Source organism: Ciconia boyciana, chromosome 2, assembly GCF_034638445.1.
Source record: "Ciconia boyciana chromosome 2, ASM3463844v1, whole genome shotgun sequence".
Classification (NCBI taxonomy): Eukaryota; Metazoa; Chordata; class Aves; order Ciconiiformes; family Ciconiidae; genus Ciconia; species Ciconia boyciana.
Genome location: NC_132935.1, coordinates 159,935,445 through 159,996,392, shown reverse-complemented (window position 1 = coordinate 159,996,392; position 60,948 = coordinate 159,935,445). Strand labels below are relative to the sequence as shown.

The following is a 60,948-nucleotide window of genomic DNA, read 5'->3' as shown; positions in this document are numbered from 1 at the left end:
TGGATGGGGCTTTGAGCAACCTGATCTAGTGAAAGATGTCCCTGCCCATGGCAGGGGAGTTGGAACTAGATGGTCTTTAAAGGTCCTTCCAACCCAAAACATTCTATGATCCTAAGAATAACACAAACCCCTTAGTTATCCAATTCCCTATTTAAAAGCATGTTTCTAACCCTGTAACTAATGAGAAAAGCTTGAAAATATGCTTAAAGTTTAAACCCCCCCAAATTAGATGGAAATATATGTTTTAAATGTCCTAAATCTCAAATCAGCCTCTGGATCCTAAGCCCTCTGGAGTGGCGATACTGAGTGTTGGTGTTCACGTCACTCAAGTGAACACATAATTTCACATAATTTCAGATGGTCCTTGCACAGACAACCCCTTCTGCATGATGCTGCCAGACCAACAGAGTGGACAGGAGGGTCCAGATGAACTTTACAACGACTTTTTCCATCACTAAGGTCATGGCTTTGTGCTCAAGAGCTATATGGCAGGTGAATTCAAACATGAGATACAAGGATGTGTCTTTGGGAGACTCAGAGTACAAATGTCTCAGCAGCCCATTAGAGTTAAATATAGAGCATTAGATATTACTAAATATATTCTTACAGGAGGGACATTTGTGTCCAGCAAAGATCACACACTTAAAGTTGTTGTGATGATGGATATATAAACAATAAATCTCAGTTAATAAAACTGTCTGTGAATGGCTTGCTTCTCCCCAGCTTTCACCTTTAGAAGGTGAAGCAGGAGGCGAACATCAGGAACACAGTGTTCTGCCAGGCTGCAGAGCCCAAGAAAATCAACAAACAAAATAAACTGGCATTAACAGGCTCGTTACAGCCGTGCCAGAGCAAGACTCCACTACTCAGTCTGGTCCCTCCAAGCACTTTTTTCCATGCCATCCTGAAGAAAAACCCTCTTGCATTCAGTGCTGTCTTTAAAGCTGAGGGTTTGGCCATGCTTCTGCCCAAGCAGCACCAAGTCAAACATGAAGAGCACAGCTAGGCGGAGAGGTGGGACGTAGGTGACAGATTGCAGACAGACACGCTGCCATTCCCTTCCTCCTTCCAGAAGGGAGCATCCCTGCCCTTGCTGTGACCACAGAGCACAAATGATCCTCTTTTTCCTGTTACAAGTCACAGGACCCTGAAACTGCAGACAGTTTTGCTGAGAAAGCAGCACGCTGGTGTGCCTGTAACATCTACTCTGTGACACTGTCTTGCCTCTATTGTCACCTGTTTTTAAAAGGGCCTGGCAGCAACTATTTGTGTAGGAGGAACAGCACGTTGAGGAGCTGTAAGTAATAATTACAATGGAAACCTCTGCCACATGCGTTAACTGGTAATTTATCACTCAAAGAGGCTGAAGCTGCGGGTGATGGATGACAGCGCAGAACTTTTCAGACACCAGGAATGTGTCTTGACCTACGTCTGGAAGAGGACAGGTGACAAACACTCGGCCAGGACTGAACGAACAGCACACGGCAACAGATCGCACTGTAAAGGCTATCAGTATTTTCTTCTGTGCAGACACAATAACTAGCACTGTCACACAGATTCACTGTTGTATCAAAGCAAGTTGCATATTCTGTGTGGTTTACAGGCAGAAGAAGTGAAGGAGGGATTATTACTCTTTTTTTAATGCTGCTGAGTTATTATTATGGGTTTTCATCCATGCTGGAATTGGGATTCACTGCAAACTGGCAAAGCGCAGACCTGCAAGAGACAAGTCAGCAATGCAACCAGAGGTCTGGCTCTGCGTGTTTGCAGCCACAAAACACACATTTTGGAAGAAAATTGCCATGCTGGGTAACACTAATGGGAAGGATCAAGCAGTGTTATGCAGGAGGGTGGCACTAGATGTCCGTGGTTCTGTCTGTGTTGCTCATTGGTAGGCTGTCCATCTGGTACTTGGTTATCTTCGGCCTCGGTGCTTTCGATGTGGGTTTAAATTTGGTGATAATCGCAAGAGAGGTCAGTACAGCTACTTCCACACTTCATGTTAAACACATGTTTTCATTCCCCGGGGACTGAAGTTACCTGGACTTTCTTCACTGGATTCAGCAGCTAAAGGGCAAAGCCCAGGGAGAGCAATTCAGTCTTTGCTGACCTATTAAATTCTCTTTTAATGACACAAAGGGGTATATTGCATTGCTAAAAATCGAGGGAGACGTATTCACCACGGCAAAGCAAAACAGACCATCTGCAGAAAGAAGCAAAGCAAAGTAGCACTGAGTGCAACAGCTCCTTAAACCTCCTTTGTCATTTCTGAATTTGATAACCAGGAATCATGTTTTTTCCACTATAAAATATAACCCAGTGCAAGTTAGGTTTTTGTAAAGGTGTTTTTCAGAGGGGAAGAAATGGAATTAAATTCTTTATAGGTAGAAAAAGAGCTCGGTTTCTGCCTTTATATTTCCCACACTGTGCTTTTTAAGTTTATAGGATGGTGCTATCAAAGCTGTAATTTTCCTGACAGTCCTTCGAAGGACACACCTCTCCATATACTTCTGCCCCTCCTTTTTCTTAGCCCATTCACACAGAGGATGCTTAAGACGGAAACTTCACCTTCACTGGGTAGGGGCTAGCAAGGCTGTCTGCAGCTTGTATGTGGAGGGTGGGTGATGAATTTCTAAAGGTCTGTGTAAGTGAAGGTTAAACAATTGACAACATCAGTTAGGTCACCTAAATAAACGACTGAACTAACCTGAAGTGCTGCATGATGTCGTGCTAGCAATTTCGTTAGAGGTGCTACAAGAAGTAGCTGGTAGTTAGCAGTTACGCCTAGTGCGGTGCTTGAGGAAAAAATAAACTTGAAAAGTTTTTCTCCTTATATGCTCAGAATTTGGATAAACTGCAAGACTTCTGCACCATTTCGGCAGTTATCAAGCGATGCTGCTGCAAAACTGGAAATGTGAATTCCCATTTCAGTTTCCCTGCATTGAGCAGGTTTGATTACAGTGGTATAAAATGTTTTGTTTCTGCTTTGTTTTCTCAATTAGTTTCATTCCAATTACTTTATTAGTTGATACTTTAATAATTCATTTTGTTTTCCTAGTCAAGAAGTCCCAAACTAGTTTCATCAAAATTGGCGGCTTCTTGCAAAACACTTCAATTTAAATGGAATAATTTACTAATCTGTCAGCTCCCAGAGGCTCCTAGCCTCACCAAATCCCCTGCACACACCTTTTGGGGGGGCAGGGTACATTTTCCTTCATTGCTCGGAGGCACTAGCACGAAGTTTCCCCTCTTGCTTGGTATTATCCCTGCCTCTCTTTCAAAGCAAGCATGGTAGTACTATGCGTCCACAGGATGCTCAGCTGTTCCAGCTTCGGGCTGACGACCAGTGACTCAGTTCTTCGGAGCCATCCCAGCATGTATTGTCACATGTCTTGCAGTCCCTTCATCTCCTTGACCCAACTATTGAGCTCAATATTTCATTTAGCCCTTATACCTTTCTTGGTTCTTAGAAAGTCCCTGGGTCTCACATGCATGTGAAAATAGGTTTTATAATGGCTCTGTACATAGTTTATCATTTGAAATGATCTGCAGAGAGAAGCACCGCAGCTCCAGCCCATGGGCAGGTTCTGTTCTCTTGCTGTCGTATTGCTCACGAGTGACTGATGCTCCCAGGGGTTCACATAGCCCAGCTCACTGACATCGGTGAGCACGTGTGTTGGGAGGGATGATGTCTTTCACTTAATTAGATGATATCACCCGATAAAATAGAAGAGTTTTCAATCACAAAAGCCTTTCTCCAGGTGCACACATGATCCAGAGCTTGGCCACTTTGATCATCCATATCAGCTACCCTAGAAAGAGATACTTGCCCTCCTTGTAAAGCTTTTTCTAGTATTTCTGGGTCATCACAGCTGTAACAGTGCTTCCAAGGGTTTGTTAATATTGACATTTCACCACAAATGTAAATGAATGGATATTTGATAGAGCTTGCATGTGATCAATTTGCATTTCAGGTATTTCAGTACCTTATGGCAAAACAAATCAGAGTGGTTTACAAATGTTTTCTTCTACCTAACTTCTGTCTCCAAGATCAAGAGAGATAATTCTTTTAATAACTAGACTTTATTATATTGTCTGTTCCACGGAAGTAGATTTGCAGTTTGCAATAAAAAACTTCTTGGTATGGTAGGAGAGGAAATGAAGCCGTATCAGTCACTGCTGACCGAGAGGGAAAGGCTCTATAAACCAGACACATTGGGACGTTAATTGCAAAGAAACTCTGGGGAACTCACTAGTGAGCAAACTGCTTGATTTCCTCTCCGGAGCAATGCTATGACCCCGCACTCATGAGAGGAACAGACAAGTCAAAGAGCACAGGAGGAAATGAGAGCTGCTGCTCACATTGCAGACACCAACCTGGAGGGTTTAGAGACTGAGGACACAAAATATATTACTTCTAATGCTCTCAGTAGCATTTTTAATATCCTGAATGGTTTATATACTGCGCTGGGCTGTCAGAAAGATGGTGGGATTAGGGAGGCCAGGTAAAGCAGTCTTCAGCCCAGCAAGAGCTAGTGAGTCTGGAAGGTCGAACACATGGCCATTGCTGCCTTCTCTGGACAGAGAGGGAAAAGGAGGAGCCGGGGCGAAAGCAGCATGAAATGAGCGGGTAGAAGCATGGGCTGAAAAACACACTGCATGAGAAACAGATACCAGAAAGATGCTGGTATTGCGAGGGAGATGGAAGTCTCATTCTCATTCAGTCCAGGCAGTCAGAAATAGGAAAGATGGGTTTGCTGTGTTTGAAACTCTGCTGAAGAGGTGACTTAAATATGCCTCGACCGCAGCTCCTCTGAGTTCTCCCCTTAGGTGATGTGAGCTGTAACCGTCAAGCCTCTCAGCTAAAGGATGCTAGAAAAGGAAGAGTATGTCTGTGTTTTGATTCCTCTCTTTTCCTCCCAATGCATTTCAGTCATGTCTGCAGGGTCCCTCCCGCAGGCTCCCCTCCAGCTGGGCTTAGAGCACAAAAATGCACTCAACTGTACATTTCTGTAGCTACAGCAATATCCAGGTTTGAACACTGGAGTGAGTTACCACAGAAGGGGTCTATGGATGCACTTTACAAAGGTGAGACAGCAAAACTCCACTGCAGTCAAAATGAAGCTGGTTTACTTCACCTCTGTCAGGGCCTTGGAGCACGCATGCCAGCAGTAACCCCAGCCCAGCCAGTGCTCTCTAAGTTTTTAACCCCTCCTGACTCATCTGCAATTCAGACCTTCCTCCAAGCTGGCCTAGTGGCTCCACTCTGCCTCTCTCCATGCAGGGCTAGAAGCCACCATCATCAGGTGAAAGAAATCAAACTCTTCTCTCCCCTTTTTCTCCTTTGAAAATATTTTATTTATTGCTTTAACAGAACACAGACAAGTCTGAGCAGGTTTGAAACACTCATGTATTTTTCTTCAGATGGTTCTTCCTGCGAAGACTAACTGCCTTCGCCTGGTCTCTTGGCCGGTATAGCACTGAGCTCCTCTTCCTGTCTCTGCTCCAGCCTGGCCTCTGGAAGGCTGATGGGCTCCAGTTGTTTTGGGCCCCATGGATCAACCTTGACTTCCCAAATGTAGCTGAAATACAGATCTTTTCTGACAAAGCCATTTCTTTATCTTCTCTCACAAAGTCTCTTTGTACAGCAGGCAGGGATTGTAGGACATAGTTGTTGTCCATAAAAAGCTGCAAGTTTATCAAATTTAAATGTCAAATTCCAAAAGCCATGAAAACAGTGAGGAGGCATCATTACTTAGTAAGATATTTTCAGCACCTGGAAAGAAACAGAAAGGACTGTGCAATTTCCCACAACCCCAACACCCCGAGTTGAATGAAATCAAGCGAGGATCAGTCCTTTAAAGCCACAGAGAGCAGGGAGGGAAACCTTTGTTTCATCTCCGTTCTCTTTGATGTAGCTGCTTCATTTAAAAGTGTTTTAGTTGACATGTTAGTAAAATTTGACCTCTAAAGCTTAAAATAGGGTTGTTTTTTCTTTTTGGCATGGCTTGTTATGAGGAAACATCCCAGGCAGGCCCATTCAAAGCTGTGTCTGATCTGTTGTGCCCCCTGACTACCATGCTTTCTCCCTGGCAGACATAGCCTGGTGTCCTTCTGACGGAACACTGCTCGAGGATCAAAGAAATGTACCATATTGATAAGGGTGGGAATATTTTTCCAAGCGTCACTCACTCTTCACAATTGTCTGCATACGTACTCTGTAAGTTAAAATTCCCTTGGCAGAGCTCCAAGCATCTCCCAAGGGCTTAGACAGTAGCTCTCCACTTGGCTTCCTCCAGGGAAAGCTCCTATATCCCACTGAGGAAGCTTTTCAAGCATGCCTTTCCCTTGAGAGGGGCCTGTTGCATTTCAAAGAGACACTGGATTGCTTTTTTAAGAAAAGGAAGGCACTTTCCTAACCCACCTGCCTAGTGGTAGTGTAACGTGCTCCGCACTGAACAGCCAGTACACAGATCGTATTCCCTCTTCCGAAGAGCCTGGATGGGCAGCAAGCTCACGATGTTGACAGTGGAAGCATCATCATTAGCATCAGAATGAAACGGGTTGGGTAGGTACTGCTTGTGTCAGAAATGCTGGTCCATGGCCCAATACATGCCACAGCACTAGCCAGGCTCAGAGACATTTGAGAACCGTAACAACTAGAAAAGTATTTTTTCTTAAACATTAGCACAGATTCTGAAGATTAAAAAAGGAACAAGAAGGAAGTGCCTGTAACCTACAGTCCTTCCTGCAGAATGAATTCTAGCAAAAGATACCATTTTGGAGATAGTCACTCTCAATCTCACAGCCCTGCAGGTAAAACGAAACACATCTGCAACTTCCTTATTAACATTTTTTTGTATTCATTACTGCTGTTCCATAGAAATTCTAGGAAAACTTACCCCTATTAAACCTTGGAGTAATTTGCAAAAGTTTGTTCTTTGAGGGGTCAGCCTGTGAGTCTCTTTCCTTGTTTCATTTGTGTGCTCTCTTTCTTCTGTTGCCATTCCTTAGCTCCGCTGTTTTGGTATTTCTTTATTCTTCCTGCGAGCAGCATAGGACAGGCAGAAGAAAGGGGAGAGGGAACAGGCTTTGACTGGCTGTCAAGATGTGAACTATGGATATAGCTACCCTAGCTTTTATTCCCTGCTTCACCACTCCCAGTGCAAATTTCTCTCAATCTTAATTTCCAGGGTAATTCTTACCTAACATACATTAGTCTATGTAACCTCCTAGGACCCTGTAAGGCATCATGATATTTAAACATAAAATATATAAACATCAACAGAGCTGTCGTCTTGTCTACCCTTTTGCCTTGAGGTAGGGCAAACTAACTAAACTGCGCTTAGAAAACGTTTGATGAATTTTTAATAGTAGAGCTGTGTAAAGATTAAAGTTGCACAACCTTCCTAAACACATCCATTCTAGTGCTTATCTGCTCCACTCAGATGTTTTACACATCGTGAACTGCGCAGTTGATTTTTTATTCAGGAGTAGCTCAGCCCAAGTTGAAACTAGCAAGAGATGTGAAAGGCAGCATGAAAGGCTTCTGTAAATACATCAGCAGCAAAAAAGAAAGGAAAAGAAAGAAAAAGGAAAGTCTGCTGCTCAGTGTGATGAAAGACATGAAAAAGGCCAAGGTACCCAGTACCTTTTTTCTCTTTTCACAGTTTTGGGCCCCCCCATACAGTAAGACAACGACCTACTGGAGCAAGTCCAGCAGAAGACCATCAAGATGATTAGGGGGTGTAAGTATGCAATGCACAAGGAGAGGCTGAGAGCTGAGTGTGCTCAGCCTTAAGAACAGAAGGTCTTACTGCTGTCTACAACTACCTACCAGGAGGGTATAAAGAAGACAAGAGCCAGACTCGTCTTGGAGGTGCATGGGGATTGAAACTAGAGTCAACAGCCACTTGTGGAACAATGGACATTCTGATTAGATATGAGGATGGCTTATTTATTACCTTGAGGGCAGCAAAATACAGAAACAGGATGCCCACAGAAGTTGTGGTATCTCTGTCCTTCGAGATACCGAAAACTTGACTGGACCTCCAGAGGTCTCTTCCAGATGCACTTCTACAATTCTGTTCCACAATTTGCTTTATGACTCATGGCAAAGCAAGCTGCAAGGTAATGAGTGGAGACCATGTCTCCCTGACTTCCAGCAGATCCCTAACTGATGGAATGTCTCCGCTATTACAGACATATTGTATATTTATCTTTAAATAACTGCTGTATCGGGACAGATTTTCTACAAAGAACACAAGCTTATATTATGGACCTAATGCTTCTGCAAGCAACAAAACGACATGAAAGGGTTTGGTTTTTGGTTTTTTTTTTTTTTGAGTACAGGAGACAGGATCAAATAGACACTTAAGTATTATAACCTTCCACTAAAGAAAAAGCATGTTCATAACAGCAATCGAGTATCGGCATACTTCATCAAACCCTTTCTCTATCACTAATCACACACACAGTAACATCTGTGCAAGCCAGTTGGCTCTGGACAGCTCCTGTGGTTCTTGAAAGACTATTTCTTGGCAGGTTCTGTTTTTTACTCTAATTGAAAGGTTAATCAAATCAGTCATACTTGTATGTTGGCTAAATAAACACACTGTCTCCACTGATGATGAAACAGATGCATTACCACTCACGTTTCCCACAGGGTTCATTTGTTCCATGATTGCATTCAGTTTTCTTCAAGCTTCTCTATGCAATATCTGACAGCATTTTGGATAGTTTTCATAAGGAAATTTACCTTTCAGATGCTATTGCATTCACATGTCTCTTAACTCTAGTAGTCTTTGGCAAAGGTGTTACATATCCTCAGCACTGCTTGGTTGTGGAAAACATGGAAGAAGTTAATCCTAAAAAAGGTGAGAACTCTTATTGAGGCATAAATGCATTGTCAAGTCTAGCAGTTTATGTTGCTGAGGCAGAACCTGCTAACACATTCAAACCTGGTTTCTCTCTGCCTCTCCTCCCTTAGCATTAAGTTTTATTCTGCAGAAAGCTGTTTTAGCAGGTCTTGTTAGCTTCTAGAACCCAGTCCTGCAAATTCATATGCTTTGTGTTTGATTTCATGCACAGTTAACAGTGCCACTGACTCATTATATGCGTGTATCTCTTTTTGAAACCAGCGGTTACATTTGATACAGCAATTCACCGTTTGTAAGGCATACAGAAGATATGCTGAATGCATGACAGGTAAAAGCATTTATTCAAGTTAAGAAGTTTTGTGTATCACAACATTTTCAAAAGTCCAAAAGCTACAACAGCTGATATTTGTTTTAAAGGAAAAGGCATCCAAAAACTTTCTGCATCCTGGTAACTAGTATAATGAAGAAAGTCTCAAGCCATACGGAGATTAACACAGATTTAGATGATTTCAGTATTACACATTCTGAAGTGTATTTGAAGGGAAAAAAAAAGCATACTTTTTTCTCCATTAAAAAAATAGTATTTATGCAATGCATTACTGAAGTTCTTTAGGGTGGGATTCATCTCACCTATTTTCTGTTCTAAAGATGTAGATAACTAAATTAGTTTGCTAAACTGTTAAGAGAAGCGCTCTCTGCAGGGGTCTTTAACTAAGTCAGGTTTTAAAGATACTCTCTCCCTCCATTGACAGTAAAGGGAGACCAGACTTGCCAGGTCTACATGTCTGAACAATTTAAGTCATTTGCACAACTCATCAGCCAACAATTAACTCCCACTGCAGTCCCTCCTTCTTTTTTTGCTATTTTTAGAAGTTAAAGCACAAAATCATGTCATCAGCTTCCAACCTTAGGTCTCCACATTAAAGACTTTTTCTTAATCTATCTCATAATGAAGAGGAAACTGTATTATGGAGAGCTGAACATCACAGTAAGAAAAATCATGTAACTGCTGTTACAAGTAAATGGCATTTGGGGAAAAGTACCATTTTCTCCCACCCTGTACCATACCTTTTTAACCTCCAATGCACCTAAAACCATCTTGAGCCAAAGTATAACATACCCATTTACTACATTTTGACACCTTACCAAAAGTCACGCTGATAGAAATTTTACCATTCTTGTTATCATCATGTAGCCCCTTATTACTGACAATAGAAACACCAAATACAGGAGTAAATCAGGATAGCTGAGGAACCCAGAGCCAGCAGTAACAGGTAACGGGCACAATACTGACCTCCGTGGGACTTCACTCATCTTGAAATTTACTCCCACTATGCTCTTACAGCTTGAATTTGTCATTTGCTTAAGCACTTTGTTGAACTGAGGCATGAGAAGAAAGGCAACAGAAATAGTGGTCAAGTATCAGGTGGATTTACATTTTAAGCCATAGCACAAAAGAAATATTTGAAATTAGTAATTTCTCTGTAGAAAGCTTTGCATAAGCTAAAAATAGCAGCTTACCTCAGTTCAATGATACTGTATTTGTAAAAGCTTCTCTGTAAAATGGTTCTGCATAAAACTACAAAAGGTTTGGGGAAAAAAAAAAAGGCGTGATAAGCTATTGTTTAAAGTATTTTTTAATCCTGTATTTTGAATCTTTCTGTGAATGGTTCACAAGGTGCTAGAATACACTTGATGCTGTACAAAGAGGTAAATAACTGCAATCCCCAACCAGAGTTTAATGACTTGCTGATCAAAGAATAAATGCTTTTAGGATGACTTTTTCATCTACTAGAATCTAAACTGATAAAAATGGTAAGGTCAGATTATTAGAACTGTGTGTGTATTAGGAAACACAACTGAATATAGAATTGGGAGACTGGTTTTTAATATTTATTTAGTAAAACTCACTATACAAACAAAAGTTATCACAACAGCATAATATGTGGGTTTATAGTTTCTCCTTCCTTCAAGCTATTTCTTTGTTGCAGTAAAAACACATATATACATTTACAACGATCTCCCTTTAAAGCACTGGGATTTCATATATTAAAACATACCTGGTAAAATAAGCTTAAAATAATTTTACATTGCTTGGAAAAAGATTTGAGTAATTTACTCTTACCAGAGTGCCATTGCTGCACAGTATTCAAAAAAATGAACCACCACTAAAATATAGAGTAAAACATTTAAAAGTACATTTATTTAAAATATGGGCAAAATATCAATATAAAAGAAAATAGAGTATAAGAAATAAAAATAAAGTACAAAACATTTTCATCTTCAACATCCATAATTTAATAGATAGCAAGCCCTTTTATTTTTACATCCAAATTACACTTTTGGCTGAAGTACCATCATTTACGTTAAAATGTTTAAAAACGGGCTGATCATGATAGCTAAAGTGGGCTCTTTTAAAATGGTAGTATAATACAAAACATAGTAAATTATGTTTCAGCATAATAAAGTTACACATCCTAAAAAAGATGCAGTTTATTTTTGCTTTCCTGCTTTAAACTGCTCATCATCCCTAGGAAAACAGCTGGAAAACAGCATCCACAGGAAGTTTTAGTTGCTTTGTACAATGGCTGAACAGCTAGATTTAATGCTCCAAGGATTCCGAAGCAGTAAGGCATTTTACTATCCATCAAGTAAATTTATATGTATGTTTGTTAAGAAAGAACAACTTTCAGAAATGACTGCAAAATAGAACTTATATAAAACACATGCATAAAGACACAGAACCCTTACTGGTCCCTCCACTGCATTTATCAAACAGGGTTTATAATCTTGTTCAGTAAAAAGCTATCTTCCTCATCTGCAAGCAACTCGTGACAAATACTTTTCCTTAGTGACAAATTTTTTCCCCTGTTGCTTAATATTCTACTACTGTTACGTTCTGACAACCCTGCCTCCCACCGCCACGGAAGTATTTCCTATCAAAAAGTAATTCCACTTTGAATTTAAGCCAGGTTTCTGGGTGTTAAACTACCCTCCTATCAGGTAACATTACACATCCTAAAAAATTATTTATAATTAGTTCCTAATTAAAAAAAACTTCTGGTAAATCACAATTCCCAAAGCAGTGGACAGCCTTTATACAAAAAGGATATGATTCATAATCCAGTGTTTGAGTAAGAACCCCAGTCAGGACAAACTCAGCATTGTGGACATCTGAAAATATCAAAAACATGCATACAGTTTACACCCTACAAGGACATTCTTCCTTGTTCTGCATGTGCGTCAGAAGGGGCCATTCTGTACCTTTCTGCTCGACACACAAAGGCGTAAGGGAGTATTGCCCCACCACTACCAGGGCCCTATTGTTAACCATCACACACTTCACTCCGCAAATACTAGACTTCCCCGTGCATGTCTTTCTTAATAAATACAGCATGTCTTGGCGTTCTACACTGAAGTAAAAATACCTAAAGTGAAAAACCCCAAATCTTTAACTAACTTGATGAATACTGAGACAGTAATCTTGCCTCACGCAGGACTGAAGCCCCAGGTTCAAGCCTACCCTTCCAGATTTACGGTGACCTGGCTATAAATTACCTCTATTAGAAATACCTAGCAAACAGCTGGCTCAGATTTCTCCATGGTTTGCAGGACAGACCATGTATTCCTCTATTATTATCTGAAAGCTTCAAAAGATGTCTGTACTTGTAAAATAATAATAATAATTTTTTTTAAAAATCAAAATAACAGCTATACTGTTCAAATTACATTGATAGCTTATACATACCTATGCCTCTTGCAAAATACTCTCGACATAAATGAAGGTCATTTTCACAGGAAATCAAGATTATCTCCGGCAAACTCTAAATGAAAGAAACTAATCGTAAGCTCAGAATAACACAGTAAGATATTACCAGTAAATTTTAGAAAATAACACTCTACACACTTTATTCTGCTTATGCTCCATGAGTTTTCGAAAAGAAGGTTGTTTAGATAATACTTTTCCTCCTGCACATTCCACAATAGCTTTCATGGTGGAAAGACTGGGACAAATTCCAGGTGTAATGTAAAAATATTTTCCCTAAAAAGAGAAAAGAAAGAATAAGAAAAAAACATTATTTTGTTAACTGATTTCTGCAACACATTAAGTTTTATTATCATGTGACTCTTCTCTTACACAATCATGGGGCAGGCTTTGTAAGCTGGTGTTAGATTTCACAGCTTATGGTAACAAATTCGTCAGCTGATGCGTTGTCTTTAATTACCACTGATGTTTTCCCTGGAAGGGCAAACCCACAGTTTTGATAAATTTGAACAGCTTGGGTGTGCCTATTTCAACATCTGTAAAATAACAACCAGGAAACCTTTAAATGACCACTGGTTAAACTATGATTCAAAAGAAAAAAAAAAAAAAAAAAGAAAAGGTAACTGCAGCTTGGTAAGGCATATAAGAACAACAGTGCTCCTTGCTTCTTCAAGCACAGGGATGAACTTTCAACTTTTAATTTTTGCAACTGCAAAAGAACTTCTTAATTAATAGCCAATTTATTACTTCCTGACAAAAACTATCCTACTACTTGACTGAGACTGACACAGGTGATCAGATCACAAAGTAGATTATCTCTGTTCACCAGTTAGGAATAAAAAAACCACCTTGCTATTTAGACTGCAAAACTCAGTGAAATATAGTACTTAGACTTTATAATAAAAGACATAGATTCTTATTCATTACAGGGTGTAAAAATACCCTTTTTAGGTGGTTTGCCTCAATAAAGAATCTCAAATTCAGTTAGGCTGAAGAATCTCTAGCAACTTGGATCTTCGGATACCTCTCTGCACTGTAACATAATTTTAACTGGAGGCAGGAAAACCATCTTGCACCATCCTCGCAAACAGCCTGGTGCTAAGTGCACCCTTCAAGGAGAATCAGACCACAGCTCCCTGAGGCTGAAGTGCAAACTTGCTCTAAGACTCTCATTTTTATGGGCAAGTGCTTTGACTACCAGGCTGGTGTTAAAAAAAAAAAAAAAGTCCCTTCCGTAAGTGGCATTTTACAAATAACAAAGCAATGTTCTAAATTTTGTAAGGGAACAAATACCATTAAGTATACTGAGCACATACTGAGCATGTTTTGTTCACATCTACAGGATCCAGTCACTCAGCAGGCTTAGATCCATCCCAGCAATGCTTAGGCAGGAAGTAGGCATAAAGTAAAAAATCAAATTTATAACAAATGCTTCATGCTATATGCTAGTCTGTTTTTTTGGCCTTGGCTACAAAAGCTGTGGTCCCAATGCTGAAAAAATTAGGTTGAAAAGTTCCAAGTATTTAAATGCCTTTTTAAACTGCATACCTTGAACAGTGGAGCTACTTGTGCTCTCTTTAGAGACTCCTCTAAACTAAAGCAGAATAGCACCTCAGCTTCAGCATCTCTGAGCACAAAGTTCTGCTCATCTGAAAAAGAAAGACTGATGATGTAACGCATGAAAGACAAAACCATCCACATAACCCAGGATCTAATCTGATCAGAAAATGTTGGTGGCAGAGTGACTCTAAATGGTAAACAAACACTAATTTTAACATGATTATAATACTGACTTTTATTAGGCGCCTTACAAGGATGACCCACCATTACTCATAGAATAAAACTGTGTGTGTATTTCACACTTGTGTATCTAGCAACAACCACTGTCCTATAAAGTCCCTTTTTCTAACTTATTGGAGGAACTTGCAAACTTTTATTTGTTGATTCTCTACAAAAAGGAGCAGAATTATTAAGTTTAAGTTCAAATCACCGTGACAACCTATGGGAGCCCAGAAACTGTCTTCAACTCCTCACACAGCCTTAACAGAGCAAACTTTCCATCTGTTTCCCTTGTCTTGTTATTCAGCTGATCTTTCAGTTTTTATTAGGGATGGAATTTCAGTCTTAACTTCATCTTTCCATGAAAAGCTATGTCAAACATATTTCTACATCAGATTTAATTCAAAACACCTAAGTTTAAAGAACAAAAAAATGTTATATGGAGAACAAATCGATCTTTCCAAGGACAATTTTGACAACCTGCAAGAGATGGTGTTAGTATTCTTCCATAAAATAAAGAAAACCAGTAGGACAGTTTTTCTAAGCAACTGCCATATACTCCATCACTGTACTACATACAAAAGTGAAGGCAGCCCATTAGCTACAAATCTACTGAATTTCAGGCGACAAGTAAAACACTTCAAGTCCTAGGTCAAAACAGTCATCCTTCTAAATCCCCAGACCTTCTTTACCTTCTAATAGCTTTCAAACGGATTGATTTCTCAGTTCACTGATGCTGAACCAAGCAAGTTGCCTTCTCCAGATTTATAAAAATGTTTGCTGCTTTATTGGTTAATTATCCATAGATTTAAGTCTTTGTGATGGTTATGCAGCAATGATATATATTTACTCCTTACAAACAAATTATGTAAAAAGCATAAAACAATCATAAAACAAATAATCAGCCTTTAAGAAGATTTTCTTCAGATCCAACATCTTTGTCAAACAGACCAAAACCATCTATTTTGTTATTTTCAGCTGTCAACAGAAAAGCAGTATAAACACAAAGTTGGTATCTTCCAACACAGTTACAGTACTAGACTAATTAACTTTAATTATTCAAATGCATTTTTGTATGTATTTCCAACAGTGGTTTAGTGCTTTACAACTTGTATTTTAGAAAAATTATTGAAACCAAAAGCATTTGGGGTTTAAAAAGTAATGTATCCAGAGGTAAAAATCTGCAAATGTCTATACAAGAAAAATACAATGCTTAACATCCAACCATTTAATCACCTGAAAGCAAATTTTTAAAGTTTTTTTTTTAGTTAATTTAATGCAAAGAAACTGTACTCAATCAGATGAAAACTAAATGAAACAAAATGTTCTGCTGAAAGAGAACTTAATTAAAAAAATAATACATCATTTCTTCTTATGACAGCTTTATTTAACGATACCAACATAACCTTCTACCTCAAGTGAAATACAACCTAGCTGCTAGTACAATTGTCTAAACATAACATGAGTTATGAACTAGGCTAGTCAGGCTTGCTGTAGACTTAAAATCTCTGCTTTCAAAACTGAACTCTTTAGAAAACTGGCAAGAGACACTAACGTCAGAAGTCAAAACAACAAAGTATTTAAATATGCATGCCATCTTCACCTACTTAAATCAACAAACTTTATGTTTACTATAGAAGTTGATACTAGTTTAACTTACCAACAAACTTCTGGCATTTGAAACACTCTTCTAACCACTCTGGAGTTACTATGTGCTTGACTACAGAAATTGCTGTCAGGAACTTGACAGTTCGGGTCACTTTACTGGCAATTAGATGGGTGCATTTCTGGGCAGATTCTGCTACTTCACCTCCAAGGATATACAGCTTCTGAAAGTTGTACAAAACACAAATCAGAAGGGAATAGTCCTTTAAAAATTGGAGGAAAAAAAAATGAAGAATCATAACATCACCATCAAATAAAACTAAGCTCCTAATGAAACAGTAAATACAGATTTCTGTACTACAGTCATTCCTAAAGCTGATTAATTTTGACAGAATTTACAGCCATTGAAAATCCAGGTATTTCCAGACATAAATTTCATCTGGCAAGACTGAAAGTTACATTCCACTTCTGCAGTTTTTTGGGTTTGGGTTGTGTTTTTTTTAAGCAAGGAAATAACTGTAAGATACAAATTAAAATCTTTTTTTTAAGTTAAACATGCTATTAAATTTAAGTAAGCAGAAAATTTAATAATTTTGGTCTTTTCTATAGAAAGTACAGTATACACTGTAGCTACGGTAATCTTAGTTTTGCTAGTCTTTTCTTCAAAAAGAAAAGCATCTCATGAAAAACATGTATTCTTTAAAAGCACTAGTTCCACATGTATTTTTCATGATACTGCACAACTATCCTTTCTTCCTTGGTTTAAACTACCAAACCTGAACTAATTCATCACAGCTGCTATCTTGTCAGTTAAGATACAAATCATTATCTGAAGGGATTAGTAATACAACTAATCAACTGGTGAGGCATATCAAATTACCATAGATGTTAGTTTCAAATAAAGAGTGCTTCCTCACATAAAAATTTAAAGAATGAAAAAAATATTTGGACAACTTTAGTATCTATGCACCATGGATTTCTGATTTACTTTGACAAGCATTTTGTACAAATAAAAAACCTACCAATACATTTAAGTATAAATATTGAACATACTAGGGTGATTTTATTATATCAGTCATCAGGAGTCACAAATGCAGGAAGGCTACTGTGTGTATTAGAAACCCTAGAAGATCTCTGGCATCCCTCTGTACCCTACTACTCTGATAAGAAAGAACAAGGAGGATAGACAGGGACAATGTTTTAAACTTCTCTTTACTGTGCTGGCTTACTTTGATGGTTTGCATAGAGATGATACACAAAAGTATTATTCAATGACACTGAACCTCTCTACTATTTATTTCCTTCAGGGTATGTATAAACACATTGCAAATAGTACACTTGCACACCTATCAAAGGCAAAGGCTGTTATTTTCACAGTTAATACATGTTCACCTCAAACACTGTATACCTATGAGCGCAGATCTTGCAAGATTTCCATTCTGATGTTCAAGGAACCCTTTGGGCATATAGGAAAAAAGACTACCCCTCCATCTCGAGAAGTATCCAGCCTCAGCTAGGTATCCAAACTCTGAAAGGTCTTGATGGTATCATCACTGCCAAGTTTAGATAAAACTTCACAAGCCTTGAGGCTCAAGTTCATTTTTTATATTTGTGAGCCATAGCTGTTACCAAAATAGATTCTCCATATAATTAACCCGGTACCAACATGACAGAAAATGAGGAGCTGACATCGGAACTTTACAGGATATACTAAAAAATATTTTATGTTCCAAAATATTTAGTATCAAGCTTCAAATGCAAACACTGCAAGGGAAAAAAACTCCAAAGTCCAACTACTTTAAAAACAAGTTTAGGTATAATAAAGAAGATAGTAGATATTTTTGAGCACACCAAAGTGATGCATATTTCTAAGACGTAGCGGACTCAAAACTAGGCCTCACTTACTTTTGATTATCTGGAGCAGGCATCAGCAGCAGGATCTTTCAGGCACTACTGAGGTCAGCAGTTAAAAAGATCCCTGTGCCTCAAACCTCAGCCAACAAGTGAAAAACAACATAAATGAGAAGTTCTTTTGAAAAAAATATTTAGTAATTACTAAGGTTCAAGGAATTATTGGATTTTTATACCGCTAAAAGAACGTTATAAATTATTTAGAGTTAAGTTTTGGGACAGCATTATTAGGGAACAGAACAAAATCTCCATGGAAACTTATTATCTCTCACCTGCCATAAGCTTTGTCATCAGCTTTCTTTGAAGCATTTGGCATTACAGATAGCAACTACACTAGAAGAATCTTGGGTCTCATCCAGTACAACCATCACTACTTTTCTCACCTAAATTTGGTCATGAAGTTTGCTGATTTAAAAACAAATGTGGAAGGGGCTTTCTTGCTTTTTAAAACAATCATATGGAAAGAAAAAACAAGTAGCGCAGACGTATGAAGCAGTTAACTAAAGCAGAACAGTTACCAAGTAAAACTCATTTCACATAAATCTACACTCTAACCTCAGCCCCAGTAAGTACGGGTTTTTATCCACTAGATGTATGCCAATCAAGTCTTAGGTAGCAAAAATTTAATGTCAAGAAAAAAGTCATCAGATGTTTCAACGTAGTTCACAGGAGATAAGCATGAAAGTCACCTTAATGTACTGTTGAACTTGCATAGGTTCAAACCCTGTGAAGAGCACCATTGGCGTCAATTCCGGGGTGAGTTTTTTAGTAGGTGGTGGTAGGTCTTCAATCCTACAAAATACATGAAATAGAGAAGAACTTGAAGTTTGGGCCCAAAGTTGTGTTGTTATTGTTGTAAAACTAGACAAGCACATTCTTGCAACTTTTACCAATGGAAATACTCAGATGACAGAATTAGGCAGGATCAATCTTCTTCTGAAGAAAAAATTTCTAAGCTGAGAACAGGACATATTATCCTGTTCTCTCTCCCAACTCTCTTGCTACTTCACTCGCTAGTTATTATTTTATTCCTGCCAGTTGAGTAGCTGGCAATATGCAAAAAACATTGCTAGTTACTTAAATTCGCAGGGCACAGGATGGAACTTTTTCTGCAGAAAAGTAAATTAAGGACTACTGGCACTGATTGCTCGCTATTCTTACCTTGCTCTTTTGGAAGGTGGCTGAAGACTGGATTCATTTTGCTTTGGTTTCAAAGGCAACCTCACACCCTGAAATTAGATCATCTACATGTTTGTATCTGAATTGAGCAGGGAAACCAACTTCTATTCTGAAAGACGAAAACTATACACCGATATTCTGAGACTATATTAAAGAAATTTAAACACAAATGAAAAAGACATGCTACTGAATGCATACTGGGGTACCTATTGCTTACACAACTGAGTCAAAAGCAAACCTGAGCATTTAACCAAAGCTTCTCCATAAAGTTATGTAATCATTTAGGTGAACACCAAATAAAATATTGTGGGACTTCTTTTTCCTTTAAATAAAGCTGGTAATCATCAATGGAAATCCCAAATAATTAAATGAGAAAGAGACTGAAAAACCTGTCCATTTGTTAAATACACAAAGACTATAATATTCTTCCAAATGCTTAAATACCAACAGAAAATACTGGCACCTGTGTTTTAAACACTCAAGTTCCCTGGCTACATAAACAGAAACTCCAGCGGATGCTCAGGTACTCACTGGATAGACACTCCTGTTTCCCCAGTACCAGATCAGCCACTAGAGCATTTGCCCAGGAGTAGAGAAATGTAGCTTTTCGGCTCTCCCTGGCCTGAGTAACTTGAAACCACAGCTCTCACTTGCAGGAGCATGTGACATCTATTCCTTTTTAACCTTCAAATCTACACCTGAAATTTAATGACAAATGGTAGAGGCACATGACCAGAAAGATAGGCGGCATTATTCCAGCCTCGCTGTGAGGATGGTCCTTTGGGAGGAACTGGCCACAGGGGTTTGTTCCCTGCTCTCAGGGACATGCATTTTTATGCTAGACAATCACTAGTAAGAGCAGCTGGAAAGAAAAGCGCACATGCTCACTTTTTGATAGATGTTTCAACTATGAAAATGCAAAAGGTAGATGGCATCAACATTGTCTGACACACATCTGTCCTCAAAAGAGGGTCCCATACTTTAAATCCCAAGACAAATAGAAATACCTGCTATGAAGGCAGTGAAGTACCTTGCCTGACACTTCTGCATGCCCTGCATTTTCTATTACCAAATCATACGTGGGCATCCTGAGGGGAGCTGGACAAGATTACCTCCAGAAGTCCCTTTCGATCTAAGTTACAAGATTCTCACTTCGCATGAGCAAGAAGGGTCCCCATATAGTAAACACAGAAAGGGAGGTACTAAATTAGGCTTTCTGACCCCTAAGTTCTCTCCATTTGCCACATAAGACAAAACATGGACCACCACCTGGTCTGACTGAGTCACACAAAGTCACATGCCCGATTTTAAGATGAGCTCATCTGCAGTGTGGACACAAAGAGTGGTGGTAACAAACCCAAAAGTGAGTTAGTTAAAAGCTATTTTAAATACTAATAGCGCCTACTGAACCTCTTCAAGGATTTTATTTTGCCACTAGTATTTTGCCACTTCTTCAGGAAAATACAAAGTACACAAATTTTTAAAGGCAGTTAATTTCCTAAAAATTAGTTTCCTACAGGCCCACAAAACAATTCCACAGGGGTCTATAAGTAGAAGAAAATTTCAAACTTATGCCCAGGGATATAGTAGTGGCTATTTCTAAAGCTGAAAGGTATTAAAACAACAAATAGTGCCCAGACCCCATTTAAAGTATTAGTACAAATTAAGTTATGACAGTTACTAAGCTCCTCTTTTCTGAAGAGTATACAAAACAACTGAGATAAGAAGTGATCCAGAACACAAGACATACGGCAAAATGTTTTTGTGCAATATAAAATGTTATCTGACAGTCATCTGTTGTACAAATGAACTGAAAGCTCACTAGCTCAAATTGGGATTTACCTACATCAAGACAGACACTGTGAAAACAGTTATCAAGTATAAATCTGAAATGGGAAGAGAATTTACAATACAAAAACTGAAATAGTTTTCTACATATTCAGAACAAGGAAACAGTTCAGAAGATAAGTTGCAGTTTCCACCTCAGCTCTTACACCTGTCTCATGTTTTGCATGTTTCACAGAAAACATTACACCACAAAAACTAAATGTTTTCTATCTATTTTAAGGCACACGTATCCTTACTGTTGTTCATTTACACTGCTGTTATTTCCAGGATTATCAACTACACTTTTAAAAGCAAGATATATTTTAAATTAGAAAAGATATGGTATATATGCCCATGGTTTTAGTTCTTAGAATATTTCAAAGAGATTATATAAAGTAGTTCTACCCTTAATTTACATTATCTATCCCATTTAAAATTTAGTCAATATTCTAACAAAATTCTTACTGATTTTTAGTGCTCTGCCTTAAAAAACATTATGTGGCCTGATTTTCAAATAGTGTTAGGTACTGACTCAAAAAATATGAAGCCCTTTCTAAAGGTCTGATGTAAAAATTGAAGAGTGAAGCACTAGCCAAGATGTCTCAGAAGTAACTTGATTTTGTATATCTCAGTGCAGGTTCTTAGTTCTGCAAAACATTATTTCTGATTTCTCAAAATAAAATAGAAGAACACTAGCAAGAAGTACAGCCAGGAGATTCAGTCAGGTCTGTGTAAGTCCCTCTGGTATGTCGCTCACATCATATACACACGTGCTCACACATGAAAAACACTGAAGTATAATCTTATAAAAATAGCTGTATATATGCAATAATTCAACATACCATTAGAAGTTCTGGTGATACCTTTAATGGGACTCTCCAAGCATCTAGGAAATGAAGAACAAAACAAAAATGAAACCACTGCAAAGTTATTTATAACAGAAGACATGTGCTTCTACTGATTAAACAGGTACATATATAAATGCTACAGAAAACAGGATTTTGGGACTGAAACTCTTACCCAAAAGGTTTAGAACTAGATGTTGACTAGGAGAAAGTGGATCTTGAAGACTGAATACTGTATACCGACTGTGCTGTATCTGCCGTAAAGCTTCAAAATTTCCTAGCAGTATGTCACAGAGCCATTGCGCATTTACACACGGTATTCTCCACTCTTTAGCTTTCTCATACTTCAAGCCACTGGGCCTTATTGTTCAGAGATGAAGAAAAAAATATCATATTTCAATAAAACAGGTCAAATAGCAGTTTCTAATAATAAACCTAAAATACCAGTATTTCTGTGTTGGCCTATTATCTATTTTAACTGTGACAAAGTAGATACTCTGAAAAAATACTTTTGCTTTACGTGCTAAAACGAGTCAATTAGGGGAGTATTCCTGCCCCAATGGAATCAAGTTAGACCTGGATTTAACTTAGTTTTCCCTCTCTCAACGTTTTAAAACAATTATTTAAAAAAATATATATTTTACTGAGACATGATATAACAGTCAGCATCACTTACAAAATATTGTAAAACAGTGAAATTAGAAATGTCTCTTCTTTTGCCTGTCTTCAGAAGGCCAAATTTATCATGTAACAGTGTGCAGTAACTTAGTTCAAGAAACAACATCACTAAGTTTATTGCTATCAAATCGCAAAATTTATTAAAATTAACATTCTTCTAATGAGATGTAATTAGCACCTCACGTTACGAAAAGCACTAACTGGCAACAGGCAACGTGGAGATAAACCACTTACTCTTTACAGATGAGAACTGTATTGCTGCGACACAGATAGCCTGTGTATTTGGCACCTGCTAGGTAGGCCATTAGTTTGAGGTCATCTCTGTCACTATCAACAAATCCTGTCACAGAGATTATCTGCAGATAGAAAGAGACAGTTACAAATAACTGAACATAGATGGTACTTACAAAACACTCCTGTTGAAAACAGTTTTCTGTTCCTAACTTTTTTACATTACAATGAAATAGTATCATAACTGGCATATAGGCACTTAACGTGGCATAGGCGCATAACATGGAGTATAGGCACTTAATTAAAACATGGCTTGTAGAACACAAAGTACAATTTAAAAGTGATTTGTCTATACATGAACATTTCAGGTTTCCAGCACTAGTTCTGACTCAGGAAGAATCATTTTCATTCTGCTGATCAGCTTTTTCTCATTTAGAAAACTACAGTTTTACTATGAAAGAGCCCACAGCTAGTTTTCTTCTCACACATCAGCTCTTTCTTCTGCTGCTGTTTATATTCAGGGAGACAGAGAAACGCTTACACTTCCTTGCCCTACTCTACTTTTAAAAATCTCCTGAACGCTCTGCTCTACCCTGCCATGAAGCCAAATAAACTGTGCCAGCTGATTACAGGTGGTGAAGTGTAATTCCACCTCTCCCGTTCTTATCCTTAGTCTTGTCCTAGTCTTGCCAAGTTTTCATTTTTGCCATTCTCTCCTTTTGGAGAGAATGGAGGAAAAGGCAACAGCAGTTTTGTTGTTGATAATAAACTACATTTATTACATTACATATTACATTTACTACTAACCACTGTGTTCACATGCATATTATTATACTCTTATTTTCCCAAACCTGTATTTCTTTTTATGCCTTTTAGAACAGGCTAGTAGCAAGGCTGTCATCCCGTATGGCTGCATCCAGCACAAAGAAATCCAGTGCCAAGACATACTTTGGCATCTTGTTTTATGTTGCACAGAGTATTTCAAGATGCATCCGATTCAACTGCAAGTTTATGTTTCAACCCCATAAAATTCAGCTTCCCCATTGCTCCTCATTGCACAGGCTACTGGAACTGTGACCTCCTATTCTCCGACTAACAGCACAGGCTTCCTTTTCTGATATTTGCTAGGTATTGACCCAGAAAAAGAAAAACCCTCAAAAAATCCCCTCAAAATATTGGGGTATGGTAAAGGAAGTGTATACCATTAGACATGCTGTTAGTAAAAAACTACGCAGCTTGGATTCCTGTCATCTTGCTACGTATAACTCACATAATCTTTGCACCTCAGTTTCTAAGAGAATAATTCACAAACACAGGTGTTACTCCTCACCACTTGGAACACCGTAAGACTTTCAAAGCACTCTGAATCACCCAGTACTACGCACCTCATCAACACAGGACCTTAAGATTAACAGAAGCTTTTCCTCCGAGACAAAAGAAATGTGTATTTTGCTTTGAGTAAGCACTTTCTAGCTATGTTTTAATACTGCTCATGTAATGAACCATGCATTTGTTAGAAGTAAGCTGCTTCTTACATGTTGAGAGCATGGCTTTCCTCCTGGTGGAAATGCCACTGGAAAATGAAGGGCTCGATGAGGCGGTACCATTTTCTTCTTCTTCAAGATTGAGTTCAGCCAATGTGCTGTAATACATCTCTTCCTTTCTCTTAAAGCCTATGAATACATGCATAAACAGCTTTTAAAAAAATCAAAATACACCTTTATTTTAAACTTTTTCTACAATACAAAGCATCAATTTTAATAGTTTGTTTTTCTCTACTTTTTCAGGATCCTTCTTCTCATAGCATCTTCCTCAGTGTTCTCTGGAATAAATCTACTACATGCATTATGGAAATTTGTTATACCGTAAACCACAAATCATAAAAAAGCACGTCATGAAAAACTTTCATGTTATACCTACAATCTAAAGCATGAAGTACCTACTGAAAAGCCTTACCTTTCCAGTAATAAAATGAAAGCATGCATGAATACACGTTACTAGTTTGCTTACCTGAGCATACATGTTACTGACTTGGCTTTCACAAAGAAGATGTGTACATCTGCTTGTAAGGGTAGGGTCCACTGTCCCACCATGTGCTTGAATGATCTGGTAACAGAACAAACCCAAAACTTCTAATATATATAACAATTTTAAAATTACCCTAAGAAACAGTCTGAAATTAAAGTCTACCCTTTAGGACACTGCCACCATTAGCGTGATTTCACTGAAGAGTTACCCCCCCAAAAAAGGTTTGTTATCTAGCTTAAAAACATTTTGGGGAAAAAAAAAAATAATGGAGAAAACAAAATTAAATATGCACCTTTTCACTGAGCTACAAAAAGTCTATTCTTTTTAGAATCAATTAAAAAACCAAATAAAGATATATAAACAAAAGTAACCCTTCTCATGTTTTTTATTTTTGCAGTATAACTACTAAACAATTTTTCATGAACTATTCAATTCTATCTCAGCAATAAACACAAGTGCTGTTAAAAATGTCAACAGCTTACTTGATTATGCAAAATTGTAGGGAAAATTCAACTATAAAATCCATCAGAAGTTTCTGAAGAACATCAAAGTCCTCTCATTTAGGAAAGGATACAATCAGATTTTTCTGAAAAATAGAAGTTGGCAAAAAATAGAAACACTCTATTCCTCCATCTTATTCACTCAGGTGGATGCCTCAACAGGCTACTAAATGCCAAAATTATATGCAAAAAAATAGTCTTTTTATACAATCAAGTTAAAGATAGAGAGCAATGCAATATTACGTTTGCTGCACTACAGCTGCCTGATTAATAGCATAAATAGTTGGGAAATAGTTAAGGCTATAACTTATTTAGCCAGTGTTCTGACTAAGAACCTAATTCAACCAGGTTGCACATCTAAATCATTTTGATTACTTTTTCTGGTCAGCTGCAGTTGAGTAATGCTTTTTAGGTTGTAACACAAACATTACACAAAAGGATGCCTAAAGAAAAGTGAACCGTGCTGAAATACTTCAAATCATTCCTTTTAGGATTTAGTTACTATGACATTATCTTACCATAATTTTTTAAAAATACAGCAGAATCTTACCCGTTTCCAGGTCGCTAACAGCTGTTTGTCAGACATCTGTTCTGGGTAATCGGCAATTGCAAAGACACAGCCCAGTAGGAAATACTCTTCTGGAACTGGAATAGTTTGGCACATAAAAGAATAAGAAATTAAATACTTACAAGTCTGAAGAGTTCATCTCAGAACATATTTTCTACACTAATCTTTCCTAACCAGGTTATAAACTTCATTCAATTTTGAAGTAAATCTTTCTTGGAAAAAGTAGGATCCAAAATGTCAAAGCTGACAGCCACATCTAAAGGCACACTTCAGCCCAGGGTTTGTTTTTGTTCTGGGTGGTTTTTTTCCTGGAGGAAGGGGGGCTAAAGGGGTAGAAGGAAGGAGCACCAAAAGGAAAGCATAAGACAACAACTCACTCTCTTACATAGATCAGCTATGAAGAATCAAAGCAATCAAAAAGCTTTCTAGTTCTACTAGCATGGACAGAATTCAAAGCAAGGTATGACAACTTTCTATCTGATACTGAATCCTCATTAATGTGCTAGTATTTCCAAAATTTAAGCTGTCTTTCCAGTTGTTATCCTCTTTGAAAGCTTCCCCTTTCCCTTCTTACAAAGGAAAAAAGAAATTAAAAAAATTATGGTATGCATAGACCAACACTGTTCTCATAGCGTAATTTATACGCTAGTGGCATAAAGTATATATTTGAAAAGAGAAAGTTCTCAGTGCTCTCAGGCTTTTCAGATTTCCGCATCATCCTTAGTTATAATTTAAATCTGTTGCCTAAAAATTAGTAAAACGGGTGCCAAGCCATGAATGGCGTTTCTAAGTCTTACAATCCCATACTGTAAACACAGCATTATTTTTTTATATTCTAACCCACATTATGTCATGTCATTAGCGACTCTTTTCCAGGATCAGAATGCAATAATTACTAACTCTCCGCTGCTGGATCATGTCCAAAAAGCGGCTGCTGTTGCAGTTGTTGCTGCTGGTGGTGTTGTGGCTGCTGGGCTGCAACTTGATGCTGTAGTGCTTGAGATGTCTGAGTTAAGTGTTGTGTTGCCTGATTCTGCATTTGCTGTTGCTGATGCTGTTGGTGCAATCGCTGTAAGTGCTGCTGCTGCAATTGCTGCTGCTGTATTTGCTGCTGCTGATGTTGCAGCTGTTGTTGTTGCAGATTCTGTTGCTGTAGCTGCTGCAATTGCTGCTGCTGTAGCTGCTGCTGCTGCAACTGATGAAGTTGCTGTTGCAAAGCATGCTGCTGTTGGAATTGGAGCTGTTGCTGAGGTCGGTGTAGCTGCTGTTGCGCATGTAACGGCTGCTGTGGAAACTGAAGCTGCTGTTGTGCGAACTGGTGCTGCTGATGAACTTGCTGTTGCTGTTGTGAAAACTGATGAGGCTGTTGCTGCTGGAAAGACTGCTGGGAAATCTGGGGTTGTTGCTGCTGTTGCTGTTGTAGCTGCATAAGTTGTTGAGGTTGAAGGTGTAAAAGAGGATGGTGCTGTTGTTGCTGTGCTTGATGTGACTGCTGTAATAAATGTGTCTCTGGTGTTAGTTTCACTTGACTAAACAGCACCGCATTTGGATGTCCCTGTTGGCTATGATTTACTTGTTGTTCTAAACTTTTTGTAGGTGCTGAAAGTGATTGTAATATCTAGAAAACAAAGATTAGTTTTGTGACCTTTTTGTTGTCATTCAGTTTTAAAAATATTTAAAGAACTACTGGGAAAATACAATTCTCAAAAGAAAAGAACCCTATGCTTAAATACATTGTGAGCTAAACAAAAATCTTTAATTGTTAATAGCAAAATGAAAAGACAGGACTTACACATAGAAAAGCATGGAGCTACATGTGGCTCCTAATATAAAGCAATGAACATTTTTAGCAAAATTTAAGATTAAAACCCATCCCTGTATTATTGATGATAGCTCCAATAGCATTATGACTATTAACACTATATTAATAATTACATAGATCAGCTCAATCAACTGTAATATTCATTTTACAATCCTGCTGGCCTGTTAAGTTCAAAGTTTAGTTCCATAGTCTTATTGTTTTTAACTTAGAAATTGCTAATAATGCTCTACTAATTAGTGCTGTTTGAAACTTAATACCACCTTGCTTCCTTTTGAACCAATTCAGGAATATTTAGCTCTATTTTTTAAACTGAGTCCCAAAATACAAAGAAAAACATTGATCTGCTGAGCACTGATAGTTTCTTGGAGGCGAAAAAAAAAACCTAACCAACCCATACCAATAATAGATTTTAGATTTGTAAAGAGTGCTGAAGTAATCTGGAGTTTGATTTCATTTTTAGATGTATAACTCACTGTTATCAGAAAAGGGAAAATTAGGCAAATTCCTAATAGATTAGGATTAGTTCTACATATTTATTAAAATATTTTAATATAAACTACTCATTAAAAATTAGAAGGAGCAATACGAAACTCTAGACTCGCCATTCATAAAGTCTTTTAAACATGAAATTAGCTTTGGTGAATCCTGCAAAGCTTGTTTACTTCACCCACACTATTTCATCACATACAGTGTAAACTTCAGTGATGTGTGTGTGCGAGAGAGGAATCAAAGCACATCACTAAAACACAAAGCCAATTAACTGTATCCTCTCAATGAGACATCCATCAACTCTTCATCAGAGGTGGCTCAAGTGTTTTTTGCAATGCACTTCGAAACATCTCAGGTTTCATCTAAGTAATTTTGATGCTGTTGGTACAGAATACATTTACAACCACAATTATCAATGCATCACCCATCACTAATGTCTAGACAGCACCACAGTATAAACATTCAACAACTAAAAATAACATACACAAAAAGAATGTTTCCGTGGCTCAGTATGAGGAGAGATCTTCATGCTGCTCTCCACAAGAAGTCCCAAAACTCAAAATTACAGAAGCTTCAGGACACATATTTCAAAATAAAGGGATAAAACTTTCAAAAGTATCCTAGGGCTATATTCAGAAAGTAACTTTGTATCTGCAAAATGCCTTATTATTACAGGTCTTGCCATTCAGCAGACATCTGAGGTTCAAATTAAACGTTAACTTTCCAAGATTGTGCACCAAGACATGGAATCCACCCAAGACAGGTACCCAAGCAGGATACAAAGTACAATTTACCCTAGCCAGAGGGAAGTTATAAGGAAAAAGGTAGAATTGGTATTCCTCCCTCGAGGAAGCAGATTCACAATTCTAAGATGCAAAGCTTTTCTCCACGTGCTGGAGCTAGCACAGCAACCTACACAGCAGCCTGATATGGTACTTGAGAACAGCCCTTGCACACCACAGCCAAGTCCCTAGTCTAACAGACTTCTGGAGAACAAAGCCTAGCCGAAGCACGATACCATCAACTGCCTTGTAGCTCTACAAATATTACTTACAGAAAAATACTTCCACAGGGACACCGCTATAGAGTATTTGATAGTATGATGACTGGGTTGTAGATGTTGTGGTGTTCAGACGTGAAAGCATCAGCCAACTTACCAGCACTGGCCAACCAACCAGGGCTTTGGCGGTTCTGCTCAGTCCTTACCCTGAAGTCTCAGTCCTTAAACAATTCAAGGCACTGAGAAGAGGAATCTAAGACCCAGTTTTAAAAGGAAGCCTGCATTTCCATTTCATATTCAGAAGTCATATAGACAACAAAGAACCAACATTTCTCAGTGACTCCACTTCTTGTGTTTAAGTACTAGCTGTAAGCTTCTATATTATTCAGGCACCTTTGAAAGTTTTACCTTCAGATGAACATCCAAATAAATGCACCAGTACAATTATTTAAGTAAAAGATACGTCTAACATTTACCAGCATCTACTTTTCTCACATTCCCTTCCCATGAATATCTTGGAATTTCAATGCTGCAAGTTATTTCAGTGCATGCTCACTTGCTTTTTATTTTCTTCTAAAAATAAATCCAATACAAAAGCTGCAATTATTTCAACTATACGAGTGGCATAAGAACTTGTAAGTTAGGACTTCTGCATCATAATCCTGACTATACTATATAACAACTTAATGATGCCCAGCAGAACAACACAGTATAGAACTGAACCTACTGTGAGAACAATCAATTTCACAGTTTTATGTGTTTATCGCACAAATAATTCCTTGCACTGAATAAAAAGCTTGAAGGGTATGAAATCCGGTTTCCTGAACTAGCCAAATAATTCTAAATTAATGCATTTTTTTTTTTTATCTTAGCAAGAAATCAATACTGAAACTCTAAACCACACTACAGTTAAACACAGCTTCACTCTTCCAAACATTTTTCCAAATGCATTCTTACTTCTGTGAACCTGCTAGAAATGAAGTTACTTATTATGGAGAGGTTACTAATTTGGCCACACCTCCTAAGTAACATGGAGAACTTTTAATCCTTTGTACATTTAAAGAACAATAAAAGGAAACTGAAGTTCTTGGATACAATAGTTCCTAAGAAAAAGTCCAATATCTTATAAATTAAAAATCCAACACTTACATGCGCTACATTTGATGGTCTATTAATCTGCTGAATATCAGCACTATTAGTAATATTCCTTAACGTCCGCACGGCTGGACTCCACGTAGCCATCATTTCCTGTCGATCAGAACTTTGGGCACCTTGTACTGAAGCCATTAGATTGCCTCTCATATCTGAAGGCAAAATATTACCTGGCACTGGTGGGACATTGGCACATAAATTAATTAACCCAGAGTCTTTCCCTTGAGGCAACCTACGCTTTGCTGCAGATGCCTGTGGGACTTCAGCTGGTGTCCAATTCAAATTCCTTTCTTGCTTTTCTGGAGAGGAATCTGAAGAATCATCAAACATCAGTTCCCCTTTTGCCTTATCAGCACTAGTAGATTTTGGTGAAAAAACTTGATCACCCAAAGGTGATCCTTCTCGAGAAGATGCTGGGCTTGATAATTTTTCATCAGTACTAGCTTCATTTTGAGAATCTTGTTCTTCATTTTCTGCTTCCTCCTCCTCTTCCTCCTCCTCCTCTTCTTCCTCATATATAATTAAGCGAGGATGATAAGGAGTCTCTTCTTTTTTAGTCTTATCAGCTATAGAATCCAGTACCCAGTCTGGTGTCACAATTTTAATGCTGTCCCGTTTACAAGCACATTCGTATTTTTCCTGGGAAAAACAAAAAAAAAGAAAAGATTTTATTTAAAGACAAAAAATCCCAATTAACTTTTTTGAGGGCACAGCTAGAGCATGGAGAGGCAGATCACAAGAGGCTGTCCAATAACAGAAAGTGATCTCTCCCAGAACCAACAGGACAAACTACACTGCTGTGCATAACCACAAGTTCCAAGAGATTAAAACAAAAACCTCCACATTGACAATATAAAGGACTCAGGAGGCACAACTGCAGAAGATTAAGTCTTCACTTGCAAAAATACCACTACCCAAATTCTTCTCAAACCCAATCATCCAAGGATTTTAAAATCATGAAATTTGGTTCTGAAAAAGCCTTCAGAACTCCAGCAGCTAAGAACATCACAGGCAATACTAAGATGCAGCTGATTTTTAGGTGGACGTTAAGGCGAGTCTAAATATAGTTTACACTTACATTTTCTCCACTAAAAAAAGTAAAAAAACAAATTAACAAAAAAAACCACCATGAAAAAGCTTTTAGGGAAAAATCAGAATTTCACAATAAAGTATAGACAAATATTTACAAGGTGATCACTGAAAAAAAATGCATTTCAGCAGGAATACAAATCAGAAACCAGCCAGATATTTCCCATACACCTTCTCAGAAGCTGCAAACTGTAATGTTGCCCTCAACTTGAAAGTTACACTTCTGTCCAAATATTAACTAAATCCATTTCAATTAGAGGTTACAATGCTGACAAAGTAGAAAACTTTATCCCTCCCTCCTTCCTTATCATTTCATCATTTGAAGATATATACAAATAGTAAAACTTCACTGTTTCCTTTCCTAAGAAACTAGCACAGGATCAGTGCTCTATGTATTCAAGCATCCTCTTTGATGGAAACCCCTCACAAATATCAAGACAGTGGGGAAAAAAAAAAAAAGAAAACTTTCTTTAGAAGATTTGAAACTAATTTCAGGATCTAATATTTAAAAGTGATTGAACTGGGATTTTCTTTGTATGTCAAACAATACAAATTAACAACCAGCACATTTAGAGGAAATTAATTTAATTTAATGATTCTCTAGAGTTATTCCCTACAATGAAACTGTCATTCATACACAATAAAGAGATTACGGATGAAACCAAGTTTATTTGCAGATATGAGTTTTCATTCTTTCTTTGTGGTGAGAATTATTAAGAATCTTGTTGTATCATCTTGTGTATAGTCAAAGCAATCATTTAAGTTTTCACAATTGTCAAAACTGTTCTCATTACAAACTGCTGCGGATTCCCTTGTAGTAGTATGTCAGAGCAGCAGGACTAGAAGCATTTTAAGTAATCATCCTATAAAATGGTTCCCATTCAATGATTATGTAAATTAAACAAGATATTTATTTTATCCTACAGATATGAAATGCTAATGTGTTTTTTTCATTTGACTGGCAAGCTCCAGACAACATCCTTTGCTCTAAAAAGCTTATAATTTAAGGCAACACTTCTTAAATGTGTATCATTGCCTCTTAAAAACACTATTTTAGGTAGCAAAGCTCTTCATCCAGGCATTACATCTTGTTGTGATGGAGGAAACAACTAGGGTGGTGTTTGGTACACCCTTCCACAACTCTTCCACAGAAGATCATGCACTTAAAAAAACACCAACCCCGCCCCCCCCCCCCAAACCCTACAAAGGTTCTTATAGTTTTAAATGAAACAGGGAAGAAAAAGCATTTCCCATGTCCACACTTTCTCTTCTCCCAATGCCAGCCCATGTTTTATTCTAAAGCACTTTCCTATGTATTGCACGCATAAGTTTATTGTCATCCTACTAGCCACGTTTTTCTATATCTTAGTATTAGATAGTTTACATTAACTCCAAAATATTAAAAGGGTCACTGGTGGGACAATAATATACTCAATTTGTATAAAACAACATTTCAAACTTGACAAAGTTTTACAGATTTAGGTAAGGAGGTAGTGTATAGAACCTGATCTTAGAGTTACTCACATTCAAATAACTAACCTCTGTGACCCCTCCCACTGACTGGAAATTAAAAAAAATAGTGATGGAAATGTGCTCATGTTATTAAAGGACAAAAAATAAAACACACAAAAACAAAACCAAAAATTTGCTCCATCCAGCGCATTAACTAAAAGCATCCAAGCAATCATTTTTAAGTGAGCTTCAATTTGTTTGAAGTATTTTCAGTCTCTGAACAAACACACTAAATCAAATACAAATGTATTTCTTCTTCAGGAAGAGGAGCACCTGAACACTTCATGAAGTTTCAGTGAACTATTATAACCAAAGCCTTACTAGCATTATAGTAGAAAGGCTATTCTGATGTGCTCAATGCTGCTTTTAGCCATTTATCTGATCTTTCTGATTCAGTTTCTCCCTGATGATGATACCAGATTAGGAGGAGCTGTGGACTCCCTTGAGGGTACAGAAGCCTTACAGAGAGATTTGGATGGACTAGGGAGCTGGGCAATCACCAACTGTATGAAATTTAACAAGAGCAAGTGCCCGATTCTGCACCTGGGACGGGGTAACCCTGGTTATACATAAAAACTGGGGGACGAGAGGCTGGAGAGCAGCCCCGTGGAAAGAGATCTGGGGGTCTGGGTTGATGGCAAGTTGAACATAAGTCAACAGTGCACCCTGGCAGCCAAAAGGGACAACCATGTCCTGGGATGCATCAAGCACAGCATAGCTAGCCGGTCAAGGAAAGTGATTGACCCACTCTACACTGCACTGGTATGGCCCCACCTTGAGCACTGTGTGCAGTTTTGGGCGCCTCAATGTGAAAAGGACGTCAAACTACCAGTGTATCCAGAGGACGGCGACCAAGACGGTGAAAGGTCTTGAGGGCAAGCCTTATGAGGAGCAGCTGAGGTCACTTGGTTGTTCAGCTTGGAGAAGAGAAGGCTGAGGGGTGACCCTATTGCAGTCTACAACTTCCTCAAGGGGGGCAGAGGAGGGGGAGGTGCTGATCTCCTCTCTCTGATGACCAGCAATAGGACACGAGGAAATAGAATGAAGCTGTGTCAGAGGAAGTTCAGATTGAACATTAGGAAAAGGTTCTTCACTGAGAGGCTGGAGGCTGGGAAGCTGGAGAGGTCAGTGGAACAGGCTCCCCAGGGAAGCGGTCACTGCACCAAGCCTGTCAGAGTTCAAGGAGCATCTGGACAACGCTCTTAGTCATATAGTTGAGTTTAGGTAGTCCTGAGAGGAGCACGGAGGTGGACTCAATGATCCTTATGGCTCCTTTCCAACGTGAGATATTCTATGATTCTATGATGGGAGTGATCTGAAGTATGACTAGTTTATCAGCAGTTGGACAGGAATGCTGTGTGCTGTTTATCCTACCATCTCTCTTTAAGAGGAAAGACTTGAGGGATTTTGAGAGTTCTCTTTTCTTTAAGAAAAAAGAACAACAACAAAGAGGAAAATAACCTGTTCCTCCTTCTGCTCTCTTTATTCCTTTTTCCCTCATAACATTGAAGGGCATTTTATGCAATTTTTCAGTTTTGTCCTTCATTTTTCTTCCCTGATTCTGTACCTACAGATTTACAAATCACAATCACTAATGATTATGCCATGTTAAAATTAGGTTAAGACAAACAGAATAAAGAATAAAATGCTTTATTCGACCAGAAATACAAATACCAATATGAAATTGGACATCTATTGAATTAATCAGGCTTAAAGCCATGCAGAAAATAAATACTAACTGAATAGCTGCAATGCATAATTGTGTTGAATTTAGCTGTTCAAGACTAACAAACAGTCTTAAAAATCCTAACTTCAGGGAGATGGAAAATTTTTGATTATTCAAAAGCAAATGAGAGCTACAAGAAGAAGAATTGTACATGTAATAAACTCTTACCCCCTTTGGCTCAGGCACAATCAAATGAGTACACTTCTTATTGAGGCTCAGCTGGCAATTCCCGCCATAAAATGTAATCAAAGCCCACAGCGTACTTCGGTCTTCAGATGAAACCTAAAAGGAAGGTAAATAAGCCCTTTAGTTCTATGCAACCAGCTGCCTTCTGCTTGAAGAATTTTAGTACAATCCATGACATACCATTTACAAGTCTGGCTAATGTAGTACCTATCACTTTTAAACACTAAATTAGCATGAAAGTTACAGAGCAAAAAGGGTGACAAAGAGATGCAACAACAAAGACATTAAATGATCATTTTTAACCTACACAGAGAAAAAGAAAACAGTCTTCACTCCTGTAAAACCCAACACTAATATATCACCTTCCAAAAGATAAAAAAGTTAGTGATCAAGCAAACAAGAATTATTTATCTTAGACAACCTGTTTAAATTCATTAAACAGATTTTTAACAAGTAGACCAAATTAATAGCCTGTGTAAACACATGAAGTGTTTATTTCTAACAATTTATGTCACAGCAATGTCCCCCTCCCCTGCCAAGAAAGCCACATGTATTTAAGCCATTACCATTCAGAGTTATTGACAGTATTACAGGAATAATTTGTTAAAAAGTCTAAAGCACATATATGCATATACTCCATTAGCACCTAGGGCCTTATCCTGTCCATCTGTACACACACACTGGTCACCAACAGGCTACTCACAGATCTATAGAGGTAGCTATGAACACCAGCAACTGAAGCATCACCTTTCCACTTACTTTAGTCACTGGCACCCTTAAGGTTTCAGTGCATATGTAGGTAAAACACGTTGACTGAATATTGTGTTAATGCAGAAATAGAAGAATAGGAGCAAAGACTTTATAGTCTAGTGTACTCTGCATTTTAGAATCACCATACAGCTGAATAAAAGATAAATCACTGATTGAATGTTCACAGTTTGAAATGTTCATGCCCTCATTTTCAGTGAAAAACTGGTTTAGGTGATAATTCACCTAACACACAGAAAAAAAGTCATAGTACAACAGAAAGACTGGTATCCCTCCTCAAAAAAACAAAGCATCGCACACATATTGTACATTGGAGCAGACTGAAATATGGTTCACTTCTTACCTGAGAGAGACAGGCAGTGACTCCAAAAAAGATCTGACACGATTCTGGAGAAAAGCCATTTACGCTGGAAAGCAGGTGTCAAGGATGCAAAATAATTTAAATGAGAGTTTCCTGAGGGACATTAGGAGGAAATTAAATAGTTTGCATAGTACAGTGTATCTCCTAAGATATTATCAAGTATTTGACCATTCAAAAACTTTTATCTTTAAAAGCATGTTGTCTGTTTCCAATTCAAGTTGTATGTGTCAGGAAAAAACTGAGGTGCAAACTGGATCAGGACACCTCCAAATATTATGACTGATTTTGGTAACATTACAAACTTGCCTGTTCCCAGAACATCTCCCTCAGCCCATCTCAGGATGCTAAACACAGCAAGTTTAGCTTATAGGAATCAAGTCATTACCAAGAGCTTCCTTTCATTATCAAGTGCTTATGTTCCATGTTTAAAAATACAGGAGAATCTGAAGAAAAAACTTTTGCTACAGTCAGCAACAGACAACATAGAAGGAATATGATGCACAAGAAATTTGCTAAAACAAGTCAGACCAAGAAAAGTGCGTTTTTCTAAAATAAAAGGTAATAGCAGACACCTGTAGAAAGTCACAGTGCCTTTTTTGCACACTTATTTAAAAAGATGGCAATCTGGTGGATGACTTCATTTAAAACCAGTAAGAAATAAAAGCACAGTGTCAAAAAAAAAAAAAAAAAAGGTTAGAAAGTAATACAGAAGCCAGAGGTTTCAAAAATGGCAAAGTCTGGTAACCAAACAGTAGAATTTTTGGTTGAAGACATCTTTTGGAACCTAACCTGCCCTCTGCCATTTCACAAAGACTGGAAAAGTAGAAACAGCTTCCTAGCTTACAGCATGGTTATTAAGTTCACAAAAGGCACTGAACAACAAACATATCAAGGGACAAGTTCATATATCAAGAAAAACGGCAAACCAAACAAAGTATTAGACAGATTATCTGCAAACAGTAGTAGGCAAGTCACTATAAACAAGTATCAAATCTTCTGCAGCTGATTTTTTCCTACTGAGGTGTAACACTGCATTGGAAGCTGGCTAGGCAACAGATGGGGGGGGGTGTAGGAGCTACTGTGAAACACAAACAGAAAACATCACACTGGGATGTAAAAACAGAAACACAGCCTGAAACTAACACAAAGTTTTCCACCATGCTTTCAAAATTCAACAAGATCTCTGGTAGCAATGCGTATTTGTTTTCAGATGCATGAAAGAGACAGATAAATGAATCAGTATGCACAGTATGCGAAAAAGAGCAGTGAGAATTTCTACAGACCTAGTAAATACAACTTACAAGAGGAAACTGAAAGACCAGAATTGATGTGTTTAAGAAGCTAAGACAACACATCTTCAAACCCTTTAAAGGCTGCCAAATGAAAAGAGAAGTAATTTGTTCTCCCTGTTCAGAGTGTCTCAGATAAATCAAAACAGGGTTAGACTGCAGCACGGTAATGGGGTTAAACTCTAGCAACACAATAGTGAGGCACTGTAAGGTGACTGGGGAGACTATGAAATCTCCACTACAGGAGGGGCTTTGTGAAACAGAAAAGAACAGTTTGACAGAAGTGACCTGGGAAAGACAGACGGACCAGCTGACTTCTGTAACTCCCCTCCCTTTTGTACACTTTCATATGATTTGGTGTTTAAGATACAGGCACACCTTGTTGGAAAAAAGGGCTACAGAAACGGATGTGCATTGTTTTACAAATACACACAGAGATTTTCGGAATGAAACAAAATTACTTTGACCATGCTGTTGACAGATGCATCAGCAATACTTAAATTTTGAGAGCCAGAAGAGACAACACACAGCAAGCTGACAACAAAGCCCAGAGCACTTTAAAACTTAAGAATAGATTACTGCCATTATCCAGAATACTCCAAGAAGTTCAAGTCTGACGAATGTCCTAAATTTCACTGTGTTGCTCAGTATCTCTTTTAGGCAGAGATTCAGTACTGGATCTTTCAAAAGCATACAGTTGTCTACTCCCTGCCTTAACATCCGCTCCTAGCACATAAAGCAGCAACAGCTCAGTATTTAACTTTTAAGAGGTCCATCAGCTTGACTGCAGCTTGCACTCTCTAAAGAATAGGAGTGAAATAGGCCCTCTTAGAACAGTTACAAGCAGCACAACAATAAGGTTACAAGTGGATCTGGAAAACAAAAAAGAGGGAATGCAACAAAACTCACTTTTTTTTCCCCCCTCCCAACAACAAAAATTCAGAAGTGCTCTGACCCTCTTTCATCTGTACAAGACCATGGAAAAATAATCCTTCCTCATTCTTGCTTTTGCTGCTATCAAGAGAATTAAGAAAGAAATTACCAACCCTCTTTATGGCATTATACCTGAGGTTTTCACACACGAAACCCTATCTCCTTCTTCAGGAAGGCTGCTTCCAGATTCATTTTTCAGTTACTTCCCTTCAACTGCAGGTTAGTCAGATTTTGCTAACATCAGTTAGCAGTGAACAGGAGAACACTCTGCCTTCTGAAGTTCCCCCTGATGAAAACAACTTTCACAGTGGAATGTTAAAATGTATTTATAAGAAACAGGCAAAATTATTACGCTTCTATATTGCATTAAATCGTTCCACATTAAACTTCACCTTTAACAACTGACAGGCAAATGCCCATCAAATGTACCGGAATTAGTAAAGCAAACATAAAATCTTTAAAGCTCTTATTAGATCCATGTATCTAACTGACAAAAGATGTTTCTAGGACTTGCTTATTCACTAAATTCAGTGACAACTTTGAGTATTGCATCTCCAAATTAAAACATAAACAAGAGACAAAAATGCAAAATCTCAAACTTCTGCCTAAATAGGGTCCAAAACCAATCAACTGGAAAAAGTAAGCTATTCCTTTTAACTAAATCTTTTTCATTATGGTACTACCTAAAAGCCTGACGAAAGGCCGGATGCCACTGCACTAGAAGTCGTAAAGGCTGAAACAGAACACAGTTAAGACTTAACAACCCATTTTAGTGAGCACTACAAGGCTCAAAATAAAATCTAAAAACACCAGGTTCTAAGGACATGACGTGCTAGAAAGAATGAAGTCAAAGGTCCAAGGACACATTTATTGCTGACAGGTGTACAAAACGTCCTTCTTCCACGCAACCCAAGAATATGATACTACTGAGACCTGGTCTTTTCATTTGGCCATTCCTATATACCCACAATAAAGACTTCTGAGCAATAGCCATTTAGGACTACATTCACACATTTATTGCCACAATTTAGTTATGGACTGCATCTCTCAATGGTTTTATCTGTTGATTTCTCTTCTGGGTATGTAGTAACATCAGCTCTTAGAGCATCCCTTTAAAAACCCGTGGTTTCAGACGGAAGACCAATTTTCTAATAGCACAACTTCTCCTTGGGAAAGAACACTGATAATGCAATGCTAGATTACTTAGCCTGAAAATGTAGCTAATTCCAAGCTATTTTATTATTTTTTCAACCAGTCCTCAGGAACAAGGAGAAGGTTTACAGACGTGTGACATAAGCAACCGTACACTCCCATCCTGATGATGAAAGGATGATAAACACATTTATTATTTCCAGATGCAACACACAAAAATCACCAGCCTAGATCACAGTAGCTCTGCTAATTTGGGTTTTGCCATGTAATGGTTGGTGCATTTCTTCTGTTTGGAAGCCAAGTCATTCATGGAAAACTTTCTTCTGCTTAGGTCAGACAACTATCCATGACTGTGGCAAGTGTTTCACACTAACTGCTGAATCCTATCCAATGTGCTGATTATCGTGATCAAAACAGCTGCAGAGACCTCACTATATCATTTTATCTGATGAATTCAGTGCTTTCTCTTCCTACAGTTCACTCCGAACTGAATTCTCTTGGGGAAGTAGAGAATATACAGGCTATTTCCAAAATAGTCGAGACACAGCAAGATGCAAAGGTACATACCATGAAATACTGGATATAAAACACGAATTATGAATCACTGAAGCACATTAAGACCTGAATTCCTAATACAAACTCCTGGATTCTTGCATCTACCACCTCTTGTTTTCCATTATAGACACGACCACCTGCTAACCTCATTCCAAAATGAGCTCTCATACCTGACAGCATACCTCCCTAGTCCTGGCATTGTTTGTTGTAATCATCTGCTCGTATCTGTACTGAAATGTATTGCTCTGCTTCAGCTTTTCCATATACAGAATCTTTATCATGAATGGTCTGAGAAAAACATGCATTAATTTTTTTCTATAATAATTGTCACCATTGTCACTATTGTCACCATTTCTATGATTCAAAGAAAAAATTGAGGGGAACATAAATGAAGATGAAACAGTAATAACTGACAAGAGGAGGAAGGAATATGCCATCCCTATGCAAGAATATATACTCCAAACAAGTTAAGAAACATAAATCTAGCCAAACATGAACAACAAGGGTCTACCAAAGGCAAGGACAGACTATCCCAAAAATGGGAATACTAACACTATCTGTTAATAAAGTGTTATTTATAATACAGTGTTGATATGAGTTATTGCGTATTTATCCCTTACTTAATTCCGCTTCTAGAAAAGGCAGAATAGGCCATTCTACTCTGAACCAACATTTGCCCACTTAATGCACTCCAGTGTTTCTCCTGGATCCTCACAGTTAATTATCAACTTCCAGTTAAAATGTTTTGAGTGCATTTGATGGCAGTTTTCTTGCAAGTGCCTATTAAGCATCCAAAATAGCCAGAGGGGCAGGAAAACTGAAGTAAGACAAAGAAACTCCAAGCATGCTGCAATCTTGGCAAGCAAAACACATCCTATCATTTTAAAAATTTAAGCTGTACATACTTGAAGCAGTCTTTAATCCCTTGATGGTATCTATTTTAACATGTTTCCTACAGAATTGATTCAAATTTGAACTTAAAGGATACGGCAGAAGAGCTCCACAGCGAACAGACAAGATCACCCAGGAAGGCTGAAAAATAAAACCCACAAGAAATTAAAAACCTTGGTCTGCATGTGTGAAATATGAATTACCTTCCAAGTTCATTCTATAGTCAGTTTCAATATACATCTCCAAGCTTTGAAAGTCTCCAAGCTTTGAAAGTCTACATGTTTCACAGACATTGTACTTAGGCCTTTACAAAAAAGACTGTTCTGATTTATTTGTAAGAGTTAATATAAAGACTGCTCAAAGGTTATGCAGCAATATGGGAGCAAGACCCCTTTCTCTTGTCCTTCTGTTGTGCCAGGAAAACTATTTATTTACAGTATTTATTTATCCTCTCCCTTTTTTGAGTTTTCCATGCTCTAAAAAAAAAATCCCCTACCTTACACTTATCACCAAGGGGTCAGGAACCATAACGTTATACAGAAAGAAGTTTCTAAACACACAGCGATGAGGGCTGCTGAGCACACAGGTGGTGAATCCTAACTGACAGTATTCTAGGACGGTATTCCCCCCTCTGGGAGAGAGGGAGGTGGTGGACAAGGGAAGAGACGTAGGACAGTGGTCCCGATACAGCATATACGGAAGAAAGGGGAAAGAGTGGCATTACATTCAGTATGAAATTACTTTTCCTCAAAAAAACAAACAAATATATTGTGGTAACTACGTATATGGTGTCCCAAATCTTGCTATTCTCTCTCCCTTAGAAAAAGGCATAAAAAATAATGAACTAAAACAGTCTAATTCATAATTCCTCAATCCTCTACAAAAAGATTGGGAGATTTTCCTCCCTCAAGTTTTCCTCTTCCTTATTCTCTATGCTTTTTCTCTCGATAACAAGCTACCTTTGCCTCTGACTTCCATTCCCTTAATACTTAGTCTAATCTTCTTGATTACAGATCATGCTGTGAGGTTTTCAGGTCAAACTAGGTGACATTACTGAAAGACTTGTTCTCGTTTGGCAAACGAAAGAGTTTATCTAGTAGCAGTTATAAAGAAAATTAAATTATTTAAGTAAATGGCATTAGAAAGCAGAAAGCACTGTTACGACACTGATGTCCTTCCTTCACATGAGAATGGCAGCAGTCTTCTTGTTTATAAGATTAAAATTATGCCACAGAACACTTCAGAAAAAGGAACTAAAAATTAATCAGCACACCCACTATAACCATAAGGTCTCTAGGCTCAGCACCTTTTATTTTTTTGAATTAATTCATGCTTCTACACCATCAGGTGAACTCTCATGATATAAGCTATCAAAATTCTCTACTGCCACCTGCAACCATATGGAAAAAATAGCCCAAAATCACATACCCAAAGGTATTGGCAGTGAAATACTAGTGGTTTTTCTTCTAATCACTCTCATGACTTGCAGAGTGACAAGTTCACATTTTCAAACATGAAGCCCAGAATCTTTCACGGGAAAAATAACCCAGTATTGCAAAATGGTAATTCCAGTAGGAGTAAGGAAAAAAAAAAATGTAAAACTAAAATCAAGAGAAAAACATCTATTTTTATACATGTTCCTATTGTTTAAAATTAGCGTAGCACACATATGCAGAATCAACAATATCATTTTGCACCTTGCCAATTATATGCGCTTTAAAAAACCCCTCAGCAGTCTATTTATTCTAAACTGAGGTTTTCCATTGCCAGAAGCTTGTAAGAACCTTCCCATCAGAAACATTTCTAAAGTACAGCTAATACAACGCCATCTCACAGATGACCAAAGGAAGAATCTGGAAACAACCAAAACAAAACAGAAAACAAAAAAAAGCCCAAACCACTGACAGATACAGAGCAACAAGAGAATGAAGAGAACAGAATTATAAAACAAGTCTATCGGTCACAATAAAAGTTTGTGTAACAAGAATAAAAAATTTTTAAAGATATGTTTCATTTGGTCATCATCTAAACATGAACATTTTCTGTTATAATAATGAAGTATCCACATCAGTACTTTGACAATATCATGGATGAGTCATTCACCTTTACCACAGGGAGATCAAAAACTTCACGAGATTCTCCAACTTCTGGATTGTCCCCATCTTCTGAAATAATATGTGAAGCCAGTGCATTGTAAGAAACTTCCTTTGCTTTCCCAGCTTTCAGAAGTTGAATAACCTAAAGCCAAAAGAGAACAGGGAGAATTCAACAATTTTTAGCACCTTTTATTTGAGAAAAACGTTAATGCAAGAACACACTAACACATGAGAGGAATGAATACGACCTCCTCTCTTGTTTGTTCTCCTGTTAAGTGGCTAGCACTCTTTCCGCAGTGGCCAAATACATCCCATTTAAAAGCTGATTACCGATGGTTTACAGCTCTGCCATATTTTAATCATACAAGTTGAAGATTTACTTTCCAAAATAATTCAGGCTGGGGCAGAAATGTGGAAAGTGTCAACATTTTTCCAAAACATATATTCCTCAAAAAACATCTCAAAGTAATTTTCTCTCAGGCTGGGGAAGAAAACCCTTCTCCTCAGTGTTTGTTTTTGTATATGGTAGCTTTGGAAGCATTTGCATATACTTTAAAAGAAGACCTTGAATTTTAAAAAAAGGTAACCCAATGGTTACCTTAGAAAAGGTAATATCATGACTGTACACTGCAGTCTTCATAGGAATTCTTCCAGATTTGGCCAGTTATTTACTTGAATAGAGAACAAAAAAAAAAGATGTTCATGCGTTTTCTGTAAATGTTCATTTAACAGCTAAGAAAAGAATTCCACCTTCACCAAACGCATTTGGTTCCAGTATTTCTAGATCCAATCAATATACCTCATCCAAGAGCGTATGAGTAAGTCTGAAGAAGCCGTCCAGCTGCTCCAAAACAATGCAGCCAGACAGAAGAACCGAGGAGAGAACGTGTCTAATACCCCCTTGGTACTAGAAGGATCTGCAAGCAAAAAAAAGTTGTAACCACACCCTTAAGAAGGGAAAACATTCTAACAAAGAGTTGATGTATTGGGAAAAGAAGTGATGGAGGACAAAGACTGGTTTAGAGAAATAAGAAAGAAAAAAAGTAGGACACATGCCCCCTAAGTTACTACCTTGAAGAGCTGGAATTGAAATGTCTCACTCCATCACTCTGTCCTCAGAAAATGCAAAACATCTCACAAAGCATACCTTGTACCTATTTTTGCAAGGCCCATATAGTGGATGTTGGTTTAAGAGTTCAGCATTCTCTCAGCTCAATTGTAGAGGTCTGTGTGATGAATCCAGCCCTGCCCCCCAAAAGCAGAACTCACTTTTATTTGAATAAAAGTAACAGAGAAGGTAGTGGGGTGTAGAAGGGAGGAAGAGAAACATGTTTTAAAACAATAAGGTCTAGAGTTCAAATATTAAAAATGCCAATTAAGATTATTCTTTCCTTTTCCCTTTTATTATTTGGAAATAGAGTTTCACTTCATAATGATTTTGCAGAACGAAACTGGTATGATGTTCATCCTCCAAAACCTGCTAGGGACAGATGGTCTGTCCCTCCCTCAAAACCTGCTAGGGACACTCCCTTCGTAACAGGACGCTCTCCTCACAACAGTGAACAGCAGAGAGCAAGGCCCTGCATTCATCAAAAAAAATATTAAGTAATTGGTCCTTAAGCAATTACTACCTACCCTGTACCCTGAACAGGACAGAGAAGGCACTGAAAAAGAGCTGATTTCAAAATGTGGCATCGGGCTCTTATAAAGCATCTATGCTAAGCAGAAAAATAAGGATGGAAAAGTCGCCACTCAGTGAGGAGACAATTTTGGCATTTCCTGACCGAAGTACTTGACTTTAAAACTTCATTTAAAAAAAAAAAAAATCAACTTTTTTCTGCAGTGGATGAATATGTGATATTATCAAATTACACAAGAATTACTCTAAAATAACCAAGAAAATTGATCACAAGCTTGCTGTTCTTGCCACCACACAGTCAGGAACAGGAGAGAATATTTCCACTTTACACACCAGTCTCCTAAATCACGGGATACCTTCCTGCATGAAATCCAGAAAACTGCAAGGTAATACAAGATGCTATAATTCCAATGGGAAAAGCTAAATGAAAATAAAGCACTTTTGAAAACAGTAGGTATTTAAGAACAGCTCCACCACACAAGCCCCTTGTCTCACACAGCTCTCCCTGAGTTACAAGCCCCATTCAACTGTTTGTTTAAGGGAAGGCTAAAAACAGGAATGAATGTAATGAAAACTGAGCACCCAAATCTGACAGATAGCATGAGAAAGAAGTTACAACTAATGAGCTAGAACTGTGAATTTTTTTATAGCAAAGCAATGCTGCATTAAAGAGTTCGTGCAAAGAAAGAGTCTACTTATGCAAAAATTTACACTAGTTTCAGGTAGCAAGTTTAAACGCTATAAATACAATAGAGTAACTTCATATGATTATTTAAAGTAGTACGAAAAAGGCTTTTCCTAATTTAGCTCATGCCAACTTCAAAATTCCTCTCAGAACACACGACTTCTTCAGTTTAAGTAGTGCCTAGACTGAAAAGTTGTATTGGCACAATTAAAGAACTCCACCTATACTAGTATCAACCATATACCTGTCACGGGAAAACAAAATGCTGAAAAGCCCTAATATGATCATTGTAAAAATCCTGCACTTTAGGTGTCACCTTAAATCCATTAAATGAAATGTAATTTTTTTGAGCATATAAATTTTATCTTTGTTCTCTCCCACTAAAATCTGTGTTGGAAGAAACAAGAGGAAAAGCTCAAAACTAAGAAGTAAGACAATGGGCATTAAAAAATTGAAATAATAATAAAACAATAAGAAAAAAACAGAAACCAGATATCCTGCTCAAAGTCCTTATGCTGTATTGCATTACTTTTTATCTCTTTCTGTATGAAATACTGGTTTTAACTGGTGTTACCAAAGCATGATGGTTTGGGTTTACATCTTTTAGAAAAGCACGAAAAGCATTTATTAAAAAAAAATAATAGCTGACATCTACTCCTCACCCCCTGTAAGGTGTGAGCAGCCAAGTGCACATCCCAATGGAATGGATTTGAGAGCCAGCAGCCCAATTCTCCCTCATTTGCCAAAGAGCATCTAGGCACAATTCCAGACTTTTGTTTCCCTTCTAGTTCATGCTGCACATGTTTTAATAGGTAGTGGGTATGCAGTTATTCACCTGAATATATTACTTTTTTTTTTTTCTTACTCTTGGATTTGTTTTGATTAGAGTGCTCACTTGTGCTAGGTAGGCCTGTTTTAATATTTATTGAGATAACTGGTTTTCCATGAAACCATTTGGAAACTTACGCTGATCAAAGCGTGCTCCTCCTCAAAAGATGAAGGAGGAAACTTCTTTTCAAAAATCAAGCGAGCATCCATTTGTATATGAAGAAGTAAACAGCGCCAAACACATCTGTATTTTTTGTATTAGTAATGGAACAACATTTCACTATAAGAACTGTTTTTAAAAGCTATTTGTGGAGTTCAATTTAGAATTTCTCCATTCTGTCTCAGTTCAAAACACAACCGGTAAATACCCCTCTTGTTCGGGTTGTTCCCAGGGTACCACAGGGGGCACCTGCAGAAGGGAGGGCAAGGGCACCCACGAAGAACGGGCCCCAAGCTCAGCACAATACACTTCCTCATTCTGACTCGGCTCTGCAGCCCAACCCAGGCAGGACTCTGCCCTCCCCGGTGCCTCGTGCTCCCAAGGGCTCACCAGCGCAGGCACCAGAGCGGACAGGAGCAAGCCCTGGCCTCCGTGTAACGCTGTGCCACACCAGCAAGCCATTCCAGAAACCAGAGCACCGGAGGGAACCATGTTTAAACAGGCCAGCCAAAACAACTCAGATGCACGAGACTTCTCAATTCAGGCATGGCTCATGATGACAAAGTGGCTCAGCAGCTTCCAGCACGACCTGATCTTGGAAGCAGTGTAACTACTTCTGTGCAGTGCTGTGCCTGACCTTATCAACTCCGCCACAGCCACCTTCGGTGTCTGCCTACAACCCAGAGAAGCCACCCAGAAACAGAGGAGCATTTAGTGTACCTAATTTAGAGCAACTCGAAGCCTTAAGACAATGACACTAACTGCTAAGAAGAATAAAACTTAACATAAGAAAGAAAACTAGCTTAAGACCATGCTCATTTACTCACTCTATGGGAATACCGCTGATTGTCTTGCTATACCAACACATAACTAACTACATGCCTTTTGGGACAGTATTTATATGATAAATTATATACACAAGTTCTATTGGTTTTTTGCACTCATCTTCATACACATAATAATATTGCTGCTACAAGTTTTTTTTAAATACAGGAATTGTATTTAAAATATTATTTTAAATACAATTTAAATTGGAGGAATATTTGGAGGAATATTTGGAGGAATTCCTGCAATTGGAGGAAGTGCAGGAATATTCAACCTCTAACACAGTCAAAAATTTTATGCCTAAGGACCTTGGGGTTTTTTTCCCCGCTCTTTAACTATATTCCTAGACTGTATTTCTTTTAGCATATAATCCTATTCCTACGAATAAAAACCACCTCAACAGGTCAGTGCCTACATCCCAACTTCACTTAAAGGCCTACAAGACTCCGTGAATGCCAGGACACACGATTCAAGGAGCCCAATGCTGAACAAAGATGCAACTGCAGCAACTACCAAAGCAGCCCAGACTTCAATTTCAGTGTGAAACATGTAGGAATCTGTTCGCACGAAGGTGCTGTCCTAAAGCTAGATATGGTACACTTTGAACACCTGTCTAATTGGACATGCCACAGAAGCTTTTTTTTTAACCACGTTCACCCAGCATGACTGGGTGTTATTAACTGTAGGGCCAACTTCGTCATCTAGGGTATGGCCCTAGGCCACAGTAGGCCAACCTTGTCATCCAGGGTATCGCCCTAGGCCAGAGGGCTGGATGGTCATTTGTCAGCACCTTCTGCTCCTCGCCTCCTCTGGATCAGGGCAGAGAACACGCAGAGATGACACCTCCAACCACATCAGCACCTCTGTGCACCCAGCGGGTCTGGAAGGTCCTGGGGCAGGCACCAGAGCCCCGGGGCTCCTGGGACGTGCCCTCCTGTGGGGCTCACACCCAGGCGGGAGGGGCGGGGAGCGGCCTGGCGGGCACGTCCGTGTGGGGAGGGAAGAGCCAGCCGAGCCTTCCTTCGCGAAGCCTCCCCGCGCCGAGAGCGGCCTGTCACTGTCCCCGTCCTGAATCCGGACGCAGCGACGGGGCGGGGACGGGCGGGGCTGGGGCTGGCACGGTACGGCGGGACGCCGAGGACGGGAGGGCCGGCGGGGGCTGCGCGCGGCCCTGCGGAGCGCCCCGCGGCCGGGGCGGGGGAGCGGCAGGCGGAGCCCCTGCCCCGCGCGGCGGCCGGCCCGGCCCGGCCCGGGCTGTAACAGGAAGTCCCTTCGCCCGCCCCTCCTCCGCTCAGGCGGCTACGGGGCCTGCGCGCCGGGGCCGCGGGCTCCCATGGCGGGTGGCGGCGCGCTGGCCGCGGGCACGGCCGTTACCGGCCGCTACCCCGCCCCGCCCCCCAACCCCCCTCCCCGCACTCCCTCAGGCGCGCGCGCTCCCCCCCCGCCCGCCTTCCCCGGGAGGCGGCAGGGCGCGTGCTGCGAAGTGGCGCGTGAGCCTCGAGCCCGCGCGGGAAGTGGCGGGGGGGGGGGGAGAGGAGCTGGGCCATGCCACAGTGCCCCCCCCCGGGGGGAGGGGGCAGGAAGGAGCTGAGGGAAGGGGCGAGGGGGAGGGTGACCCGGTACCTTGGGGTCGATGTCTCCCACCACGAAGAACTTGACATCTTTGAACATCTCCTCCGGGACTTTCAGCTCCTCCTCGTCCGCCGACATGGTCCCGGCCGCCAGCACCGCGCCCCCTCCCCGATATCCCCCACGCTCACTGTGGAGAGCGGCCGGGGCCCGGGTCTCCCGTCCCGTCCCCTCCCCCCGCCGAGCCGCCGAACCGCGCGAGCAAGGCGCGCGCTGCGGGACACACCATCCCCCGCCGGGACGCAGGGGAGGTGGAAAGGGGAGGGGAGAGCCGCCCGGACAAAGCGGCTCCCCCCGCCCGATCAGCCACCCCCGCTGCCGCAGGACAGCGCCCGCTCCTGATCCACGGGCGCTATCTCTGCTCCTCCCCCTCTCTCCGAACCGGACCGGGAGCCAGCATCCGGGTCCGACGCTCCCCCCCCCCCCGTACGGAACGCAATGGACTCGCCCCGAACGACAGAGGCGGGCAGCGGGGACACCCGCACCCGCCCATCGGCAAACAGGCGAGGGAAGGGGGGAGGGGAGCGCCCCGCCCTCCAGCCCCGCCTCTCAGGGCCGCCCCAGGCCCCGCCCCGCCGCCCCAGGCCCCGCCCCCCGTCCCGCCGCGGGGGCGACGACGACGATCGCTGCGGGCCCCCTTGGCCGCCGCCGCCCGCTCCTGCCCCGGCTCCGCTTCGCCTGCCCCCTCACCCCGCAGGTGGACACCCCGGCCGGCCCTCACAGGGCCGAGGGGAGCAGGGGGTGACGGCCAACGGCCCTCCCAGATGGCAGGTTTCAGTGTCCCCCCTCAGTCCTGGTCCCCGAGCTGGGCCTTGCGCGGCTCTGAGGGCCCGAGCGCGGCTGGAGCTGCACTCCTCGTACTCAAAGCCACGGGGAAAGCAAGGAGTCAGGCCTGTGGTACTCCCATTTTCTTCGCTATTCCAGGTTTTCGTCTATTAATCGGGGGAGATCAAGCAACAGCCAGCGACTTGCCACTGCAAGCAGTGACAGACAATACACTCTATATACTGGATACGCTGTACACAAGTTACATTTTGCAGTCCAGTATCAAGCCATTTTTTCAATTCATCAGGAACCTTTCAGAATCCAATCCTTTCCCAAAAAAAACCACGTTAGCCCTTCCAGCTGGGAGTGTCTGCAAAGCCAATAGGCGTAATACGTATTCCAGCATCCAACTCATTAATGAACATACTGACTACTACCGAAATCAGACATTTCTCTCAAAAGCCTACTCAAAGCATCCTTCTATGTTGATAGTAAACCATTCAAACCTAGAGGGGGATGTATCTTACCTAACTTTAGATAACTGATCAGAAAACAGAAATCATCACTTTACCTTCATATAAATTACCTTTATAGTCAACAGAGAGAAATGAGCACTTTCAGAGCCTGATTCATCTGGCGTATTTTAAACATCTGTGCATTGTCAGATAAATCTTGCCCCTGCATTATGCTTTCCAAAGGAGTTTTGGACCCCTCATAATGCTTCTGCATGGACAATATTTCCCTCCCATACTTAAGAGCGATGTTACGAGATGACATCAAAGGGCTTACTCATATAAAAATACAAGACACCTATTGTTTGCCTCCTAGCTACAAGGCCTGTCACACTTTCTCAGGAGAACATTGGATTTCTTTAACCTGTTATTCTTGAAACATAGCTGGTAGAGACTATTAATCTGTTTACAAGCAACTTATTATTTATCCAGTATTTTGGGGGGAGTTTAAGTGAAATTTGTAGTATACAAGTTCCTAACTTCCTTCTCGTCCTTTTTCAAGGAAGGTGCTTCATCTGCCTTTCTCCTGGTCTCCTGGATCTCCACATGACATCTACCCCTTGCTACTCCAGCTATGTAAGAAATACCCAACATATCACCTGTTCTTTTCCTACTACAGAAAGAGATCTTACCCTTTGGTTGCAGGTTTTATTGTATTGCCCCCCAATTACAATTTACTTTTTTAGTGAAAACCAAGGTAAAAAGTCCTTAAACTTTTATATGGTACACTTTTTTTCACAGTACAGGAAAAAAAGTAGAAATAACCATCTCCATTTAAATCTGTTTATCCCTTTCATTCAATAATTCATATTCTCATCTCACTTTCTATCTTTTCTAATAATTCTTGTTTAGGGTCATTTTCTTCTGCCCCAAGTATTTCCTGGACTGTCTTTGTAAAACACTTCTCTGAGCCTTGCCTTCCTTTATAGCCGCTGTCCGGGCCCCCCAAGTCCAGCCCTTGCTTTTTTTGTTCCATAATTTTCACTCCTTCTAACTCCATTTTTGATCCACTTTGACTTCTTCCCACTAAATTAGAACTACTTTTACCACAATCTTCATTCACCTGCAGCAAAATATTTTTCTTATTCTTCTTGATCTATCAGATATCATTAACACTATTGCTTCCCGAGTTTCCTTTCCTTTTGGATTTCAGTGCCTCTGTAATCACCTGCATCTTCCAGCACTGGTAATTCTCACCTCTTTCCTTTCACAAGTATCGCTGTCTCTCAGGTTTCTGTTCCACATTTTTCTCTTGAGTTCTTTTCATTATGTCATTCATTACTTGTCTTCATCTTCTTTCTCAGTGTGACTGCTAAATTGCCCCTTCTCACAAGAGTACTTTCCTTATATCTAATCTCATAAGCTATTGCATATTCCCACTCCACACAAAGAAAACCAAAGTGATTTGTCCTCTTGATTTCTCTGCTCAGCCTATTTTCTTTGTTACACTAATGAGTTCCCCTGGACTTCCTATCCTTTGGATTTACCATAGCCACATTATTTTTAGTTCTTCGTACAACTCCAGGATTACAAGTATTTCAAATCAGGCGCTATGCTAATACTGACAAAGAAGCATAATGCAAACAACCAGCACACTTTGAATGTGATTTTTAATAATAATGTCCCTTCCCAAATCTTCAGATGAAATTGTGCTATTGCAGCATCAGGTGGGGCCACTTTGGATCTTCTGTTTGTTCAGCTAGTCAAATCAGAAGAATATGAGATACATTTGGTATTTAAATCCCAACAATTTGAAAATTCTCTAAATATATCACATATTAGCAATACAAGGTCAGATTACTACGTTAAATCACTGAAATTCATTGCAAAAGCAGGTTTCCACAAAAACATACCCATTAATAAGGTGTCAACCTTAACCAGAATTGTTCTTTTGGACTAATTATGACAAAAATCCAAGAATAAAGTTTAATTCCATCCACAGTATGTAAGTATAATGCAATGTGGAAAAAAAAAGAGAGGTTAAGAATTAACTAAAATAGCTTTACCAAAAGAAAATGATTTTATAAATTCAGTCCTGGAAAGCAAAGATAAAGTTGTTGGGGCCCTGACCTGGGATGTGGGACATGGACATTTGGGTCTGTCCCTCTCTTCCTGAATGGAGTAAAAGCAACTTCACTGAGGCACAAGGTAGGTATGGCTGCTGGATGCCTACATCCTCTCTAAGTTCTTTAACCACAGAGCTTTTGATAAAAATGGGAAGAATGAGGCCCTCACATCCTCCTTCCACCAAATGAATAAGCCCTGAAAGCAGCTCCTGACAGAGGCCCGTAGCTGTGCCTGGTGAAAGAAGGACTTGGAAAATTTTGCCTGAGCTCGAGTAGATGTCAGGTAGGTAACCAGCTGTGCGGCACAGCCAAAGCAAAGGCATTTCTATATGTGCCATGAAACAATGCGCAGCAGCATGTCCATAGAAACCTTGCCTGGTAGAAGTTTAGACACCTAACAGTTCTAGTGTTAGGTGTCTACACTGAGAAGTAATTTTGTAATCTCAGTATTGGATTTAGCATCACATAGAGTGGCTGTTGTATTATCAGCAGTGATACTCATCTTCTCACACGGAAGCACCTTTTTTTTATCCACAGTTTTGTTGGCTTCAAGATGACCACTCCCAGGAGAAAAGACTACTCACATGAGTCACAAATTCTTCCCCTTAATTATCTTCTAAATAAGCAGTAGAATTAAATTAACTTATTTTTTACTTCTTTATGTATTTCATGAGTCACCTGTCAACAAGTTCTTTAAATTCTAGTAATTAGACTATTTCTAACAAAAATTAATAGCTCCAATTTCTGCATCGTGTGTGTGATCTAGTTTATGAACCTGTGCTGGTTTTGGCTGGGACAGAGTTAATTTTCTTCACAGTAGCTAGTATGGGGCTATGGTTTGGATTTCTGCTGAAAACAGTGATGATCACCCAGGGATGTTTTCATTACTGCTGAGCAGTGCTTACACAGAGTCAAGGCCTTTTCTGCTCCTCACCCCACCCCACCAGCGAGGAGGCTGGGGGTGCACAAGAAGCTGGGAGGGGACACGGCCGGGACAGCTGACCCCAACTGCCCAAAGGGCTATTCCATACCATATGGCGTCATGCTCAGCATAGAAAGCTGGGGGAAGAAGAAGGAAGGAGGGGACGTTCGGAGTGATGGCGTTTGTCTTCCCAAGTAACCGTTACGCGTGATGGAGCCCTGCTTTCCTGGAGATGGCTGAACACCTGCCTGCCCATGGGAAGCAGTGAAGGAATTCCTTGTTTTGCTTTGCTTGCATGTGCGGCTTTTGCTTTACCTATTAAACTGTCTTTATCTCAACCCACGAGTTTTCTCAATTTTACACTTCTGCTTCTCTCCCCCATCCCACCATGGGGGAGTGAGCGAGCGGCTGTGTGGGGCTTAGTTGCCAGCTGGGGTTAAACCACAACAGAACCATAAGAACAGAAAACTAGACTGAAAAAGTATGTTATTGAACAAGAAAAATATCCCCTGCATTTGCCAGAAATAAATTCTCACAGGTCAGCACACAGAGCTGTCTGACGCTCTGTACCACCAACTGGCGTGGGGCTGCAGCCTCAGGGCTCATATGTCCAGATGCCAGCAACTGGGAAGACTGGGATCGAGGGGCCAGCTACTGGGCAGAATTGAGTGTCTGAGAGCATCTGCTGGAGGGACCTATGTTATATACGTATATATTTTCACTAGTGGACTTCCATACTGTCCAGCCAGAGGGGGAGCAGGATAAGGCCATTGGTGCTGTCCATGTTGGTGTGAGTGCTCTGAGTGTGTCTGTGATGTTGTGGCTGGCCATGTATATATATATGTATGTAGTGTATATGTGTGCTTCTCTGTGTGTGCCAGCTGGGAGTATGTTCAGCCTCGCTACTGCTTGGACCTGGAGACACAGAGCAGCAGCAGCCTTGTCTCTCTTGGGCTATAGGATCCGGAATGATACATTTTCTTCTAACAGTATTCATTCTCCCCATTCATTTCATCCTCTTTCGGAAGGGTTTGCAGTGTTTCCCTGTCACATCACTGGACTTGTGCCCATCTCGTAACATAGGATGCTCAGTCACATGGTGGGATGCTCGTGTGTCAAGCCAAGCGACTGTCCTGTCAGTAGGTCTGATCACAACACACAGGGATGAGACTAGTTCAGAGGAACTTAACTCTTGCAGAGGTGCTGAGCACATGGCAGAACCTTAATCTACCCAAGAAACACCCAAGATTGGACTCTTACTTTAAGTACCGTCTCTGCTCTGATGCCCCCGCAACAGTGTAATTGCATGGGAGCAACCACTCGCAGAGATCAATTATGCCTGAATACGAGTTTATTTCTGGGTGTAGTTACTCTAGTGAATAGACTGAACAGAGATTGTGCACATCACCATAGCCCACAATGATCTGAACAGCACGTTATCTGTACTACAAACACACCAAGCACAGTATCTAATGTGTCTTAACTATAAGAGTTCTGTACATAGAAGTTTATGACCACATTTCCAGAAAAGCTGTAAAGCGATCTTTATTTTGCAATGGGTGTTGCTTGCACATAGTGAAAGCCCACTGAGTTGACAAGATTTGTGCAGACAATTAGTCTTTGCTTACATAAATGCCTTATTTGTGTGCACAAATGATTATATGAAAAATTCATATGCACCTACAATATCATATTTAGGCATAATTGCTTGTGAAAAAACAACAGTTTGGTTTTTTTCTTGCAGTTAATTAAATTCAGAGCTTAGATTAAATTGTACATTTGTTTTACTCCAGTGAACAGAAGACTTTCCGAGTCCTTTGTTAATAATACATACTCATTTGGTAGCAGCTGGCTCTCTAGAAGTTAGCTTTCCAATAAAATATATCTTCACAAAGTACCCAATTTTTTACAGAAAGCTGATGTTAGTTTCAATGTGTCTGGAAAGTTGTTGAGAAGTCACAGAAGGCATGCTTCCTGCATTATCACCACACCGATTTCTTAACGTGAATAAGAATCTAGTTTTATAATCTGAACCAAAATATGCAAAACAGGTACACAGAGGGCTCTGCTTTGGCTTGAACTGTCTATGCATTTTTCTTCTTTCCTTCAGTGGGACTACTTGCAATGGCAAATATGAATTATAATTAAAAACTTTCTTTTTATCTGTACTGCAACACTGAATCCTAAAAGGCTCTCTTGGAACTGATAGTTTCATTTTCAGTTCTCTTGCAGTTCCAGAACTGCACTGAGAAGGCCTTGTCATTTGCTTGACAGTTTTCTTTTTTAGTATAATAGTTACAAAATGCTTTGCAAGTGCCAAGTAACAAGGTGTACCTTTACTATAACTGTGCATAAATGAGCAGGGGAGGAGAATGCTCTCATTAGCACATGTAACGTAAGGGCATTTTTTATCAGAAGTGAGACATAGTATTAAAGGAGGAGATCTACTCCTTTCTATTACCTGCTAAGGAATGTGTCTGGCATATTAGCCCACAAGGAAAGGTGAATGAGATGTTTTGTGTTACACTGCAAGGATAAAAAACCAGCCTTAAGCTGCAGCTGGGTATGCCTTTATTAAAATATAGCTGGCGGGGCGGTACATAGTGTAATTGCACTAGTTACACTTGTCTAAAGCCACTCCTGCTCCCAGATCTTCTCTAACAAGTGTAACATAGCACCACATGTTACAGGGCTTGCTTGAAGCAGGTCTACTGGGTGGGCTGCATAGTAGTTTTTAACCAATGAAGGAATTAATTACGAGAGACTGATATGCAGACTGATGCAGGGCTCTTCAAAACTGCAGAGTCTCCACACATAGAGCTGAAAGGAGCTGCCAGCATGGATGGGGGAGAGCAGAAGGAATCCCTAGTTAATCCCTCTCCTTTAAAACGGCCAGTGGTAACATCTACACAACCTTCCCGATACCTTGTTCTAGTGTTGTAAAAATTCCTTATGGTTAGAAAGTCCTCCCTAAGATCTCATCTAAATCTTCTGTTCTGTAAATGAGGCTGATTCTTTCTTTCTATCTTTCCCTCAGACTACCAATAACCCTCTCTATATAAATTTTCTAGATACATACATACATACTTATATATATAAAATACATATGTATAACGTTGTAATACTTTCTTAACGAGTTCTGGACCTGATTGTAATGCACCAGGAAAGAAGAATGCAAGTCCTCCCAGTGCTCTGGGCAAGAACAAATAATTTGCCACAAATAAAATGTGATACTATAATTTATAGGCTCCATTCTTTGCACCTCAGGAGAAGTCTTTGCTTCTGCTCCTGCTAAGGTACCTACCAATTTCTGTATATTTTCTGAGTTTGAGAAAAAATGTTTGTGAAATGTGGTGGGTAATTATCCCTGTAGCCCTTCTTTGCAGCCTGTCAAGATTTCCTTCATTTACAGGCTTTCCATTTGGGTAAATGAGTATCAGCCAAACAGTGGAGAATGGAAATTTCCCTTTAAGCCTGGGCTATCATTCATGCAGGCTTGAAAAAAAGTTAATGAAACCTGGAGTTACTAAAATGAGTTTTTCTAGAACGGAACAAACTTGGCATTATTTGTGCCAAATCTTTATTATGTCATTCAAAGGATGCTAATACTTGTATTTAATTTTACATTATTAATGCATAAATGCAGAAAAAGGCAACTGAAGTTGGTGGCGTTCCAAAGCATGTTACAGAACAGTGTGAAGACTCAGCCTGGGTACTTCTCTGAGATGATCTCCATTATTCATTGATGGCTTTGTGTTTATGAGTAGACTAAAACCCCTAAATTTGTGCTGATAAAATCTTTACATCACATCGCTCTCTTTCTGTATGTTGTCCAGAAAGTTAAATGTTTGTTTTACTCATCCAGAAAGAGGAATGGACAGAAGACACTTGCCCGAGGATGTGGCATCGCATCACAGCTGTGCTATTCTGTTGGCTCACTGCTGCTTCTAAGAGGGGCAGGTTTCCTCCCTCCTCTCCCTGGCAGCCCGGTCGGTCAGTCGGTCGGTCGGTCGGTTGGTTGGTTGGTTTTTGCCACACTTCTGTGGCTCCTCTCGAATAGGTTGTGACTCTTATCTGACCAACATGGAGCCAAACTCACTGAAAGCTAATCATATGGTCTAGCTCCTTGAGCCTGGATTTATGCAAGGCCTGAAGCAGCATGAAGGAGAGGTCCATGCTGCTGAGATGGGAGGAGTTGTCTGCTGCTAACTTAGATCCTCCAACCTGCAATCTCACTCAAGTTGACTTACTTAAACCACCCCAAAACTTCCCCTAGTTCTGGTCGCTCATTTCTGCCTCTGCATTTTTTTCGGCACTGTGCTCACACAAAAGTTTCAGTGCCTCGGAGGTGACCCACACTGATCTTGCTGAGAATAGCCTACTAAAAATGGTTGGCTTTTCCGCAGGTCATTTTCCTGACTCCGTTAACTCGGTGCTGGCTCGGCGCGGGCAGCGACTCGGGGTTCGTGGAGTGGGAGACGGAGGGCAGCAGCTACACAAGCCCGTCTGTCCGCTTGTGCTGCCAGAGAAATTCGTATGTAGCCATGGGGTCTTAGTGCTAAAACCAATGAAAAATATTTCTGCCAGGAAGCTTTCCCTGGCTGACATAAATTCACAGCAACTCCATCATCTTCGGAGCAGTTCCTCCAACTTACAGAGTGTATGGCCAGAAGGGAACTTAGATTAACCTTTCACATGGAGCACAGGGCCAGAACTGATCGCTCCGTTGTTTTTCTCTAAAAACAGCCCCAGTCTGGGAGCACATTTCTGCTTTATGGCCTTCCCAAATGCTGAAGCCTAGAGCAGCATTTTCAGGGTAGCCAAAAGACACATGCCTGCACATCCTTAAACATAGACACAGAGGTATACATACTTATACATACATACATACAGAGAAGCTGATTGCATTTGTCACACATTTGTGGTTGCAGCTTTGGGAGGCTCCCAGTACTTACACGTAGGTGTTACTGTACTATGCAGACAAGTAGTTATTGTTGCCGGGTTGGACTCCCACTTTCTTTTTCTGTGGAAGGAACCTGATTTCTCTTTCTCACGTATTTTCAAATGAAACGAAGAACTTACACTGACATTCTTGAAAAATATGTTCTGATAGCATTCTGGTAACAGCCTTGAGGCCAGAAGAAACCAGTAGGTCTTCTGGTCAGCCTTTCTTATAATTTGCCTTTAAATTTCATCCAAAATACTCTTGCTCTGAGCTGAGTATCTTGAGTGGCTGGTTAGTCAAAGTGGAACTTCCTGAAAGATACTGAATGTTATCTGAAGACATCAAGAGATGAAGAATCCACTGCTGCTCTTCGTTGATCAATAATTTTAACATGACCTTGGAGCCAGCTTAATTAATGAGAGATTGATATCTAGAACTCTCTGCCTCTTCAGTATGCCAAGCAGAAAACATTATGAAGTAACACATTTGTTACTTAAGTCCCTAATTGTCTGCCACTCTTCAATGCAAAAAAAAATTAGAATTATTGATTGGGTATCTCGAGTAAGTCTGTTTTAATGATCTCAACTACTCAGTACTTACCAGGAGTTGGGATTCAAAGAAACAGGTCTCACTGTCAAGACTTCTCTCTTTAGAGCTACGCTCAGGACGAATGCAGGCATACTGCTTATACTCTCAGCCCAGTCCTGGCTCTAACTCTCTTTTTTTGCTTCCAGGAGGCTTTCAGGGAAAGAAAGGCTCTCTAAGTCCCTAAATGTTCTGGTTACTTGAAAGATACGCTCTGTGATATGCTGAAGCTCCCTCAATGTGAACAAATAGTTCTCTGAACCAAGAAAGCCTACAATCGATTTATGTCTCAGGGTCCAATTCCTCTGTGAACTGGCTGAGGCCAAATAAGGTTGAAGCTCACAGTGTGGCTCCTTCAGTGTCTAGTAAGGTCTTTCACCCCTACCATATCCCTGATGCCTCTACGGCCCGGTCAGATATGGTTGAAACTGCCCAGGAATTGGAGAAAAGAGACAACTGCCATAGCACACGCAAGAAAACGTGATCGTATTGAACCCCTCCGGGACACCAGACTACAAAGAAGCTGCCTCTTTTGGTTTTGGTCTACTAGAGCCTGAACTTGTTAGCTCTCAAATGTGCTTAAAGGACCGTCCCCCTCCTTCGTCACTGAGGCTTCTGCTATATTTATGTCAATGTTGGTCATTTTTAATCTATGACACTGTGTGGTAGACACTCACAGATACAGGTTTAACCTTCAAATAAGCCACTGAAAACTTCTCTGAGTTTATTTAGAGCTTGATGAGTTCCCTATATAAATTAGAGCAGCCTCAGGGTCCCAGGACTTGCCAAGGCTGAATTCTCAGTGTTGCAAATGGAAGAAATCATGGCATGAGGCAGCAAGCACCAAAGCTGTAATGATCTTCCTTCAGGGTGTCAATTACATTTGCTGTTTGCCTTATGGCACACGTAGGTGATTACAGTGTGAAGGCCAGGATACATTTGTTTAATGTATCCTTGAACTCTATTACATTTTCCACTCATCTTGCTAGAGCCTTATCTTCAATTACACTCCTTTCCATGTGCCCCAAGCTGTTCTTTGTTACCAGACCAACCTGACCCTCTTGTATCCAAAATGTCAGTGAATTAAATCAAATTTTTATACTTTTCAACTTGAACAGTTATCTCACGATGCACATAACAAACAGATAATGAGATCTGCATTTTATTAGACACAGTGGTGCTTACTGATGTTTAACTATTAGGCAGAACCATTTTGCTGCTCACAGTTACAATTACATTATTTTTCTCCGTGGCTGGATAGCTGTCAATTGATTTAACTCATTCTAAATGTGTAGTATAGTGTTTTCCTTAGTGTTGCTTGCACTCAGAGAATTGGATACATTTCTATTCTTTTTTCCTAAAAGGGAAGGGACATTTCCATAGTTACATTTGTCTACAGTCTAAGCTTTTTGCCTCCTATATTTTGTGACAATTTTCCCAAGCTCTGTCTCTGAGTCAGGGATGCTCCAAAATCACATTCTTAGCTTTAAGCACATCCTTAAACACGCTCATTTTGATAAGACTAAAGCACATACTTGAAATTAAACACAGTCGTGAATGAGGATGCATTCCTGAAATAAGTCCATGTAAAAAATGACCCACTGGGCACGTTCCAATGGCTAACATATACACCATCTAGTTGTAGTGCTCTACACATTTTATGCTTTATATGTACCTGCTTATAATTTATGATTCATACAGTGCTCATAACAATTGAATGATAAAAGCACCAAACTGGATCTAATCAATGCAAATATTTAGGTCCACCGCAGGACACATAAAGATCTGCCCTCCCCAGAAGAGCCTAGCTACCACGTGGCTCTCCTACGTGCCGCGAGTCGACTCACGCATTCATAAATAATCCAGTTGGTAAATACCAAAAGGTTACATATCCTCACTGTTTTTGTGTGCGCACTCCCTTCTGGCAAGGGAAGGAAGAGAGCAATGCGGGGAGGTGAATCTCACTCTCTTTACGTTAAGCTAACAAGAACAGAAGCATATATGTCATCGTTTACTGTATCTCAATTTGCAGAGGGTAATTTCTCATAATAGGCTGACTTGATTGCTTACTGAACATACCTTGGAGACTGGTCTTTCTTTTGTACAGCAAAAGCTCACCCATGTCTCTCTTCACTCTGAAGGATAAAGGATATAAAAGCTACTATAGGAGTATTATTATTCAGATAAAGAAAAGAAAGCTTGATTCAGATAGGGATGTCTTTCTGAGATTTAGTAAGCAGTCCAGAGGATTTAGATATCTACATTGTAGACATTTCAATTTTATTTAAAAAATCTTATTACATTTTTAAATAATAATCCTCCTGGAAATGAATGGAAGAGATGCACCCAGAGCCATAGATTGCTTAAGAAAATCTATTTCCTCACCTATTTCACTGATGCTCACAGAAAGCAGCTGCAATAAATTTTTATAATAAACGCTAGGCATATCGATGGCTAACTCTGTTTACACAACCCAAGCCCTTGCACTAAACCTCACCTGTGTAAAATAGTCCAGCTGGGTGTTTATCAGTAATTGTTTGCAAGATGCACCCTAATGAACGCCCTGTGGT

The 60,948-nt window shown here is 39.7% G+C and overlaps 1 protein-coding gene across 1 annotated transcript; it reads right to left on the bottom strand.

Moving 5' to 3' along the window:
* Nucleotides 1–10,426: 10,426 nt before the first annotated feature.
* On the bottom strand, nucleotides 10,427–48,948 carry PAXIP1 (PAX interacting protein 1). The gene is made up of 21 exons (XM_072854722.1): nucleotides 48,578–48,948; nucleotides 42,825–42,959; nucleotides 40,819–40,862; nucleotides 35,884–35,947; nucleotides 34,755–34,868; nucleotides 30,257–30,898; nucleotides 26,697–27,414; nucleotides 25,779–25,873; nucleotides 24,711–24,806; nucleotides 24,236–24,373; nucleotides 22,704–22,825; nucleotides 21,967–22,151; nucleotides 21,789–21,832; nucleotides 19,102–19,169; nucleotides 18,630–18,732; nucleotides 16,085–16,253; nucleotides 14,194–14,294; nucleotides 12,787–12,921; nucleotides 12,628–12,703; nucleotides 11,994–12,053; nucleotides 10,427–11,543 (listed from the first exon to the last, which is right to left on the bottom strand). The coding sequence occupies exons 1-21, from the start codon at nucleotides 48,662–48,664 to the stop codon at nucleotides 11,527–11,529; spliced, it is 3,213 nt and encodes a 1,070-aa protein (XP_072710823.1). The 5' UTR covers nucleotides 48,665–48,948; the 3' UTR covers nucleotides 10,427–11,526.
* Between the last annotated feature and the right edge of the window lie 12,000 nt (nucleotides 48,949–60,948).

Coding starts and splice junctions, on each gene's coding strand:
- PAXIP1 (XM_072854722.1), bottom strand. CDS start 48,664: ATGTCGGCGGACGAGGAGGAGCTGAAAGTCCCGGAGGAGATGTTCAAA. Junction 30,899..34,754: donor TTGTGCCTGAGCCAAAGGGG/GTAAGAGTTTAT, acceptor TGTTTTTCCCAG/GAAAAATACGAATGTGCTTG. Junction 22,152..22,703: donor ACAGTTCTCATCTGTAAAGA/GTAAGTGGTTTA, acceptor CTGAACAATAAG/GCCCAGTGGCTTGAAGTATG.